This window comes from Hippoglossus hippoglossus, chromosome 11 (assembly GCF_009819705.1).
Source record: "Hippoglossus hippoglossus isolate fHipHip1 chromosome 11, fHipHip1.pri, whole genome shotgun sequence".
NCBI classification, from domain to species: domain Eukaryota; kingdom Metazoa; phylum Chordata; class Actinopteri; order Pleuronectiformes; family Pleuronectidae; genus Hippoglossus; species Hippoglossus hippoglossus.
The window spans coordinates 21327602-21379672 of NC_047161.1; the positions used below are offsets into that span (position 1 = coordinate 21327602).

Genomic DNA, 52071 nt, shown 5'->3' on the forward strand with positions numbered 1-52071 from the left:
AACCAATAGCAACACCTAGGAGCACCTGGGAATTTATTGTATAGATACATAGATATATACATCAAACTATATTCCAATAGGCATGTGAATATTGACAGGCATCAGCAACTACTACTTGAAAGCTATTCTTCCTTTTTATATGTGTGTATACATATTCATAATTGCACATGTAAATACTTGTTTTGTGGCACTGTCGGTGTCACTGTTGATTATTTCTTTATTCTTTATTTTAACAGTCAATGTAATTCGAGGAGGATTTTTGGTAGCTGTGCACACACCACAAGAAACTAAGTTGAAGGTTGGTGGTCCGATCCCCAGCTCCTACAGTCAATATGCCAAAAGGCGCAAGACACTGAACCCTGTAGTAGTATTATAGTGGTAGTTTGTGAGTGCCTGCGTGAAAAGGTGAATATGGCTTGTAGTGTAAAGCACTTTGAGTGGTTGCTAAGACTAGAAAAGTTTACTATCCATGTACAACAATGTACAGATCCCTGTTCCAGTGCACAGGACCCTTCTCTAACCCTAACACTGAATGGGTACGGGGTATTATAGGACTTTTTACCTCCTTACCCCCCTAAGGTTGATGGTAATAGTAGCAGCATTGAGTCTGAGGCACTCTAATCGTAACTTAAAAACCGTCCATGCAGTCATGGAAAAGTCACAGAAGACAACCCCTTCAACTCTCCTTTAGGGTATAAAGTACAGATTTACAGAGAGATCTAAAGAGACAATCATGGTAGCACATGTGCTACCATATAATGCACATGTAATCACAAAGGTTTCACATGGGTATTTACAGGTGCTTCACACATTTTACCACCAAAATGTTCCAAAACCACATGTTTCCCATGTGCAAAACATGTAAACACATGAATTTAAATGTGAAATTCATCATCAATCAAAGTTATTTGTATAGCCCATATTCACAAATCACAATTTGTCTCATAGGGCTTTAACAAGGTGTGACATCCTCTGCCCTTAACCCTCAACAAGAGTAAGGAAAAACTACTAAAAAAAACCTTTTAACAGGGTAAAAAGAACGTAGAAACCTCAGAGAGAGCCACTTGTGAGGGATCCCTCTCCCAGGACGGACAGAAGTGCAATGGATGCCACGTGTAAAGGAGAACATCAGAAAGATAAGGGTATTTACAGCATTGATTAGAATAAACACTTTGTAGCATAATGGAAGGTCAATGAATTGATGGATTATTGTCAGTAATGGTCGAGTATCTGAGTAGACATATTGTATATCAAGCAGTCTTGTTGTAATCATAGTCCACGGTCAGCAGCCACCACGATCATGATCCACCATCACGATCGGATGCCACTATAGTCCACAATCATTGTCCCCTGCCGCCATCAGGATCCACCATCAGCTGCCACCTCAATCGTGGTCCACCACCACTATCAGATGCCAACACGATACAGGAACCGCCATTATTATCACGATCAGACAGCACGATACAGAATCCGCCATACAGGATCCACCATTACGATCACGTAATTCATCGGGTTTTATAGTGTTAAACTAAAACACATGTGAGCAGAAAGATTGTGGTTGTAATTAGTAAAAAAGAAAACATAATTTGCCGGCCTGTTGCAGGACACAAACACTACAGCAAAATAAGATGCACTACTTACCCATCCACTATACCTTGGCCTCTGCACCAAACTTCCACCTTACCCTTAGTTAGTGTGATGCTGAACTGGTATATAAAGTGATTGACTTTTCACCTTATGTGTTTGTAGAAAACACGAACTCAGAACTTTGACATTATAGTGATTTCTAAACAGTGGAAAATGTGTCAGTCTGCTCTTCTCCCAAAGTTGAGTTTTGTTAAGGATAGCATTTCATGTGAATTTGGCGGTTATGTGCAGTCTTTATTTTGACTGAAATCTGCTCAGGGTCAGAGGGCACTCCTTCAGCCTGGCTGGGATCAGTATGTCCAGCTCAGGCCACAGCTGGGCCATCAAGCACTGGGATGGGGTGATGGGAGCAGAGCAGTTGGCCAGCATCCCCCTGTTTAAATGAATATCAATTGTGCCTCGCAGGCTGAGCTACCACCCCTCAATCACTCCAAGGCTGTGATTGGTTCATAGGAGAGTAACCTGCTAGAGGACGGTGAAAGCTGCTATATCAGTGTCTATTCACTGACAACAATGAAGCTAAATAACTAATGAGTCCGTGCTGGCCGAGGTGTCTTCCTCATTCTATTCTCAGAATAGCTTTGGACATGACCAGCAACCTTCTGTGGGCCAAACGCTGGACCGGGGAATCTAAAGAATTGCAATGCTTTATTAAAAGCTATATTTTTTTTTAAGCTTTTTTACCAAAGAAGATACATAGTTGGAGGATACAGAATAACACATCTTGGATTTGGATTACTTTCGTATCGATGTGTTCTGATTTTTGAGGGTTCGACGGGTAAGAAGCTTTTACATCCTGACAGCTGGACTGAAGAAAACCAAAATGAAACCAAGACTCCTTCTCATCTGCCTGGCATCCTTCTACTGTCTCGGTAAGTACAGTTTGGATTTTAAATTCACAGTGTAGCTTAGTTCATGTGTATGAGTGTAGGATGGGAGCTGAATGAACACGGACCAAGTTCAGAGAGCAGACGATGCTGCTGGAGCCTGTACTGTTCCAGCTTTGACTTTGACTTTCAGTCAGCTGCAACACTTTTTCAAACTGAAATCCATAACCATCACCAACAACAGCTCCCTCATTACTGCTCTCTATAAAACCTGCCACTAAGTTTAATCTTCTCTCTGTTCCGCCAGTGCTTGTTATGACTGTATCATAATTCTTGAATTGTTGTGGTTTCTACTCTGTTCTAATTAATATTTCACAAATTATCAACAAAGAATGGATGAGTCATCTTAGTCCAGATGCAAGCTTTTGTTAATATTTACATGGGTGTAAATTGATTATCACTGCATAAATATGCACAAAATGCAAACTCAAAGTGTTGCTAAATTTCTAGGTATTAACTTTAGCTTACCACAACCCTAATTCCAATAAGTCTTTCCTGAGCTTTCAGGCACATCTCTGGGCCTTCCTCGAAGGCAAGCTTGATGAAGTGGACCAAATGATAAGAATTTATCATCAGTTGACTATTTCTAAGATCAAGAATGAACACTCAACACAAATTGGGATAAAAATGCAAACATACATCAAAGTCCATTTAAAGCTCAAGCACTAAAGAATATTTGTTAACTTGGCCAGGGGATGGGGGTGGTCTAAAAATATATATATGAATATGAAGTTGTCATAAGTATTAACAATTTAACTTGCATAAATATTAAATAATCCAATTGGCAATTCAAACGGTTATCAACACAGTTTACCTGAGCTAGGTAGTCAAGAAGGAGTAGTACAAATATCAAAAATGAAATCAAGGTCCACTCAATGACTTCTGGAAATTTTATTTAAACAGGCCGCATCCAAGGAAGACTGTGAAGTGCAAATCAAAACTTCAGAAACTGTTTGTAATTTGGCCTTCACTTAAGATTTTACCTGCAGTAATGGTTTACATCAGAATGTTATCTTTCCAGTTTTAATAATTAATGATCATCACATAACCTTCGAAATAACCACAGATTTAGATGGCAACAAAAATCTTTTATTCAAGAGACAACCAAACAGCTTTGCATTAGGGGAAAGCAGAGCAGACGGTGTCGGTGGCTCTGTGTTTAGGTCAGACAGCAGTGAGGGGTTAGAGTCAGTGACCTCTAACCTCTTGGAGGGGGTAGGGCTCTGAGTCATCATGGTCAGTGGAGCAGTCTGGGGAGGGGCAGACCAGGGACACAATAACCACCCCCCTACCCTAACCCCTCCTCCCTGAAGCCTGACCTGACCCTCGCACCCTCATCTACATAACACTGCCCTCAGTCGGCGCTTAGATTGAGACCTTATTAAAGATATAAGTGTAAAAGGTAATCCCCCCCGACAGCTGCCCATGACCGTGTCCTCAACAACCCCCAACCCACACATACTGACCTCACACACACACATACACAGTGCCCATGATGGAATAGGCCTGGAGAAAGACCCCTTGGTCTCATCTACAGCGGGGACACAAAGGGCCTGTGGTGACTGGCATTCCCTGCAGTGTGAATGAAAGCAGGCTAATGTCTCAATCTGTAGAGAGTTTAGGCCAAAGCTAACAGGATTCAAAACATGCAGAGATATGATTATGAAGCTGACGTGACATTTTGTAGAGGGCCCTCATCCAACACTGAGCTGACTATATGAGGTGCTGACAAGCACATACTGCTTGAATGCATTGAACCTTAATGAGTCAATTTAACATCTTTCAAAACTGTTCACCACTGGATTTGTACAAGCCTTAATGCTGATTCTCCTACCAGACAGGATGGATATGTCCACGTGTATAAATATAAAGCTGGTCATCTGTTTTACCAATAGTTATAGTATGATCATGACCAGTACATTTCCAGCACAATAGGTCTATGTGCACGATCATCATTTGTTTGACCATCAAAACGCACCAAAACCATCAGACTACCATCCATCACAACTTTTATAGTTTTTGTAAAAACCTTCTCTGTAATGTTGGGCTGAAAATAGTATGTACTCCCTGAGTTGACATATTTAATGATAAAATATGATTTTCTTAAATTAATGGCAATTAATAGTACTTCAGTAGTAGTTCATTCTTCTAATTAAAAGATTACTCCAAAAAAGATTGTTACTTTGTAATGGCAAACAAATGAAAAAGATACCCACAAACACCTGCACAGCAGCCGATGTTATTTCTATAAAGTGTCCTTAACCGTATATAAAAGGCCAAAGAGCAGTATCAGTCTCAATGCATCTATTTGTAATCTCCCATAGCCATATGTAATCACAACTCAATTGGTGAGTCTTTAGAGACATATTGAATTTTACACAAACACTTGGTTTTGTAAAAAACATTCAAGTTGTTTTTCTCAGAGTGAACAGAATGGGAACACTTAGCAGGAGCAGCAGTGACCACAATGACTGAACACCCTCTCTAGATGACAAATTGTATAAGAAGAAAATTAAAGGATAAACTGCAATGCTGCTATGACCAACACAGCAATCACCACAACTAACCCCTAGCCCCCCAAACAACTATCTTTTTAATTGTTGATGTTATTTAAGTTAAGTGGCAAATGGGGATGAAAACTCATGATAACAGATTGTTTTAGCCATTGGTGGAGCAGCACAATTTTTTGAAGAATGAATTAGTAATATAACTGTGGAAACCGTCCCTAATGGTAGACATCTCTCTCTCTCTCTACTACTGTTATTGTCCTATTAGATTACAGTCTCATTTATCCAATGTGACCTCCAGTTACCACATCACCTGGCTGCTCACTTCTCCAGCCTGTATCTGATGCCACTAGCTTCTGTTTTGTGAAGTCCTACTCAGTCAGCTCATTCCTCCCTCACTGATTAAAGCTGCAGAACAATCACAGTAACCGATTTTCCCATTACATTAGAGATTATTGATTATTGATCCACATTGTAAATGGGGTCTCCTGTGTTTGATCAGGGTTATTCAATCTGTACTGACCATTACAAATCAACCCCCCCTATGCCATGCAGATGGGATGTCCTGGGCCCATTCACAGCATCAGTGTATGAAGAGAGATAAGAGAGATTTATATATAAACAAATATCATGATATAATTTAATTTTCTGCTTTTAAAAAAGGTCACAATCAAGGGGAATGCAATGAAATGAGCAAACAATTATTTTTTCGCTAAAGTACAAGATAAACCAGTGTGTAGTTTGTGGTGATGTGCTTGAAGTGATTCTGACAGAGACAGTGTTTCACAGGCACGTTGATGGGTGAGCAAAATTTCTGTTTATCTTGCAGAACTGTCAGAGAATGTATTATTGAAAATAAAACACAAGAACACAAGAACAGACGAGAAATGTTCATTTTTTTCTCTCTGGCCTGTGACATAACAAATACTGAACTTCAGTGTGTGAGGGATCACTGCTGAGGTTGACATGAGGGAGGAAAAGTCTTTACAAGTCATGCATGACTCTCCTCAAGATGGAATGGGAATTTATTTTGTCCAAAACCAGCTGTTAGCATCATCATCACCAAGACTTCAAAGAGATGCAGTTCCAGCCATCACATCAGAGAGGATAGTGTGATGTGTTCAAACTTGGCCCTTGTATGTTGTAAGTATTGAAATGGTTCTTGATCAGAAAAAGGTTCCCAATACATGTACTTGGAGGACAAAGGAGGAAGCATTGGGGCTGTTGGTTTTATGTCTGCCCAAATATTCCCATTTTCCTGCCCAAACTTTTAAGTGCACATTCAATCATAAACCTTTTCCTCTGAAAACACAAATAATAGAGGAAAAGGACATTGGCAAGGGAATAAAAGAAGGGGGAATGTTAGAATATTTGATACAGTACATAATAAAAAAATTGAATTAGCTTGGATTTGTTAATATGTAAAGGGTATTTATAAAGGGGGGCAGTAAATCTATTAAATATGACCCTCCAAGCCTAACCTTTTCAAGCCTATTCTCTGGCCCATTATAAAAGGGTTGTGAGATATTGCACTACTTCATTCTAGTTGTCAGTCCTGTCTCAAATCTCTGCATTGCTACCAAGCTGTCCATAGAACAGAAATGACAAGAGAGGAGAGCAAAGATATTGATGAGAAGATTCTTATATGGTCATCTACACCATTTCTCTTTCTCTGTCCCTTTTTTATGGGGGCTGGACAGAAGCCTGTGAAGTTCAGGTGCAGTAGTCTCACTGAACAATAGCAGTGGAGGGCTGGGATAGTACCACAGACTGGACACAAACTACCCTTCCCACCCCTCACCCCCTCATCTACACATCCACCCTCCGCACCTCTGACTCTCCCATGACCTCTGAGCGGCTCGGGGTTGCAAGCACATGGTGCTATTGTGGGGGTTTCTGGACAACCCCCTCCTCTCAAAAAAATCTCATTATAGTCCTACCCCTATAGTGAAAATGATTCAATCTCCAATGCTATGCACTTAATCACACCCCATGCAGTTTCAGCTTGTTGGAACTTGTATAGAATATATTTAACTCCTCCAGTCTGAAGTTGCCTTAAAGGTTGTTGTCTAACATCCTTTGGTTTTTACACTGTTATCTTCCATCATTCATCTTGATGGAGAGAATCATTTGGAATTTGAGCTTTCAGTCTAGAAACAAGACAGGGGACTGATTATATGGCAAAGCAATGTGTTGGGGCACAAATATCACAGGTTAGCTCAAAACTGGTATTGAGCTTATATGGTGCACCTGTACAATCTAATGTGATCTAATACAGGTAGATAAAGATAGTCCTACTGGTGAAACAGCCCATTGATATGTTATTATATACTACATTGTACAGAAAGCCACCCAAGACTAAAAATGTTGAATTGACTGTTCTCTGATACAGTGTCAACAAAATGTGCATTATAAGTTATAAGTTATGAGATTATTGCTGTTTAAAAGGAGTAAATTAATTGTGTCTTTAATGCACTTGTAACTCCATTCTCTGATAGTTAGGTTCTTGGAATAGTATATGATGATACAATCCACTGGTGCAAATATAAAGAGAACCTCTTCAGAAACAAACACTTTACTCCAACCAAATGTAGTAAGAGGTGTCCTTTAGATTGTGCTACATTACCTTCTTTGTGCCTCCTTAAGTTGTGTTATGATAATTCATATTACCTTATCTTAGCTACATTACCGTATGTTGAGTTGTGTTATTCTGATGTTTAGTCATAATTGAGACTTGAGATCATCTAAACCCTAGATTATCATTTTGCATGAGTGGTCACTCTATCCTGTGCGTACTACATGCCACATTATCTCTGGCCTTTTAGGCCTTATAGTTACCAACACTGTGTGTTTGATAATCATGGCCACATAATGCAATGCAAGTCCCCCCTTGGGAGCCCTGGATTTCATTACTAAGCCTGAGGAAGGGGAGGCTCAGGGGCTGCAGGGTTCTATCAGCCTGTCCAGACACAGCTGACCAGTAGTCCCACAATCCCTTCTGCTGGCTGCATCTGCTGGTGGTGGAAGGGTAGGGGTTCCATTAGAAGGAGGACATGCTAATGTCTTCATGTAACACTTCAGTAATGCCAATTACAGAACATAAGCACAGGGAACAGCTCTGCTGTATGTTAAGTGACTATAATTTGATAGACTCAGAGTCATTGCATCAGTTACCTTTCAACCTAGAGCTATCAACATGCTCAGTTCCAGAGAAACTATATTATTATTATAGATTATAACCATCTCTGTGGTTTGTAGATGCTTTGATACCTCGGTCCATACTTTCTTTTGGGTCCACACCTCAGAAGAAAGCATTTCTGCTCAATGTAACTAGTGAGGGGGGATTTTATCTACTGATCTACATCATTTGCATGTGCTGAAGTTGGTGGAATCTAGTGACATTTTTAAATGTGGGTTTAACGGAACCATATTTTCTTACTTAGCTCTGTATCCATGCAGATGTAGTTTAGTTTTTATCCCTGAGGTTTCTACCTCCACAATCCTAGTTACCAGGTACCATGCAGGCTAAACAAACTTTTATGTATTTTGGTTATAATAAAAAATAAAAAATCAGTGGGAATATAAATGTATCCGGACAATTATGTTCAATACATTAGTAACTGAACATCAACCAGCCTCATCTGGTCTCCACAGTGGAACTGAACTTAACTGGGAATAGAAAGACAGAAAACATCTGAAGTCAAGTTCATTTGTGGGATGTTGTGCTTGATGGTGTCTGGACAACAATAAATGCTGTTTGTGTGGCAGGACAGGGTATATGTGTCTGAACAGATGCAGGACTCCGTAGCGACAGTGATTGTCCAGGTTCAAGTGCAAATGCATTGTTACTGCTTCACAGCTGGGGAGGAAAGTGGTGGATGCCAGGGTTCAAGGCTCTTTGCATATGAGAGCATTAGCACCAGAAAAGACTGAAAGAAAACAGGGAAGACTGGGAACGTCACCAAGGTCATGGAGGAGTGGGGACAAGGGTGACAAAGAGAGGTCTGGTGGCATGGGAAAGTCACCTCAGAGATGGATCTGAAAGGGTTGGAAGAGAAGGGAGGGGTCGGGGGATGCATAAGAAGGGCAGATGGTGCCCTTGGGTGCATGGTGGCTGATAGGAGATTTTACAGAGGTTACTGGGGATTGGGTGCAAATAAGCATTGTCACAATACTATTGTCACAAATGGTCCCGGCTTCAATGGAGGCTCTCTTAACTTGACCTCTGCAACCCTTGCCAGTCTTCTTCTCTCCAGCTTGGCCATTGTCGTTTCCCTCTCTGTCTAGATGGTTTGCTGGTATTCAGCCTCCATTGAGGCTCTTCTTCAGTGAAAGAATTATAGGCTTCAAAATCAAATGCAGCATCAATCAAATTAGATGATTTTTGGTATTGAGCGAGGACAAACTGGTGAAGACTTCCCCGATGCTTGGTGTTTGACCAAGATGCCCATGCTATTGTCTGTGGTACCATGGGATGTTTGTGTGTTTGAGCGGTTGAATTTTTATGATCCACCATCATTTTTTTCGATGTCTTGACAAAAACCTCAACAGTTAAAGGTTGCTCTCCCACGAATAAGTCATTCCACATTAACATGAAATGTGCACTCATGCCAACTATGACATTTGCATCAAGTTCAGTTAGAAGTCATTTGTTTACAAGCCAGGTTTATGAGCTGTCCTGAAAATACAGAAAGAATCCTGGCAATCTGTTAAAAACTTCAGTGTGCAAGATTTAGGTGGAAGGGATCTATTGGCAGAAATTCCATTTAAAATAACCCTAGTGATGTTTTTGTTAGTGTGTAATTGAGTAAATTGTTGTTTTCTTTACCCTAGAATGGGCCTTTTATATTGAAATGCTTTATACTGTATTTACATCAGCAGCGGGTCCTCTCTACGGAGGCCGCCATGTTTTTTACAGCAGCCCAGACTGGACAAACTTAACACCTTTTGAGTTTTTATGACAACTGAAGGCTACCACAGGTTCTCTTTCATATTGGAAGTAGAGGATAAAGTGAGGGGTATTCAGCGGAAACATGCAACTTCTACCAACCACTAGATGTCACAAAATTGTACACACTGACCCTTTAATAAAGATCCGAGTTTGCTTGTGACATTTCAGACACTGTACCTTTCCCAATATTTTGATCAAAAAGGTGTCTAAGATTAATTGTCTTTCTAAATCATATGTTAGCTGAAAACTTGCTATTTTGAAGAAGCATTTTGACACAGGAGTGAGAGTAAGAGGGGTTCCCACCACTAAAGCGTAATTTGAAAGGTCCTCTGTGGATGTACATGTGATCATTTTAATCAAGCTCTTAACCTCTCTCTGATAACCCGTCTGTCTCTGTCTCCTGTCTGCAGGTGGCTGTCTGGCCTCAGAACTCTCTTTCCTGCTGGAGCCCAGTGATGTGATTGCAGTAAGAGATCAGCCTCTAATGCTGGACTGTGGGGTGCAGGGTGAGGAACCGATCATGGTGACGTGGCGTAAAAACAGTGTGCCTATACCCACGAGTCCACGGGTTCAGGTGCTGGCGAATGGCACACTGTTCATCCAGAGCTTCCAGAAACGCAGAGAGGGGAGCGATGCGGATATGGGCGAGTACGACTGTGCTGCCCAAAATCGCTATGGCATGCTGGTCAGCCGCAAAGCCAAAGTCCTCTTGTCATGTAAGTGTCTGACAGTGCAGCACAACACAATATATAACTGTATAATTCTTGTGACATGCAAATACTTGGGCTTTGGAAAAGGGTAATTAATGCTCAGAGATAGAAAAAATGTCACTGCTTATTCCCTGATTCGCTCACCATGATCCAGGAGAGGCAAGAAGTGCTTTTTGTTCAATACCACATCGACCTACAGTATATCATAAGTTCCTGCTGCTACAGTTTTGAGATAATCTTTCAGATCATACTAATCCTTTTGTGTAATCAGGCAGTTTTCTATTAAGTCTATTAATTGATGTCCATCATAATAATCAACATTTTCAGGATTTAGGAAATACTGAGGTCATGAGTCTCCCAACACACACCCTTGTTGGTGAGACAAAAAATACAAATGTATTTGTTATTCAGATCATGCATATATGATTACTAGATATCAAAGTTTATTATCAGTTTTAAATGATATTCTCTCTAAATCTCCCCCTCCCCACCTGTGCCTTCTCCACAGGGCTAGCCAGATATTGGTGGAGAAATCCTGAATTGACTAATTGACTATTTATTGGCCAACAGGTAGTCACTGTGTTATACATAATAGTACATATCAATACCGGAAAATACCAACAAAATATAACTCATATAGTACACAATGAATATATTTTGTGATTATAACTATAGAATTCAATTTGTAACAAAAAGCAGTAAGCAGTAACCTTAGAAAGCCAGCAATCTCCCTTTATTGTTATGTGACTCCTGCTCTCGAACTCACTTGAAGAAAACGTAAAGCATATCCCTGTTATCCACATGCTGTAAGGCTCCACTGAGAGCAGTGGATGCCCCACAGGCTGCCACTGCATGTTGCCTTTTCTCTCTTGAAACATCCCATCGTATTTGTTATAAATGATGTTTCACATGGTGAACAACTCTGCATTATACTCGGCAAACCATCCCCCACCCAGCGTCTGATCCGTGGTTGTCATAGGGAACAGGTGCCCAGATACAAACATCAGCTTCTCATTGTGGAAAAGCAATAAGTTACAGTCGGTACGTTACTGTACATGGTTAAATATGCTGAACACACACTAAAACACACACCAGCACTAGGCTACTAAAGTGTACAAGCTCTCCTCACCACCCCCACCCCTTCACTCAGACTAATAACACTAGGGGTTTATGGGTAATCCAGGAGAATTATTGGTACCTTGAAGTGATCTTACTTCAGTGCAATGAGTTGCCATGGTGATGCTCTATTATTTGCAGACCACCCATCTGTATTGTACGCCCTTATTGATTATGGCCGCCAGTTATTTGGAATTTGTATGTGTGTGTGTGTGTGTGTGTGGGTGTGTAACTTTTATGATTTATATGTGCTGGTCATTCAATCATGTTTTGAGAATCTGTCTGCACAAACTCTTCAATGAGCCACGGAACAATGGGCGGATCTCTGTTCTCCTCTGTGTTTACTCTCAGATTGTTCTTTTTCTATCTAAATACTTTATAGCAGTGACAGCTGGCATAAGAACAAAAGACTGATCGAAAACCACTTTCCACATTTGTCCTATTCAGCATAGGTTTAAATAACCAGGACAGAAAATTGGAGAAAGAGAAATGTAATTTAATGGCTCCACAATTAAAACCCTGGCGAGATAGAATCTACTAATCAACTCAACCACACTCTTTAGTTGTATTCCATTAAATGCAGAGCCCTGACAGATGTAAACTACATGGATGAATTAACATGAACATGTTAGAAGATCCTTACTTTGAAGGTGTCACTGCTAACAGATTTTACACACTCCTCGTAGTTTACACCAGCATGGTTAATGTCAGGAAACTGAATCTGCAGATACAGTTTGCCACTTTTTTCAAAGAGCTCATTGATTCCTGCCCATTGATTTAAATGTGTATTTCTCCATAGGACAGTGTTTAGGACAGAGTTGTAAAAATGATCAAAATTGTAGAAGCACAGCCAAGAATTTAGTCCCCTTTGAAGGTCAAGCTCCAAAAGCACTGGATCCCTTTTGCATGCATGTTTTTGTTCGACCTTCTGCAAAACCTATAGGTCCTGAAGCTCCACAACCACAGTGTGTCAGGCAGAGCTTCTATTATAAATCTGTAGCCAAACTGAAATGAAAACAAAATAACTGTAATGATATCATGTTCTAATTGAGGGTTAAGGGGCAGAGGATGTCTCACATTCTAGGAGAGAAATTGTGATTTGTGAATATGGGCTAAACAGATCAAATTTCATTTGAATTTGATCATATCATTGGGGTAATTTTCCTAGAGATGACAAAGCTCCTCCAGAGTCAGAGAAGACCTCATACAGGTGTTTTTTACAGGCTTATTTGTGCCAACTACCACTAGTAGAATGATCTTTGTGAGTAGAGTTGGTCCTTTCTGTTTCGTTACAATATCCATGTGCAGTATTTTCCCAACTGAAGCTGATCTTTGTGTGGTCTACTCTTTAGCTCTTCCTAAGTTCCACACCCACCCTGTGTCCATGGCGGTGGATGAGGGAAGCGTTGCTCGTTTCCAGTGTCAGATTAATGGGGTACCTGAGGCCAAGATCACCTGGGAGAGAGACAGAGTAACACTCAACACCACTGACAACAGGTAACACCATGCACACATACACTACAGTGTGGAACTCTGCACTGGACTATAGGTATGTTAGGGCTTTACCCTGGGATGTTCAGGGTGAAAGCAACCTCCACGTAAACAAGCACAATTTTCCCTCAGAGCTAATGCATGCTAACTATGCTAATGATGTGGTGAGCTGTACATTCACTACCTCTCTGCCAAAAAAACAAACCAATGCTAGACTTGAAGAATCTCAGTGGACATCCTCAACACCCATAAAGACCACTCCTACAACACGATCCACATCTCCACAGTCTCTTTGTTGTTTGTTTGCACCCTGAACTGATGAGAGGAACGAGTGATCGAAGCATTTCTCCTGAGCTCCACAATGAGCTCACTTTAGAAATTTGGAAAGTCATGAATTCAAATACTTAAGTGCCTCACCTGCACACTGACCTCCCCTCCCTGTCCAGGTACACTCTGCTGCCAATGGGTATTCTCCAGGTGACAGGTGTGAGGCAGGCGGACGCTGGGATTTTCCGATGTGTCGCCACCAACCCGGCCAATACTCGCTACAGCCATGAGGCCATTCTCAATGTCACTGGTAGGTGGACACAGATGAAGCATGTTACATACAAGTGGTCAGAGAAGAGTCTTTGGAGTGAACAAGTTTAAGCGCTCTACTCACATCATTCTTCACTGTAGTACACCCCAGATTCCTCAACATTCTGGCTGTTACATCGAAAAACCAGATTATATCAAATCACCAGAGCTGACAAGTTTTTATATATACATTTTTTTAAAGTTTGGTATGAGGGAAAGGTCCAACAGGCAAGTCAGCTGGTTTATATACAGCAGATTGACACAAATGGTACACAATAAAACCCATCTAAATGTTAATGTCAAATAATGTAGTGATATGGTAATAAAACCTTAATCACTTGTTTAGAAACATCTGATTCAGTCCAAGGGACATGCAATGCACACATGCTGTGTGACACAGTGTGAAAGTAGAATGGTTGAACACAGACTGCAGCACCATACTATTCATCATCTTTGTGCCTGTTTATTTTTCATTGAATCCACATTCACTCTGGTTCTTCCCTCTTCTTTGCAGGTGGAGCTCCCAGAATCTACAAGGAGCCATTCATCTTGTCAGGACCTCAGAATCTAACCATCACTGTCCATCAGACGGCCATCTTGGAGTGCATAGCCACTGGAAACCCAAAGCCCATAGTTTCCTGGAGCAGGCTAGGTACCACTTTAATCACATTTATATGGTGGGAGGAGGATTATTTAATTGCATCAGCATGCCTTAACTTTTAACTCACAAACCATCTCTCTATTTCTGTGTCCATCAGATGGACGCTCCATTGGGGTGGAGGGTATCCAGGTTCTGGGTACGGGGAACCTGATGATCTCAGATGTGTCCTTGCAACACTCTGGTGTGTATGTGTGTGCTGCCAATCGGCCTGGCACCAGAATGAGACGCACAGCACTCGGCCGACTCGTGGTGCAAGGTGAGGACCAACAGAGACCACTGCACAAATATTTCTCTTTTGGCTCGACTGTGGCCACACATTCTGTGGTATCTAACTTTAGAGATGAGGTGTTTTGTTGGCAAGGAACAGTTTTACACAGCAATAACCAGCAGTTCAGAAATGCAGAGATTATGAATTTCCACAAATTATTGGCAAAGATAAAAAAACATGTGTCAACATTTCATCTTACCATCATATGGATCAAACTTTATACCTGTAACTGGTCTTTCTTCTGGAAATTTAATCCACATTCATTCTACTACGTTATACTTTGAAAATGCATCAATTCTGCTAGGGATGTGCCTGGTGTTCACACTACTCCGGAGCTTTAGAGCTGATAAAACTAAGAAGTATGTGAGCAGTATCTTACAATGACACAGTTGCTTGCATGGGTAGGAGATGCCATTTTGCCATTCCTGCCTCTCATTTGTAGTCTAGCTCTTTCTGCAACTAACAATCAAATGTAGCCTGTTTACACCGGCACGCACATGCCCAGTGTACGTGAGCGGTCATGTGATGTGTGTTTTCAGGCTTGTTAGTATGGACGGGGATTAAAACTGATATGGAGCCAAAATGCTTGTGTAGACAGAGAGGGTTTTAGTTTGAAAACGCAGTAGTATGGATGTAGCCTGAACCTTTAGTATGGTCTGACACCAATTCTTTAAGAGGGATATTTCTCCGGTGAAGAAATGAAGAATCACTACATTTTACTTAAACATAGTCATAGTCACAAAAACTATGAATTTATAGTGCTGAGACTATTAAATATCAGGAGTAACCTGAAAGACACTATCGTACGTGTGAGAGAAGGATGTAAACCTTAGTAAGACCCAGCATTTCCGGAGCTTGGGATCTCATTGCTCCGGCTACTGCCATGGTACAGTAATAGAAACAGGAAGATGAGTTTAGCCCACCAACAAGTCTGAAGATGTCTCAGTTACACACTGTCTTGTTTGTAAAGATAATTTTCACTACTGAGTTTCTGAATTTACAGCAGCTTCTTTAACCTGTCAACACAACATAAAAGAAAGACAGGAGAAATGTTCTATAATGTCTTTAAGTTGTTAGAAGAACTATTTTCCCTTTTGACAAAGCAAGGCTAATAAATTGAAAATTTTACATAAACGTGAAGATTGTCACATAATCACACAGAAAAAGAAACAGATGCTCTGGCAAATGTGCAGCCATTGTTGCAGCCTTTGTTTAATTGTCTGAATTTGCTGGACCTCTGTGACATATAGTATCCTGCGTGTGTGTGTGTGTGTGTGTGTGTGTGTGCAATTGACCGTATTAACTGGCAGTGGTGGTGAGGGGAGCGGGCGGAAAGGGTCAATACCAGAGCTGTCTTCTCACCTTTGCCCCTGGCTGTTTAGTGGGGGTGGAGGCTGGGAGCCTATGTTTGTTGTGTGGTGACACTGATGGTGGGAGACCCCTCCCCACCTTCTTTGCACATATGCACACCCCTTCCAGTTCCTTTCTCACAAAAAAAGGCTAACACCAGTGACCAGCTATGTGTGTGGGTGTGAGTGTGTGTGTGGGGGTGGGGGTGGTAGCTCTCTATGACATGGACTCATCCATCATCCTGTAGATGTCCATATACTCAGGCTACTTACATTTCTCACTGTCATTTGCTGTGTCTTAACTGGCTGTCCTGAAACCAGCTCAGTTAGCAGCTTGCAGAATTATGGAGCGTCCCTGGTTTCTCTGTACGATGAAATATGTTCCTGTAAGTCATGGGAGTGAAACCTGATTTGCTACAAATGCTAAAAACATACATTGTACGTGTCCACAAACACACCCAGTGTGTACAGACAGAGATACAGTGAAGATGAGTGGTGAGGGAATTAATGGTGCTTGTATCTTAATCCATCAATACCAATCACACATGTTATAAGATAAGATAAGAAGTTAAAGGTGTGTTTCGTCATTGAGGTATTTGTATTTTTCCACTGTTAATAAACATGCACCCATAGGAACCTTTAGGTGGTAATCCATGAACTCATATTTGGGTTATTTGTAGGAAACAGGGAAACTAAATCACATTGTAATTACTGTAAATTACATACAATTGCATTAATATGTACAACAGTAACACTCACCACTGATCAAAGCATAACATTGCACAAACATAACAATGTGAAATGTAATGTAATAAGTCATCAGAGTTACAGGTAGAACGGTTTCGGTCTGAATTTAAAATATAATATACATTATATTAATTAGGTAATGATTTATATTAAACTGGAAAAAATCATCCAAATCCACACATTTCTTCTGTTGACGTTGACTCCGCTGTTTCCTGATTTTAATCTCAGAGAGCTGACAGTGGGCTCGGAGGACACATTCACCCATTCACACACACATTCACACAATACTCCCACACACAGTATACTGTAGTGCTTCTCGACCACCTGAACCACAGCCCTGATATATGAATCAAAGACAAAAAGAATGGACTGAAGCTTATTATATTAGATGTCTTTTAATCTCAGTGACATCAATCTGCATTCATATTCGTAATTCAGCTTTCCTTCAATTCCAGGTTTATCTGACCATATCAATCAATACTTGCTGCTGTCACACACTCAGTGATTGGCAGTGTCTCAGGTGTATGGGAGGAGAGGAGGCACTGATCTCTAATATATTCATTAATTTATTGATCAGTTTGCTCTGGTTTTGGGGTTGGGAGAGAACAAAGCCCTTTATGCTTTGGTCATCTGGTAACATGACCACCCACAATGTGGTTAAAGCGTCCTCATTATTCTGCAGTGGAGCATTCAAAACTAGATCCTATTGATAGATCATGTCAAAAAGGAATCATGGTAGATCCAGTTGTATCAAAAAAAAAGAATGTCTATAATAATTGTGCACACATAGCAGTGTATCGTGTTGAGGTCACATGGGGAGAAAACAGAAGTGTGTGATCATCTAAGTACATTTTCACTGTTGAGTTCTCTATATACACATGTACTGGGATGGACACCAAAATAACAATCAATAACGCTTCCAGTGATTACATTTGTGCACAAGTTAATTTTTTTTTGCTCTTTAACAAACTTATATTTCCATAGATTGAACAAAAAATGTGTGACATACAACCACAGAATTATTTCTGATTATCCTGTGATTAGTACTGGCCCTTAATGAGTCCCCAATAAATTAGAAAGACAGAATAGACCAAATGTACTTTGAAATGGAAAAACACCTTACTCTTAAATGGGTTGCATTTGGATGCATGAAGATAAACGGTTTATAGTTAATATTGGAAAATGAGGTTTGCTTAGTCTTTAGTAAGAGCAATGACGTCCAATACAGTTGTAACAGCTTGAGGTTCAAATATACAGAGGCGAGATGACTCATAGTGAAGGTGGATGTTTTTATTTTTCATCTGGAGTCAAGTTCAGTGGGGATCAGTGAGACTGGCTGCCGGCTGTGTTTCAGTGTGAAGGTTAGCAGAGTCTTTCTCTGTGGTCACGATCACGACCATGGCCAGAGGGACAAAGAGCACAACATGTAGAGACGGTCACTTCAGGGCACAAGGTGCAGGAGGGGGATGCAAAGAGAAAGGGAAAGGAGATGAAGAATGACTGGCAACCTCTGACCTCTGACCCCTGACCTTGACAGGAGGATTCAGAGTGTGTCTATGGAAACAGTTGGAGGGAGGGAGGAGGTTCTGAAGTCACAGCAGACACATGGGGAGGTGGAGGGGAAAGGAGGCGTGGTCTCAGGGTTAATTATGGAGGGCTGGAAGATGGATAGGATCCCAGCGGATCGGTGAGGGCAACCAGGGTGTCACCATGTAGAGATACACTCAAAGGGTGACCAGCCATTTTGGAGAATGCATTAACTGCATCAAATATTTTGTCCACATGTTTTCCAGACAAGATGAGCTGCAGATCTTCATGTTTTATGTAAATCAGGACCAAAGTATCACACACTAAGCCACATTACTTCTTTCCGAAATGTGTTGGCAAAAATACACAAACGTCATATCTCATTCACTGCAGAGTTTTGGTTTTTCATCAATAGAATGCTCTGTATATTTATATGTCAAAATAATTAGATTAACACAAATGTATGAATTATGATAATAAAGGGTTATTATCACTTTAATAGGAAGTCAGAATGCGAGAACAGGTCATTTTATATTCTGTGCTGAAAAGTTAAAGCACATTTACAGAAGTGATGAGCTCAAGTACAGATGATGGTTAAGAGTGAACAAAATAAAATGTTGTATAATTTTAGTTTGAATTGAGATTTTACTTACATATTATGTCACTAATGCATTCTTGTTTCTTAAACCACTCAACAGTATAAAAAAAGCTCCGACAATGTCTAGAATAGGACCAGATCACACAGTATTATATTTTTTGCTGTTTGTTATAGTATATTATTATTATATATTATCTATCTTTTATGTATTTATTTAGGTACATCTAATGCTCATACTTCTCAACTTGTGCTTGGGTGACAATTGAGTGACACAACTACGTGACCAAAATATGACTCTCAGTTTTATGATTAAAATAAAACATTGATGTTGAAAACCGATCTATGTTCATTGAATATCTCAGCAGGGGACAGAAGCCCCCATAACAGGCTGCAGACAATAGGAGCTAATAAGATATAATAATGTATGTGTGAGGCACAGGGAAAGTCAAGGTCAACAGAATCACTGATCAATACCGAGTATAGATCGGTTGATAAACGGTCAGCTGAGGACACCTGACACCTTCTAACATGGTGGTGGGATAACTGAACAGATGAAGGGGTGGACAGCTAGATAATGAATCCCCCCCCCCCCCCCCCCCCCCCCCACACACACACACACACACACACACACACACACACACACACACACAAACACACACACACACACACACACACACACACACACACACAAACACACACACACACACACACACACACACACACGCACACACAAAGACAGAGAGCACATAATCTGATGTATATTAAAATGAAGGAACTGAACAAACATCCTACTGGGGTCATTTACTATAAACATATACTTTACATTACTGCTGACCACAGCTGACATCATGTAATGCTTTACATGCAATTTATGGAGGTTTAACCTTTCTGTGCATCTCTGTTTATATTAATTTTAGTTTTGAAGGGTTTCATGAAAATCCAGAAACTTTAAACTTTAGAAGATAATCGGATGGCCAATTCAGTTTGCATTTAAAACTACAAATGAAATAATGTCATAATAATACCACTAAAATCATATATGGGGACAACGCAACCAATTAAAGTTCACCATCACTGAACAAGGTATATTTAACAGCGTGTAACCATAGCAACAGTCTCACTGCTTTGTACCATGTTACCAGTTCTCACCAAGGATACTAATTCAACCATGGTTCAAAATAAATAAACAGATAGATAGATAGATAGATAGATAGATAGATATATAGATAGATAGATAGATAGATAGATAGATGAATGCATAGATACCTAGATGGAGTTTAAGGAGACAATGCCCCAGTTTTTTTTATAAGGATTCTAGTTGTTGTCTGTGCCTTATCCCATCTATCTCTCTGCTCCTACTCAGCTCCACCAGAGTTCCTGCAGTGGCCGCAGTCTGTGTCCAAACCAGCAGGGGGCAGTGTTGTGTTCAGCTGTGTGGCCCAGGGTGTCCCAGAGCCTCACCTCATCTGGCTGAAGAACGGCAAGGTCCTGATGCCTGGAAACAATGTCAAGCTGACCAACAACAACAGGTATCACACACCATTCATACACTGCCAGCACAGCGGCCATGGGGCAAATTGGGTGTCACTTGCTCAATGACACTTTGGCCGAAGTCACATTCTCAGATGCAGACTTTGGTATTCTGTAAAAAACTACATCTGTGTTAGTCAACTCTCACTATATAACTGAGCCTGTTGGACTCTGAATGTCTTCTGGTGATCTCTTTGTGGTCTGCAATTGAACATATATTACAGCCCACAGTTCATATGCAATGTTAAATGGACATTGTCGTTTAACTCTTGAACAAACAATATTGCTGTGTATGAGCTCAGCTTTACCTGCAGGAGATAGATACAGACACAGTCCAGGGATTTATCAATATCGTATTTATGTCTTCTACTTTACTTTATAATTTTTAAATATGTTCCTAGCAGGCGTGATAATCCAACACTGGAGTATGAATATGGAATTTTTTTTCTTTTTCCTCCACCATGAATCATCTCATGACCTCTCAGATTTATCAGGCATCCCTATAAAACTGTATATAAAACTGGAGTTGGTCAAATCTGCTCCACCTGCAGCAGCAACAGTAATAATAACATGCTACTCATACATCAATGCTTTAATATTAATCAAGTAATGATATCATGCATAATACATCAGTCAAACTGACCCAACCTGTACTTTAATGTTAATGCTTATGGTACATTCTTCTGCTAATACTTTGAATTAAGTTGGAATTTTTTTCATGCCAGACTTTTATATGAGATGTGGTATATATATATTTTAAATGATTTATTGGTACTTTTACTTAAGTGAGGGGTTTGAGTACTTCTTCCAGCACCGGTGAAGAGCAGTGAAGTGATGTGTTGTGAACTGAACTGTGGGTTGTTTGTGCAGCACTCTGGCTCTGACCCGTATCAGTTCAGAGGATGAGGCCATTTACCAGTGCATCGCCGAGAACAGTGCCGGGACCAACCAGGCCAGTGCACGTTTGGCTGTGGTCCAGAGTAAAGACCTGCCTGCCGCCCCCCAGGGCTTCAAAGTCAGCGTCCTGTCCACAATTGCCTTGCAGATAACATGGAGCCAACCGCCCTCCGACGTCACTGACAGCATCATTGGTTATGTTCTGCACATCCGCAAGACAGGAGGTGAGTGTCAGCACACACACAGTTTACTGTGAAATATCAATTGTACTTCAAATTGGACAGTAATATTACATAATTATTTTAAAAAACTAACTGTATGTGTGCGTGTGATTCAGAGCCTGACAGTCTGGAGCTGCAAGAAGCTATAAGTAAAGGCAAATTCCAACATGACATTACCAACCTGGAACCAGCCACCACCTACTCCCTCTACCTGAAGGCCTACTCTCCTCTGGGAGCCAGCCAGCAGTCCCACACTGTGGTGGCTACAACACTAGGTGGAGGTAAGAACATGACACACAAGTATTAATAGTTTATATCACAGAGAAAGCTATCCGTCATATTTTTAAATGACTGGGTCAAAAATGTAAACCCATGTCTACATCAGCATGTGGAGTATTATTACACATGACAACATTCAGGCTCATATGTCACATGATCTTGTGCAACAGTCACATTAACATGTCCGACAGGAATCTAAGTGGATTAGATTGACTAAGAAATCTGTCAGTGAGTAACTGCAACATAATTAAGATTTTCACTCTATTAGAAAATGATTCTGTGTTGAGTATTGAATTTTAATATGAGGCCTCAGCAGAGTGAGCGCTAAAGTTTTGTAGAGTTAGTTATCATGACAGTGATAGAAGATTCAAACTGTAACTATTTAAATATACGTAATGTATGAAATTGATGTATTAAGGTTGATAGAAACTCGTGGGAAATATTGTACCTAATCATGGCCTGCTCAGCCTTTAGTGATTTAAAAATGGGTTTCTTGTGTACGATGTGTTATTTTTGCCCAAATTATGTTGTGCTTTTCTGCATTCTTTAACAAATGTTCTCTGCACTGCAAACAAAACCAAGTATTGCAGACTGTTGGAAACCTTTTGTGATTTCCATCTGATGGTTAAAGTGTCCATAATGCAACCATTGAAGCAATGACAGTAATGCAGATTCAATTAACCAATAAAATGATATCAAGTTTATTAGTCTGTTGATCTATGAACAATTACTGTTGTGCAGTTAACTGATCCAATTGTAAAATATGTCGTAAGCTTTCGCCGTCTGATTTGTGCTTTTTATGTTCAGTTGTCTTTCATCATCTCCTGGAAGGACAGTTAGGTTTGTTCGTATCATTCTCTCATTCCTCTCTATTTTCTATCTCTGCTCTCTATACAGTGCCAACCCCTCCCACCTTCTTCACCAAGGTGGTGAATTCCAGTGCTGTGCAGGTCCTCTGGGAGCTGCCCAGTAAGGCCGGCAAGGCTGAGGGCTTCAGGTTGTCCTACCGCAAGGTCCCCAATGCTGACTTCCAGGGACCCATCCAGCTGCCCTGTCACATTAATGCCCACACCATCTCAAACATGGGTGAGTGTGTGGTTGTGTGTAGCTGCATCAGACTATATGATTATATTATAAAATCCTCTGCTCCTTTTCCCAATAATCTGTTTGAACTATACAGCAGGTTAGAAAACAACAGAGTCAAAGAGTCCCATATGGAAAAAGAAAGAGACTAAACCATAAAATATTTAACTCTGTCATACCATCATGATTTCACTCACGTGTCTGAACTGCAGCACAGTCTATCCACCGTGTTTGTTTATATACGGACTCCTCTGGGCTCACCTGTAACCATAGCAACACACTGATCCTGGTCACCCACAAGATAATATGAACAGGAAAAGACACCAGCTGCACTGTGCCCTCTCCTGAAAAATCAAAGGCAAAGGTGTTGCAGCCTGTTGTAACCACAGGTCTGTCTGTCAGTCAGTCTGTTCGCACGCTGGGTATGGTGACAGGTTTGAGAGGACGAATCAACTATAGTTTATTTTGCAGTCCCAACTGTTTACTATAAATTTCTCGAAAGATGCAAATCGTTTATGAAGTGTAGGGTATTTGATCTTATGTATAATCTAAAACAAAGTGGTCATAGACTACATTAGAATACAGGAACCAAAGTACAACCTCAGTGTAACAAATCTAAGTACACCTGTGATGTCCTACTTCTAGTTCTATATTCTGTTTCATGATGTGGTTGAATATTATTTCATGTATTTTATGTTGTTTCAGAACCGGGTGCAGTGTATGAAATCAAACTGGTGGCCTACAATGGAAACGGGGAGAGTGATTGTTCCAAGAGACTGGTATCACTGGGAGAGGAAGGAGCCAGCGACCAAAACACTGGTGAGTAGGATCACAGAGTGTCCAGGAAGAGCTTTCAGCATGTGCTCTGACTACACCTGCACCATCAAAGGATGGTCATATTTGAATTAGTAAACCCACATTTGCTAATTCACAACCTACTTCATCGTGTTTTATCAGAGACCTGCATGTTGGGAAAAACATACAACTTTGATTAAAACAGATTTCCCCAAATATCTTTTTTAAAATCTTTGTCCTGAAAGTGGTCTCAGACTTGTAGCCCCTCTGTATGTGCCAGATGTAGGATTAACAGTTTAGCTCTTTTCCATCAGTAGCATGTTCCACATTAGTGTTATGTTTGCTTCCAGGAGAGAACAGTCTGTGTCAGTGCAGGGATGGAGAGGCCTCTCTGGGCAGCATCATCATTGGCATCCATATTGGCACCGCCTGCATCATCTTCTGCGTTCTATTTCTCGTGTTTGGATACCGTCGCAGGTAAATCCCACTGCACTCTACATCCTATCGCTTAAATTGTAATCCTGAATTATAATCCCACATGAATTGTCCTCCAGCTATGTTGTAAACTGTAAAGTCAAACAGAATATGTATCTGTAATCCGAACCTGTTTGCAGTTTTTTTTGCAGTAAAGGAACTCAGGACAGCTGGTCTGTGCCGAGGAACAACACAGGACACATCGGAAACCCTAAAGCTGAAGCCAACTGCTCCAGAATGGAGTCAGTGCCTGAGGTAGTCACTCAGAATATGCAGCTTGTTCGAATTTATTCAAACATTTCTTATCTTTCATTATCTTTCTTTGAGTAGAGACTTGAAACTAATTATTTGAGTAAATAAAAGAAATACACATAAATGGACAAGTAGACTTCTGAGGTCTGAGCTTGTTGCTACCATATCCACAGAATGTACCAATCTTTCCTCCCAGTAATCACCAACAGTTTTCTATGTTTATGACACCAACACTGGTGAGTCAATACATGACATCACTTTTTAGCCCATTTTATTTGTCCTTTTGTTATATGGTAATTTAAGCGAACACACTGTTGAGTAAATAAAAGTACTCTTCACAGTGGTACAGTGGCTCAACAGAGTAAATCTCATATATAAATACTATACTTGAATGATGTCTGACCCCGGGTCTTTCTTCTCTCCTGTCTCCTCCTGTCTTGCTGTTGTGACTCTTCTTGTGAGCAGGTGGTCTGTCCAGTGCAGTGCCAGGTCATCATCGAGCAGCAGTCATCAGGTTTACCTGGCATGGGCCCTGGCTAACACTGGTCAATGGTAGCAACGTTAATGCCCCCACACAAACCCCTGACCCCTCCCCACTCCTGCCCCTTGATAGAGGCCAGTCATAGGTTTAGTCTCCCCAAAGCCTGCTGCTAATAACCTAAGAGTAACCTACACAAAATTATGACAGAATACTGTGACAGAGCTAAGATACTGGTCCTTTGCCACTTCCCCCCAATTCCCCACCCCTACCTTGAACCAAAGCCTGTTTGTTGCCTTTATTGCCTGTGCATGTGCACATGTGCATGTTGAAAAAGCCTTCAGAAAGCATTGCCACTCCAGATCAGGCCCAGTCATATTCTTTCAGTGTGTACACCATGAACACTCATGTCACCTTCCCAGTGGGAGTCTGTTCCATAACCAAAATATTCTATTTCTCAGATTTCCCCTGGTAAGCTGACATGTGAAGATGTGCACTGTGGTCTTTAAACCCCAAATTAATCCTAATATTTTGGACTGGCTAATATCAGCCAATCTATTCTGACAGAACTCTTGACTTTGCCTTCAGTTCCTCTGCAATAAGAAAAGGAAGAAACATAGCGGCCTTTGCGAAAGCCTTAGAGAGGTGGTCTGATAAGAAGTGACCGAACAAGCCATTTAGAAGAAACACATAAAAAGCCATTCTTTTCTTAAATTTTCCAAAGAAAGCTACCTCAGTCTGACGAGAATGTGTGAGCCATAGTTTAGGTGGCCTGTTGATGCTGCTTGTGCCAGCCTACCTCAACCAAAAAACCCTTTCCCTATAGCTACTTCCGTGACCAGTGCCAATGCCAGTGTTCCGTGCCAGCTGCCAACCAGGCCAGTCCAGAAAGAGCCTTCCAGGATGACTACCATGGAGAGTATAACCGTAGCAGTGCCTGAACTCTACTGCCATAAACCTCAGCCTTACTCTACCAGAGATTTACATGGGACCAAACAACCTCCTGTTCAAGCCAGGTCACCATTTGTTTCCATCAAGATATTCTGGTGGAAATCTTTGATCTGATATCATAGCTCTGTTATGTGGTTATCCAAGGCTTTCAAATAACCACAACTGTTCGTCTCCAAAAACATGATTGTGAAGAGGATATACCGAATGGAAGATAATGACGAAGACTGTCGTGAACATTAAAGCCATGCGGTCCATTATTTCTATGAAGTCCATCGCAGAAAATACGTTCAGACTAACAGGTTTGACCTGCACCAGCTTGATGGCATACTGAAGATAAGCCCAAAAAAAGACTGTTGGGCGTCATGCTGCCAAGTTTACTCTTCAGATGCCAAATTGGTCACCCTGGGACCTCAATGACGCTGAGTTGGCAGCTAAAGTTTCATGGTGATACTTGCCTGGCTGCACGGACACGGCTATGTCTCACCATGTCAGCCTATCCAAAAGTTCTTCTATGAAAACCAAGGTGAATGATACCCAAAGATGTAAACATTTTGATGGTTTTCTTTATTTTCCTTTAAAACGTTATTTTAAGAGAGAATACATTTACTTCCTTTTTGGACTGTTCCTGTTTGAAAGGTGTCACCTGTGTGTAAAGTGCTTTAACTGAACCCAAGCCAAAAAAAAATGTACGACATAATTTCATTTCCTTTCCTTTCATGTGCTTTAGTTTGGATGTTATTCCAGGTGCACACCTTCAACATGGAACTGTATTTTGTTAATTCTAACCTTTAAAGTGACCAAATGAAGATGTCAAATATTTTAAAAAGACTTTTATGTCAATATTATAAGGAATAATTGCTTTCTATTCTACAGTTGTTGAGTCATTTTCAACTATTTAGCTATCTTTAAGAAAAGTGTAACCAAATACGTCTTAACTTTTACATTCACAGCCTTAACCTTTTCACTACCTCATAACCAAAGCACAGAAACATGCTTGTGAGTGTGAGAAAATATTGTATGTGTGTGAAGAGCTAAGAATAGGTAAACCTTGAGGACAGCAGCTTCGAGAGGGAACTACACATTTAGATTTAAAGTTCATCACCAAAGAAAACACCAACACTCAAAGTCAAGCTGGAAACTATTCCATGTTCTAGTTTTTGATTTTTAGATTACACCACGGCACAGCATTATTTAAGTGTATTCTTACTGTCATCTTTTTATCAATGACCAATTCTGGAGTTTTTCCAAACATCCTTCTACTTTCAGTGAACAATAATGATACTTTTAAATGGAAGGAAAAACTGGGATTTCAGATTGAATTTAAATAAATCAATTGCCTCTTATTATATGACTAACGCAGCTCATACAGTGTTTTATGGATGAAAAGTGTGTGATGCCTCAAGCTTTAATGTTCCTCAAGGTTTACCTGCACCCTTTATGAGTGTTAAGGTTTATTCAAAGCAGAACAGCATAAAACTCATAAACCTCCTTTCTTACTCAACTGAAAGCTGTTAAGCCAATGTGATGCCAAAAAGTGTATTTGATATGGAAGACCTTTTTGTAGTGTGAAGTGTGTAGTTGTTAAACTAGTTTTTAAATGGAAAGCATCTGTACATTTTGTTTGAACCACTCATTTCTTTATCTCTTTTCATTTGAGTCTTTTGTTCTTTCACACGAGAATTTGCCAAAACAAATGTTTTGTTTTGAAAGTTTCCATTGTTATTATTAACATTATTAGATCTGATGAAATGAATTATGTTGATGTTTTCTTGTTTGACATGTGTAAGGATGCTATGAAAGTGTTTAGGATTGCTTTGTGATGGTCTTTGAGCTTGAGTTTTCCAGAGACTACATTTTTAAGCCAAACTTGCTTTCTTCCTCAAAGAGCCAGTAACTAGTAAACAAAGAACTACAAAAAAAAAAAAAAAAAAATAGGAAAGTAGAAAGTGTCTGCTAGTACCAACGAGAAACAAAGCTTTAATGATGACAAGTGCTTCTACGTTCTTTAAGCTTTCCACTGGTGTATTGTAGCCAACTGCAAAACTAAAGCTTTACCCTGTTGAGACTGAGGCCTTGTCCTTGGTCTTTAGCCAAAATGAGAAGGTATGGAGGACTGACTGGTAGGTAACAGCAGAAAACAGAGACCAATCTGTGACTTGCACGGTTTTCACTGTAAATTGATCACAACATTTATTTCCCATTTACATTCACACACTTAAATATCACCAATAAATCTCATTGTTTGGGTTTAACCATTTTACAGAGGTTTGTCTGTCACCAGCCCTCTACTTTTGCATGGAAATACATGGGATTTCTCTAGCTTGACATCAGGCAGCAACACTGAAAATTAACTGTAACTTCTGAAATAAGGAATCATATTGTTTTTCTCCACTGCTCAACAATTCACAAGGAAACAAGACATAGATTCTACATAATTTATTACAACTACTACAGTCTTACCTGGCACGGTATGAGCAGGAGTAGTGGTGGCAAATCTATATCTTCAGAAAGATATTGTTGAGTTACTGGCAATAGTTTGTTTACTGACTATTCTTCTCTTCTTTTATCCTGTTAATTGCCACCCATTGCTCATTATGTTCAGCAAATGTTACATTAATTCACTTAAAATATTTTTATATAATTTAGTATAGTAGAAGTATCATTTCTACTTTTGATTGCAAGATACCATGTGAAGTAATAGACAAAATATACGTTCTTGTGATTTGTTTGAACTGAGTCTGTATTAATTTATTCAGCCTAAGGACTCCATCTATAAGTCATTAAGTTGTGAAGCAAATTACAAAACAACAACACTTTTCTTTGAAACTGCCAAACTCATATAACAAAATAATTATTTATTGTCATTTAGTTCAGATAATGTGCCCATAAGCAACCTAGTCTTGTAGAGTTAAAACAAATGATAATTAGCATAGGACAAACACTATTTTTAAACAAATATTTGGTGTATTTTTTAAAATCCAAATAAAACAATTAATATTCATCATTTCATTTACCTGTCTGCTAACTGTGACAGCAGCATTTTCACTTATAGTGATTTCCTCTTAAACAGCTTGGTCTCTGTGTGCCTACAGACTGTCCTATCTGAATGTCAGACTTAACTCTTAGCTTTTCTCCTTCCTTCAACACATTCCAACATGCCTAAGACCAAATAAAAACCTTTTGTTTAACTCATGTCTCTTTGTTTATTTTCTTTTGTAACGTTCAGTAGATATGCCCCTCATAAAGCCCTTAACAACCAAGCCCTTTCATATATCAAAGAGCTCATAGCACCATATTGTCCATATACTGTAGATCACTTGGCTCCCAAAGCACAGGCTCTCTTGTGGTTCCTAGAATCTGTAAGAGTAGAACGGGAGGTAGAGCCTTCAGCTAGCAGGCTCCTCTCCTGTGGAACCAGCTCCCACTCTGGGTTCGGGAGGCAGACACCATCTCTACATTTAAGGTTAAACTTAAAACGTTCCAACAAGAACAATTATTATTATTAATGTTATAACAATTTGTTACAAAACTATTCCTGATTCCACCCGCACCCCCCCCCCAACCCACCTCTCATTCTCCCCAATTTGTATCTGCTCACCCCAACCGGTCGAGGCAGATGGCCGCCCACATTGAGTCTGGTTCTGCTTGAGGCTTCTTCCAGTTAATGAGGGAGTTTTTTTCTCTCTGCATGCTTGCTTGTTGTGGGAACTGTTGGGTTTAATATTGTATGGTCTCAATCTTACAATGGAAAGTGCCTTGAGATAATGTACGTTGAGTTTTAGCGCTACACAAATAAAATTGAATTAAATAATGAACAGATAATGGTTTTAACACTTTAAATCTGGCTTTAGTAAACATCAGATCTTTGGCAATACATTATAGTTACTGATGTTGTTATCAAGCACAACCTTGATTTTATTCTTATCGATTCAACCCTTCCCAACTTCAGTTTTATGACTCAAGCTAGATTGCATAAGAAAGAAGGTGGAGTAGCCATCTCGTTTATGATTCCTCTTCAGTGCAAGAAGATTTTCTTTGGAAATTTTGCTTCTTTTGAAGTTGTGGCTCTTCAGTTAAGTTCATTTTCTCAAGCCACGTTCCTAAATATCTATAGGCTGCCTAAATCCTGTGGAACCTTGTTTGATGATGTGATGGAAATCTGGAAATACAAGAGGCTGGAAACACCAAAGTTATCTACGTGTATTTTAATAGGGGCTTTCTGCAGAAAGGATCAACACAGAGAGTCAAAAGGATCTCCAAGTGAGGATGGAGAACAGTCAAATACAAGGATCTTATATAGGAGGACTAAGGCTGTCTCTCAGAACCAGTTCAGACTGGTTCTGTAGGCGCAGTTTGAGACAGGAATTAATGCAGAGAAAACTGATTTGCATACATTTCCATTGGGTTCTTTGGACAGTCAATAAGTAATGGAAAGGTCAAACAGGTATATAGAAAGGTCATACAGGTTTCAGGTCATGGAGTCTTAGACAGGTATGCAAAAAGTTACTCTTCAACTATAAAATAGGTTTCAACCACACTTAGTTAATTTTTCCAATACAATGACTTTGCGAAATTGATGTCTTTAATATGTATTGACTTTGACATTGTAGTTATTGTTGGTGACTTTAACATCCATGTCGACAATCCCCAGGACAGAGGCAGTAAAGAAATGTGTTTTCGATATCTGCAATTCCCACACACAACATCACAAAATGATACATTACCAAAAACCCAAGTAAAGTGTTTATTCAAGCACTTCAAACACCTGTCGTCTCTTGTGTCTCAGACAACGAACTTAAAGATCACTTCAAGTCTAAAATTTCAAATGTTATTGACGCCATTGAGCCTAAAGGGTGAAGGTTGTTTCACCCATGGAATCGCCATGGAAAAATGTCATGCTGGTCAGAACAGAAAAAAGTGTGGAGAAAAAGCTGAACATAGGTGGCGAAAACCAAATCTCCATGTTTGTTATGAAATCTATAAAGAGAGACTTCACATTTATAATCGGGAGGCTTTTTTCTCATCAGGCTTTTTTGACATCATCACAAAAAAACTGTAATATTGTATTCGTGCCTTTTTTGCAATGTGTTGACAGGCTAACAAACCCTTCTATATCAGTTGCATCTACTTCTATCCACCAGGGCCTGAAATGGTTTTCCTCCCTCTTCACTGACAAAATTCAGAAAATTTGACAAACAGTCAGTGCCTCCATCTCAAGTGCAGGATATGTGTTTCCCCTGTGTCCACTCGAAATCAACTCAAATTGTATGACACAATTTGATCCTCTCAGTTAGATAAACTTCGAGGGCATTATACAAACATCTGTAATTCACCTCATGTTGCCTTGATATTCTACCATCAGGCTTCTTCAAAAACATTTCTTCGCCTCAGATATTCGTCTAATTGTCGATATGTCCCTTCTCTCAGGTTTATTCCCACAGGCCCTCTAAACTGCAGCCCCTCTCAAAAAAGAACAGTCTAGACACATCAGTAATGCACAATTACAATGCCATCCACATAAACACAGATATTGGCTCAGTCTTAGTATTACTGGAGCTCAGTGCTGCATTTGTCACAGGTAATTTCACATCTGAGAGGACAAAAATAACATGTGAAATTCCTCAAGGCTCCATTTCAGGGCCTCTTCTGTTCAACATCTACCTGCTCCCACTTGCTCAGATTATGGAAAACAACAAAATATGTTACCACAGTTATGCATATGATACACATTTACATAACCATACCACCAGGGCGCTATTGCCCTATAGAAATATTAACTAAGTGCATTGAACAAATCAATGATTGGATTAGTCAGAATTTTCTTTAGTAAAACCAAAATAAAACAGAAGTAATTGTTATTGGCGAAAGGGAAGAATGATTAAAAGTCAGCACTCAGCTTGAATCTAAAGTTAAAAACCACAAACCAGGCCAGGTGTATAGTCATGGACTCAGACCTTCATTTTAACAGCCACATGAACGCAATTACAAAGTAAGCTTATTACCACCTTAAAAACATATTGAGGATTAAAGGATTTATGTCTCAGCAGGACTTGGAAAAAATAATCCATGCATTTATCTTCAGTCGACTTGACTATTGTAATGGCCTGTTCACGGGTCTCTCTAAAAACTCATTCAGAAAGCTGCCGTTGATTCAAAATGATTGTGTCCTCACCAACACCAAGAAAGTGGATCATATCACTCCAGTGCTGAGATGTTGACACTGGCTCCCTGTCTGTCAAAGAAATGACTTCAAATTCCTGCTGTTGGTTTATAAAGCACTGAACGTTTTAGGGCAAAAATATATTTCTGATCTATTGCTACGTTATTAGCGATCCAGACCCCTCAGGTCGTCTGGAACAGGTTCTGCTTTCTGTCCCCAGAGTCAAAACTAAACCTGGAGAGGCAGCAGAACAAGCTCCCAGGGACCTGAAGGTCCACCACAACTCTTCTTTTAAATCAGTGATGAAGACTTATACTGTTTGCCTTTCATTAAATCTAACACTGCACTCTTACTTTCACTCTTTATATTTTTTCTTATTTTTTAATTATTTATTTACATTTTATTCTCAATGTACCTTTTTAAATTTCTTTTAAAAGGCTTCTTTTTATATTGTCATATGTTGCTTTTACAATTTGTCATAATCCATTTAAAATTGTATGGAAAACCCTTTGAATTGCCTTGCTGTTGAAATGTGCTGTACAAATGAACTTGCCTTGCCTAGAATTAAACGTCTCTTAACTTTGATAAACAGCTTAGTAGTGTTGTGAAGGGTCATTTTCAACAGGTTGACCAAGTAACAGTCATCCATGCTTGTATCAGCTCTACTACCTCAGCTCCCTGTACATGGAGTTGACCAATTCCACCCTCTCTTGATTATAAATGGTCCAAATTCTGCAGAGAGACTTGATCTACAAAAACTGGTACAAAACGTCAATAAATAACTTCTTTATATATGTATATATCTACTTTCCTCTGATTCCACTATCTGCTCCCAGGTCACTCAGGCTCTTTTAACAACTCCTCCACTCTCATCTTCAAACACATGGGCACTATTTCTCTTTTGGTGTCCCCCTTATCTGCAATAGTCTTCTGTCCCACATGACGTCCTATCCTATTTTCCTCTTAACTGGCTTTTCGGTCAGTCTGAGTTTGTGTCCTGATGTAACACATAAAACTGGTCACAACTGAGGATATTTTCCAGTAGATTTTTATTGAGCAAATATTAGAATCTGTTTAATACTTAACATCACACCTGCTTGCACTAAGATAATAACAATGCTGGTATAGGAACATCCGTTCTCCTGCTTATTCATGCAATTCTCTTATCAGGCAATCATGAGGCAGCACTGCTATGCATCAAATCCTGCAGGTGAAGGTCAGATGTAGACCAGGAGCTTTAGTTAAGGTTCACATCAAACATCCGATTTTCACACACATGTCTCTAGAGTTCAGGGCTCAGGAGACAGAGTGGGTCGCCGACTATACAGAGTGAAAGTGGTTTGATCCCAGTCTACAACTGATTTCATGAACATGACAGTGAGTTCAATGAACGTCAGTGACCTTCGCAGTCACCAGATGTCAATCGAGTAGAACCCTGAGGATGTAGCAGAGCAGGAGATTGGCAGCTAGAATGTGCAGCTCACAAATCTACAGATATGATGTGATACAGTTGTGTCAACTCGTGTGCTTTTCAAGTGTATAAATTAGATATAAATTGCACATTTGTTAATCATATATATGTATAAGTGACAAGCAGTTATTTGTTGATAGTTAATAGTTGATAGTTACAATATACAATGAGTTTAATACTGGCCAAGTGTCAACTTGGTACATATACATTTTAAAGGTGAAACATTTATTTTTGTCTTTAGTAATGACTTTGTCTTACTTCCTATTGTATTCTATACGATAAATACTATCAGTCAGTGACAGACAGCCATGCAGTGAAACAATAAGTATCCAGCCAGCAGTCTTTGTCTTCTCTTGGAGGTAGTGGTAACACAGACTATCAAAGCTTAAGGTAAACATTGTTGGACATTCTTTTTATGTACTCTTTTCTGACAGTGAAATAATAAGATAGACATCAATTTCATATCTGTATGTGGTTAGCTTAGAAATGCTCAGTAAATACTTCTTAGTATAGACTACACAGAAGGTACATCTATAAACAGGCATCTACACTCTGTTTAGGCCGCATTGCATATGTAAGGGGGAAAAAAAGACTGGAAAAAAATGTAGGTAATTGCATATTGATATGTATGAGGAGATCATCTCTAAGCACTGGTAAGGATCAATACAGCTGTGAGGTGGATGTCTCAGAAGGCTACTGAAGATCAGCCTTCATGTGCTGCAGTGAACTGCCGGCATAGCTAAAAACAGCTATAGAGTTCAAAAGATTCACTGGAGAATTTGTTTGACTAGACAGCAAATATACTGATATAGAGTCATTTTAATAATAAATTGTTGAAGCACATCATTAGAAGTAACGGAGAACTTCTAAAGGCAATCATCAGAAACTGCAGCAGCCATAAGCATACAACATGGGAGATATTGAGGAAGCTGTACTCTTCATATCACAGTTCCACAGCTCAAAGATATCTATAAAAATAGAAGTTGTTCCCAATCCAATAATGTGCTCATGGAAGGCCTTGAGCAAACAGCTGACATTAAGGACATCTGGTATATTGTGACATTGCTTAACTCCTCCAGGTCAAATGAGTACTGTCTAACTTGGATTGCCACTGTGCTGGTTTGAACTCAGGTCAGACTCCATCTCCCCAGCAGCTCCAGCTCTGCGACAAGACAGATGATCCACAGAGCGAGGTGAGGCGTTGTTGGCTTGGTGACCGCAGCAGCACGCCACCACATCAGTGAGGTCGGCCCGGAAAGACGGAGTGTAGAAGCCGTAGATGACAGGGTCACAGCACGTGTTCAGGTTTCCAAAGACAAAAAGTATGTGGTGTATGTACTCAGGTGTGCGTTGGATAATTGCTGGTTGGAACCAGTACCAGATCCCAAGGATGTAGTAGGGTGTCCAACAGATGACAAAGGAGCTAACAATCACAACAGTCATCTTGAGGGTCTTCATCCGGGCTTTCGGTATCATGTCTGTCCCACTGCGTCTAAGGCACTGCTCACCATCTGCATAAACACATCATAGGCAATAACTGAAATATATAGCAAATTCGATAATTCAAAGTACATAGGCTATCACTCTATGCATGAGTGTGTGTGTGATTGGTTGGGACTGTAATGCTGATATCCCACTGATATTACCACTTCACAGTTGGACATTCCTAAATCTTGCACATGGTGACTTCATAGCCAAGTGCAGCAATGAGCAGATTCTAATCCTGCCTGTTTGGAATGGGCTGTTTGCTTGGCCTGTGGTAATGCTTCACAGCTACTTCATTAATGAGTCTTCCTAAAAGAGTTCATGTTTTTTGTGTGCTGGACATTGTGTGCAGAGCCTTTTATATACAGTTTCTGATGCAAAGTCAAGATAGAGAACTTTGCATTTATCCTACCCACTTTGTCCAACTGAGACAGTTAAAGATCAGGTCTTTTATTTCTTCCAGGCTTGACTATTGCAATGCACTTTATTTTAGTATCAATATGCAAAACATTAAAAGACTTCAATTAATTTAAAATGCTGCTACTATGCTTTTAACACACACTGAGAGAAGTGGTCGCATTACGCCAATCCTTGCTCTCTTTTCACTGGTGGTTTACCTGTGAGTTATAGAATTAATTTTAAGATTTCACTGCTTGTTTTTAAAGCCCTGAATGGCCAGGCTCCATTCTATATATGTGACTTCCTAACCCTCTATCAGTCTAAACGCTGCCTGAGATTCTCCAACAGGGCCCTGCTCACAGTTCCAAAATCTCGACTGGCCTTTGCTATCCACGCTCCACAGCTTTGGAATTCAGTCACCAAAGTGCTTGCTAATTGTGGGAACTGTTTTGGGAAAACTTTTAAGGTCTTGACCTTCTATGTAAAGTGACTTGAGATAATGTATATTATGATTTGGCGCTATACGTCTTTTTTTTTATCCGAATTTAATTGAATAGGCTTGGACCCTAATAAGGGGGTGTGCCAACTTGGTATATATGCAAGATTGCTCCAGCAAGTTTCAACTATGACAGTATCATCTTTTCTGTGGTTAAAATACAATTTTTAAACACCTTCTACAGCTGAAGGGACATTTTTTAAAGAATAATTTCAGTTTACACCAAATTGGGTATTATATTTATACGTTTGTCAACCATTTCTATCAGTAACAGCATTGTACCCACCACGTGAATTGCTGAAATTTGGGAACACGGTGAAATCATTCAAGTCTGACAGGTCAAGAAACATGAGCAGTCAGACGACCACACTGGTAATAAACCAACAGTTAATCCAGATGATCTAAAGCACTTTATTTGAGTGTGCGCTGTCACCAGCACGACCCATTGTGCTCATTATTCCTACTAAAACACAACCACACATATTGAGGTCATCAGCTACATCCTCTTCACCTGTTTTAACATTTGTGCTCTCTATACAGTCTGATAAAGGACCAGTCAAATTCATTCAATCCACCGGAATCAGGATTAACTTGGGTAGAGGAAATCACTGCAGATCTTTTTAGTTTTACTCTGTTGAACTGTGATATCACTCTGACGGAGACTGACTTGCTCTGTTCCCTGATCTGAGCTCTATAATGTTATCATTAACAATGGGAGTTGTGGAAGAACAAAGCTAAAGCTAGTAAAGCTGTGATCAAATGGAATTATCCTTTGAATGGGTGCAAAGGGGTGAAAAGGGTTAAAACTTTTTTTAGACCTTCTGTAAGGTCACACACCTTTTCTCTTGTGCATCTGCCCATTGATCTTGATGAGGATGCGGGTGTAGCAGAAAGTCATGACAAGCAGGGGGAAGACATACAGCGTCACAAATTGAAACATGTTGTATGCCGTCTCCTGCCAGCGATGCTGGAAACTTCCATGGGTCACACATTGAGTGAAGTCCACTCCATCAGCCTTAATGGCCCGAAAGATGAACAGCTGAGGATGAATAGAGTGTAAAGACATGAGCAATGCATGCAAAAACACAAGTGTAGTTTGTTTTCATTAAACAAACTTTACATCATATTTGTTTATATTAGGACAAACTACACAAAGAGCCACAGGGTGAGGGGATGTCTTGAATGTTGTGCATTAAAGTCATTTGAATGCACTCATAATTATACCATGTCACGAACATGAGGTTGTTACTGACTGCTCAGGAAGCAGATGTAAAAGGTGAAGAAAGTTAATTGGCTTAACATCATTAAAATGCTTTGTCTGCACAGGTTGGTTAGTAACAGTCTGCTGGATGTGATGACACTCTAGCTGAACTACTGAGCCTTCAGTGGCTGTAAGTGGCAGGGCTGTGGGTTAACGCACACTTCGTGACAATGATGTGAAAGCCACAGCTGCAGTGTGAAGAAGAACATCACTGCCACACAACCTATTATCACTGGGCTACAGGAGAAGACTGTACTATTCTAAAAACAATATTATATGAGTGTATATTTTATGTTTCTTATTGTCAACAATCAATGATTAAATCTGAATAAAGGAACACGTGTAATTACATTCTGACACTGACTTAATTAAACACATTTGTTTATCTATTTATTTGAAAAAGGGAGTTGGTGTAGAAATAGTCATTGACTTAATAATTCAAAGGTGGATTTTGTTTTACCTAGAAAACGTCCAGGCTAAAACCTAGCACAGTGGGTCGCTTAGTTTTCACTCAGTTTTTACGTTGTTTCACAAAACAAACATTCCTTATTATAGGAAAGTAAGTAAACAGATATATTTATCAATCATATGATCTAGACTGCTTTTGTTTTGTCTGTGCACCAATATATAATCACTGTGTGTGTATTTGGTATCAGTGATTGTCTTAAACCAGGTGGCTGTCTATGCAGTAGTGGCAAACAGGGGATTTCTGAGCATGTGTTCAGTTTGCATTAACAAGCTTCCTGTAAAACAATTTTGAGCTGCTGAGAGACCGACAGGTCTGACCTCTTAGAAGATAGTCCTGCATGGTCCTAGGTCAGGGCTGGTATCTATAACGTTTATAACTTTCGAGCCACAAGGACAATATATGTAATGCCAGGGAATTAGTTGCACTAAATTGAATGATCTCAACACAAAGTGTGCTCCAGCAATATGTGCTGTTTACAACGATACAGCCTTCAACACTGTGAATGGCTCACTGATGATTCACTTTAAACACCTGACGAATGCCATTTAATCAAAAAAAGAACATCTGATCAGTGGCACTTTCAGATCCACACACAATCAATACCTCAAATCTAATGTTGTTAGTGGAGCACCAAATAAACTATAGGTTTGCTACATAAACCTAGACCATGTGTACTTAGACTGGTGAAAGTGATTAAGACCTAGCACGTAGTGTACCTGTGGAGAGGCCAGCAACACACTCAAAGTCCATGCCACAAGCAGCATGCGTTTGTTCCTGAGCCCAGCGTCCAGAGAGTCCAGAGGATGGAGGATAGCCCGATAGCGGTCCAGACTCACCACTACCAGTATGAATGCAGCCGAGTGCATGGCAAAGAGCTTGAGGAAGCACAACAGCTTACACATGACATCCCCAGCATACCACTGCACTGTGATGTTCCAAATGGCATCCAGTGGCATCACCACAAAAGTCATCACCAGATCAGCTGATGCCAAACTGGCAATGAGTGGGCGGAGGTGTGCTGGCAGGCGATAGCCTCGTCCCCAGCACACACTAATGAGGACTGACAAGTTACTGACAGCAGCAAACGCAAACAGCACCAGGGTGGCCGCTACACGGCAGCGGGCTGCCACAGTGAAGGAGGGAGCCTTCCAGGGTGGAGGAGAGGGTGGAGCAGACAAGTTAAGCAGAAAGAAGACAGAAAGGTTCTGTAAAGGCTCAGCAGGTGTGGTATTCCACTGGGACTGGTTTCCTGCCATCCTGTGACAAAGAGAAACAGAAAACAAAGCATAATGCTGATTCAATCACCATAAGCCTGTTACATTGTACATTGTTATTGTATGGTGACTACTGGCCGAGCAAAATGTATCCTATTTAAATAACCTCGTATTTTTTGGACTTTTTTTGGGCCATTTGGTCTTTATTTCTAAGACAAGCGTGAAATGGAGAGAGAGAAAGAGCGTGGAGGACACACAGCAAAGGGCCAGGTCAGAATCTGATTCATAACTAATACATTTTCTGCTTGTTCACCTCATGGACAAACATATCAAGTGATTTGTTCTTACTGCACACATTTTCAACTTAAAAGCACATGCTATTTGGGAGAAAAATGAGCACACTGATCAACAACCTGAACTCTAGCAAGTTTTCCAAGATGTTTGGAACAAGCTACCTGCTTAGTGCTGAGGTGAACTGGAGCTTTGAAGGCAAAGGAGGGTATAGTACATATAGTACTTTTAACAACCACTCAAGGTTTCACACAACAAATCACTTCCACTCACTCACAGCGTCACAGCCATCAGAGGCAATTTGCGTTTCAGAATCTTGCCCAAGGACACATCACATCACTGTAGGTGCTGGAGATCGACCCACCAACCTTCCCTTTAACAGTGGACCCGCTGTTACCTCTCTGTCTGAGGTCATGGGGCTGAGGAGGTAGAGTGGATAGTCCACTAACTTTTGATGGTTCAATCCCAGTCTCCCCTAAAGTGCTTAAGCTTCTGCACAACAAATTGCCTCCGTTGGCAGTGTATGATTAATGTGTGGTAGGGGAAGTGCTGCACATAGGGGCACTGTATAAATGTGTGTGTATGGGTTAATGACAAAACTGTATCCTGTGAGCTACACTGATCAAATTGGGAATTTGTTTTCTCCTAAATTATGTCAAGCTGTCCAGGCCCAGAGTTTTGATGAAGCTGCAAATTGGTAAACCTTATGCACACAGTGGTGTTTCTTCTCTTTTTTTTTTAAAGAAGTGTCTTCTCCTCCCACCCTGCCATGGCCTTGTTGTATGGTTGACTCATGAACAGCTCCAGTGATTCCTTAAACATTTATCTAATACTCTGGGTATCTTCTTAACCAGTGGTCACTCTGCATTATATCAGCTTGACACATCACGTGTTTTTCATAAATATATTGTCTGATGATACATGGACCCCATACAAATCCATCTGCATACGTTCACTAGCTCCTGACTCCTGAGAGCTGAGCTGTTGACATACGTTTTCCACTCCATATAATGAAATCTGTGTTGTTAGTTCAAATAGATTGTGTTTGTTCTTTTATTGAAACTTAGATATAAATATACAGTTGAACATAAATGCAGATAATTCCCAAGGTTTCACTTCCCCCTGTCATTTATACTTTTGGTTGATTTTCTGTTTTTGCTTCTGTGTTTTACCATTCTGCAGAAATTGTTTCTAAATGCTACTTATGTCAAACTTGAGCTTGTAGCCTAATTGTTTTCTTAAATTGCAGCCTGTTGTGCTCTCTGGGCCGTAATACTTTTTCAAAGGAAGCAAAACTACAAATTTCAAATAATGACATCCCTAACAAGATAGTAACAAATGTGAAATTGAAATGTAAGAAAAATAAATAAGAATAGAGTCCATAAAAAGGAGAATATGAAAAGAAATCACAAGACATAAACCTGCTCAAAGAGCTAAGCCATAGTGTTGGAGCAGGGGCGCCATCTGCTGACCAACTACGGTAGCTCCACCTGTGATGCTGCGCCAAATAATGAATGAATGAATCACTGTAACAACATACAGGTATCTGATGAGACTCTCACGAGACAAAAATCTAATGTTTTCCTCGTCTGTGTTCTTTAGGATGGCGGTCTATGCGGATGCTGTCTCTTCTTTCTATCCCTTTCCACGTTTTCAGCGCCACATATTCTACTGCATTACTCCGACACTGGGGTGGGCACTCACACCCCTCCCAAGTGCACAGGCTGATACTGACTCAAACACACTAGAAACAACAAACTACCAATCTAACATCCAATAAGCACTGGGTCTCTAGCACTTTGAAGCACAAAGGAGCAGCAGGGTTCTCCTACCTCAGTGTGTTGGTGGCCACATGAAGAGAGAAGCAGCAGAGCGGAGCGGTCCAACGTGCTGGAGCATCACTCTGTCTCTTACATCCCTCACTGTCTGATCAAACAGAGCTTTGCATGGGATCAATGATCGATGCGATCAGTCGAATTGCTCCATCTCACCTGCGCGCGCACACTCTGCACTCCACAGTGAGCATGTTGTGCATGAAGCAACAAGGATCGATGCCGATTGGTTAATTAAGGTGGGTGACGCGCGCGGGGTGTCGCAGCGGACGCCACCTTCGTGACAGAGACATCGTGGGGAATTTCCAGTGCATGTATGGACCCTTCGTGCAGAGGTGAGGGCAGAGGAGCAGGAGCAAAGCATGATTTCATCACATCCAGTATTCACCGTGATAAATTGTCGGGATTCTGTCGATAATTCGGACCGCCTATTCGCCTATATCGATTTTTCAATGATGATGTGTTCTCCACCAACACTGTGTTTCCATGGGATCTGACATCAGCAGAAATACCAGATGTTCAGGAGAACTAACAGTCTGAGCTGAGGTTGAACAAAAGAATCAGAAACTATACTGTCATGTTTGTATGTATATCAGATTAGGGTGCATTGATTCTATAATGTCAAAACACGCACAGAAAGAAGAAATATCACATCTTGCAATGTCGGCAGGCTAAATAATGACTGGTGCAGCATTTATTTACATTCAAGCTTTTTGTATGTTCTTATGTAATTTATTATCAGCATAAGTGATGGTCCTACAGCCTCATGTGTGCTACTTCAGAAGCAAAACAGACCAATTCTGAATTCTGTTTATTCAGAGTTTTCTAAAACATTATCTGTATAAGTCAAATAGTGGGTGATTAGTGCTGGTATTTGTCTATAATCAGCACATCCCTAGAAGAAGACAGAGTTCATAAAGGCACTATGGTATCCCATGACCTTGATCGCCTTCCACTTCAGCAGCAGGATGAGAATCTGCAGCCTCAGGGCCACATACAGCCTGTGAGACAACTTATAAATGTAAAAAAAAACTCAAAATTACAGAAAACAGGTCACATGATATCATTTAAGTTTTGCAATAAAAAATAGCATGAAGCAAAAGAATAATATGTCCTTTAGGGTGGTCTTGTCTGTCTGTCATGGTCACAGTCAAGGGAAACACACACACAGCTGCTAACAAGCCTCACGTGGTGCCTGTCAGGACAAGAAAAATAGATGCATAATGTTGTGTTTCAAATAGAAATAAACAAAGAAAACTAAAATAGATTAAGAGAAGCCAGTTGGAAAAATTCCATACGTCATTACAGCTGGACACAGGAGGAAACTAGGGATGCACCGATATGGAAATTCTTACCGATATTTAAAACAACAATCTAGCCGATAGCCGATACCGATATTTGTTTATTACTTGAATAATATGAAAAACAGAAAAAGTGACAAGTGTAACTTTAGATGCCATGGATGGACATAGACACCTATTCAGCCAAACATTTAACAGTATCACCAGGCCTACTCAAGACATCATCTCAACTGTAAACAGATGCTTGCAATGCAGCCTTACAAAACACTAGCATAAACCCTTAGGGTAGCGTCATTCTCAAGCGCAGCCGCCTGGCTGTTCACACCGGACCCGCATTTCTCCGCGTCGGTCAGCCCGCGGTTCTCCGCTTGTTGTTGTATGTAACCCGTTCAATGTCGGGTGTCGGGGGTAAATGACGTATTCTCCAAGCAAGCCTTTAGCGCCCCCCCCCCCCCTCTCTTTTTATCTATATGACTGCTTGTGTGGCTGTAGTGGATGGGCAGAGGGGGACATTTAATTATGTGATTGGGAAAATTGGGAAAATTAAAACTCCAGGACAACAGAAGGGGAATACAAAGTATGGGATGCATATTTGATCATTTATATCATATAAAATATGTCATTTATATCGTTTAAAATCATTTTTCAGTCTGTTTCCTGGCGCGATACGCTCGCTCGCACGCCGAAACCATCGGTGAAGGGCGCTGGCGCGGCGCTTCGCAGCCCATGTGAACAGCACAAAGGTTTAACAGGGGGGTGGATGGGAGGCGCCTGGCTTTCCTTGGCGCTGCGCTGCGCGGCGCTTCAGAGCCCGGTGTAAACCCGGCGTCAGTGTACCATAATCTGGATGCCAGATTGGCAGGCTGCAGAAAACATACCAATGAACATCGGCCAATGTTATCGGTGAAAGTCAAGTTTATTACCGATACGCCGATAGCAGTAAACGAGGCGAATATCGGCCGCTACCGATATACGGCCGATACATCGGTGCACCACTAGAGGAAACTACTCCAGCGGGGGGAGGCTAAGCAGGAGCGGGATGGTCTCAGAATTTAGAACTGGAGGCCAGTCACCCCTCTGGAGAATGACATGGAGGCCTCCTATTGGCTTGGCCTCTCTGGAGGCTGGCGAGGACACCGAAGGTCTCGAAAGGTGACTGGCCATCAGAAGATTCAGCTGCAGGTCGTGTAGGTCGCTTAACAGGCAGAATATGCTGAGCTGGAGGTGATCACCTGACATTAAGGATGGACATCAGCCATTGAGATCTGGTAGTGGGTCAGCATGGATTGCTAACTGGTAATCAGGAAGAAATGTCAACATGGATTAGTAGTGGAGGTTTTGTTCTGTAAGAACTTAACCTACCCAGAGGTCCGAGATGCACCATAAATTACCATGGTGATTACAGATTACAAAATAATACAGAGGAAAAGTCATAATTCTAGCAGTCCATTACTTTTATTTATTTGTCAATTACCGCACACTCCCCTTTGCAGGAGTGTGCTTTCTTCTATATTGTACATAATCTTCTCCTTTAGTCATTTGGAGGGGATTTGGGGCATGGTTTGAAGCCATCAGATATCACAATAAAAGGTTGGTTCTCAAATAGTAATTTTTAAATATTAAATGATATCAAAATAGTCTTCCCAAAGCATGAATTTTAGCCTAATGTCTCTTATAAACTGGCAACTGACTGCAGTTGCCTGACACATCCCTGTAAATACGTATGACAATGTGATTACTTTACAGTACAGGGATTCTGCTGATTTTAAATAGTTGGCTGCGCTCACCATTGAGTATTATAGATTATTTAACAATAATAGATTCATTCAAGTTTACCTGATCTGGGCAACCCAGTGTCAGTAGTTTGACCCAGGATATAGGAGTGTGTGTGTGTGTGTGTGTGTGTGTGTGTGTGTGTGTGTGTGCGCGTGTGTGTGCGCGTGTGCGTGCGCGTGTGCGTGTTTATATTTGTGATGGATTACTGACATATTTAACTTGTCAGAATGTCTAAAGTCTCACAACTTCTACAGCATTCAGTCCTGTTTGTCTGAGCAAACAATGAGCCCTCAACTCATAGACTCCTCTTCTCTTGACCCATGACATTCAGTCCATTAAAGGCACAACATTTATTTTTTTTATAAATAACAATAATAGAATAAAGCCGAACACACAACATGCTGTTAAGCAAGGCTCTGTTTTATTAGTGTAAAATTCAAATGTCAGTGGGATTTTGAATGATCATTTCTGGAACAGGACCCAGAATTTATTTTTTCTCTGCGGCTCTCTGTGGGGCCCAAAACAAGTTATTGACCAGGGGCCCCTCAGGAGGTTTATCTGGCCTTGGCTGCTACAACAAATGTAACAGTGTTATTGTTGAAGAGGAGAACATGTGGAAGGCCACTTCTCTATTTGTATGGCACTCATCAAAAACGAAATAAAAAAACTAACAAACCAGTTGGTTGGCGGGTTTTGTTGTTGAGTTGTGCATCTTGGCGGCGATGAACCAACCATATGCAGTGGGCGGGGCTTGTGGTAGCCTGTGTTTCCGGCACACACACAGAAACACGCGCACATGACAGAGAAGCTGTGTTTGGATGCTGCTCCGCTCTCTGCTGACTCTCTACACACACAGGTACATTTCTATTCGCACTGTTACCCACAAGCAGCGACGCGTGTCGTGTTTTGTGCGACGAGGTTTCATCTTAGATTTGCCGTCAGCCTCAGCCGGCGGAGTTACCCTGCTAAGTACTGACAATGCGGCTGTGCTAGCGGCTCGGCTAACGTTTGAGTGCTTAGCAGTATGTTCATCTAGTTTCAGTGCCTCCGTCAAGCTCGGCCTCCTGGAGAAGTGCCGGCCACTGTTCAGCCTCTGGAAGACGAGACGTGTCTCCCCGAGCCCCAGTTATCTGTTCATACCTCGACTCTACAAAAAGTAAGTTGATGCTAATATTTGCTAGGCCACTACTGCCTTAACTCGTGTCAACACTGCAGTGCAATATTCGCTGGTGGTTCCCAAACATCACTACCTGTATGTTGGTAATAACACATGTTGTCTGTCTGTCTGTCTGTCTGTCTGTCTGTCAGTCTGTCAGGTTAAGTAGGTCCTCTGTGGGGACAAAACCTTCAGATATCCACTTTAAAGTCTAAGGACGTTGATCACGACAGGATTTAAATTATAGGAGGATCAGTGACCTTCGTATATATACACTAGGTAATTGCCACTCTAATTTTCAATGAGGTTTAAGTGAAAAGTCGTCCATATGTAATTATGATCATAATAGACTTTATTCATGTATCACCTTTTCAAGTTACAAGGTGCTTTACAAGTTAAAAATGAAAATGGTTGCAAATGAGATTAGAGTAAAAACAAGATTAAATTGAACTTTGTAAGATTACAAAATTTGTAAGATCAGAACTAAGAGAAAGCACACCTATAAAAATATTTAGGAGATTTAAAAGAGGAGTATGCCAGATGGATCTCCTCAGGGAGGTTTTTCCAAAGAATGGCTAGTAGGGCCTTTGCTGATGACCTCTGAAATGCACTTTGGTGCAAGTCAACAACAAGCCTTAGAATCGGAATACAATCTTAAGATCAATTCTAAAATTTACTGGAAGCCAATAAAGAAAATTTAAAAAACAGAGTAATATGCTTGTTTTCCTGGAGACTGAGGAATTTAAGATGCTGACCATGTAATCACAATATTGCCATCCCTGATTTAAGTGCAGTAAAGGACCTTTGCTGCATCTGCACTCTCTCCTCGTTTTACTGTGAGCTCTACTGTTTCCTACAAAATAAAGACAGAAAGTACATCACCGATGTTATATTGTTAGATTTCAGGAAGCTCTTTTCAGTAGCCCTTATAAAAAACATTTACTGTACTTTGTTTGAATTAAAACATTTTTTCTCCCTCTTATCCCAGCTTGGCTCTGATGGCTGAATCCAAACCTGCGTCTGTCCAGGTTGGAGAGAAGAGAGGCTGTCTAGAGAATAAAGAAGACACGCCATCAAAGAAACCCAAAGTAGAGAGTGATCACGAAAATGGAGGTGGTCCCCACCAAGATGAAAAGGAGGAGCCTGAGGGGGAAGGGAAAGATGTTAAAGAGGAGGATGGCGAGACCTTTGCTGATATGATGAAGCATGGCCTCACGGAGTTGGATGTGGGCATCCTGAAGTATGTCAGTGAACATGAGGGCTTCTCAGGCATCCTAAAGGAAAGGTTTGTACTCAAAAGTCAGCAATTTATTTAGCAGAATTTGCCTTGAAAACTATTGTTTGTTTTGTTTAATATAGGATTTCTTGTGGTCTGTTCTCAGATATTCGGATTTTGTGGTGAATGAAATCAGCAAACATGGCAAGATAGTGCATTTAGATGACCTCTCTATCCCTGCAGAGGCTGAGGTAAGGTATTCAATTCAATTTCAATCCCCAGTCTCACTGGTCTTTATTATTAAGACTTCACCAACATGGCCAATCCTTTAAATTGTTCTATTATTTGTTGTTGAACCCAGTCAGAAATGTCTTCAAATAGTCTGCAAGTCTCTTATTTATCATACATTCACATTTGATGACTTGGTGATAAAAAGGTGGTATTTGTGATATTTATACTGTTTGCAAAGATAATGCTTTCTGAAGTTTTGTGTTGTTTCTTCCATTTCAGGAAGTTCAAGAACCTGAGCCGCAGCCAACAGAAACTGACGTACTGACTGAAGAGCAGAAAAAACAGCTTGGAGAGCTGCAGCTCTTCAAGAATAAAGAGGGTAATGTCTTCATTGAGGTGAGTTTACATTCACTGGACCCCAGTATGACATCACTTCAAATTCCATCCAGAGTTTTAGATAACATCTTTACCCTGCTCCTCAACTTTTGTAGGTGATGGATGACACAAAAGAGAAAAGGACACTGGTCCACAAAGCCATCAAGACTCTGTTTCCTGGTCTGGAAACAAAGACAGAGGAGAAGGAAGGACACAAGTTCATTGTAGCATATCACGCTGCTGGGAAGAAAGCACTAGCAGGTACGTGGAGAGGAGACAGAACCAAGTGCTCGTATGAAAATGCCTGGATAGATGTATAACGATCATCAGAGAAATAATTTATTGCATGTCTTTGTTATCTGCTGCAATGCATGTGGTCACAGCTGAATTCGACCAGTAAAATGTAACGCATGCACTTGAGCATGAGCACGATCAACACGCCTGCATGATTCTGCACCAGATCTTAACTCACTGGTTTTTCAACCATTGGTTTTTGGTTATAGATGGACCTTGTTTTTCGGTGGAATGCTCTAACTATGACATGGTTTAGTCAGACAGAAACTTTATAGATCACAAGGAAACCTGCAATATCAGGGTGCTTTGAAAAAAACAAAAACACCATTGTTGCATATACTATCTTAAATACCCTCGCTCCACTCGCAGGCCTGTGCATGAGATCTCACCTCTGACTACTCTTCCCATCGTGTGTAATCATCTCTTTCTTAGTAACATTATTCTATCCTCCTTTTGCTCTTCTCTGGGGGATAGAGGTCAGAACAACTACAGGTAAGAGCCTATTCTCCACACACGGAGTTAGGTGTTGGTAACTAGTCATGGTTAATATACTCTTCATATTGTAAAAAGCTGTTAAAACCTTAATTTGTTTCCATCTTTTATTGCAATATAGTGATTGAACAGAGGTGAGAAAATGGTCTTAATTAAAAGCTGAGGTTTTTGGCACACGGTTGGTTTTTATTGAGGTAAACATGCTCAGAAACATTTAAGGAGAAAATCCTTATGGAGGTCTTCTAACAGATTTTTGTCTGAATTATAACAATTCTCACTTCAGTAAAACTTCTTCTCTGTGTCCATAAAAGCTCCAAGGAAACACTTTTGGCCAAAAAACCGTGGCTGCTTTTGCCACTTTGTCTTATACAAGGAGAATAAAGACACTATGGATGCCATCAATGTGCTTTCAAAGTTCCTCAGGTATGATTGCAGTCCTACAGTCTTGTTGTCCAATTAGCTGTTTGTAGTGAAGAACTGTCATGTGTATAATGATGCATGTCATTCTAGGCTCAGACCCAACATGTTCTCATACATGGGAACCAAGGACAAGAGAGCCATCACTGTGCAGGAGATTGCTGTGCTCAAGTGAGTGTGTGGTTTTGTAAGGGAATCACTCCATTAAGTGGTGGAGGTGTTTCTGCTGTCTTTATGCAGATGATAACTGCATGAGCTTGTTGCTCAGGATCAGTAATGAAGAACATCTTTCCCTCGTGTCCCATCAGGATCACAGCGGAGAGATTGGCTCATCTCAACAAGTGCCTCATGAACCTCAAGCTGGGAAACTTCTGCTACAAAAACCATCCTCTGAAGCTGGGGGAGCTGCAGGGAAATCACTTCACTGTGGTGATCAGGTCACAAGCCAATGTTTCCCATGACTTTTGTTAACCCTGTTCCTTTGATTTGTTGGGATTGCTGGTTCACTGTAAACTGGACTATATCCCACAGAGCTGTAAAATCTTATTCATGAAAAGTTAACTGTTGCTGTTTTTGTATATCAGGAACATCTCAGGAACAGATGAGCAGGTCCGTCAGGCCATGTCATCCCTCAAGCAGACAGGTTTCATCAACTATTATGGCATGCAGCGCTTCGGCACCACGGCTGTTCCTACACAAAACGTTGGCAGGTAAGGTTGTGTGACGTAGAGATACTGGCATGAATTATAACAAAATGGTATATTCAACTGTTGTTTTCTCCTTTTTGTTTGGGGCAGGGCCATTTTGAGAAATGACTGGAATGAGGTAGTTGATTTGATATTGAAGCCCCGTCCCGGAGGTAATAATAAAAAAAAAAAAGAAGAAGAAAGAAATAAGTCTCTTTCCTTACATCTGTAAAGTATTTAACATTTCCCCCATCTTTGCTTTTTTCAGCAGAGAAAGAGTTCCTGGTCCGCTGTAGGGAAGAGTGGGCTAAGTCTCAGGACCCAGAGGCGGCTCTGAAAAAGCTGCCCAACAAACGCTGTGTGGAGGGCCAGCTGCTACGAGGCCTATCTATGTATGGCAAGAAGAACATCGTCACAGCCTTCGGACTGGTTGGTTTTTTGTTCGTAATCCCTTAGTTATGCTGCTATAGGCCAAGCCTGCTGAGCGAAACTCCCATCATGCAGCATAACCAGTCAGACAGAGCTTAGATATGACAGTTACACCCCTCAACCCAATCTTTCTCTGCTCACCCCAACTGGTAGAGGCACGTGGCTGCTGTAGAATACACTGACACTGTGGTCTGCGTGAAACAAGCTGTTTTACTCTAATTATCAGGTACCTGTGTAAAACACTGAATCAACTTTCGCAGGAAGCTGACCTGCGGGAAGTCTTTCTTGCTTACATGCATGTCAATTTAGCAGAACCCCCCCCCCCCCCACAATACACACAGAGACATCAGGTTAGCAGAGGGGGGTGACGAGACTGACCAAATAGGTTACTGCCTGGTAGGAACACTGTAAATTAGCCTGTCCAGGACTTCCTCAGTTGCATTCGAAGACCCTTTGTTTTTGGCACTGTTGGCACTATACAAATATACAAATTTGAATAAATAAACTAAAGTTGGCTGCTACTTGAAGAACATTTGTCTATTTAGTTGAACATCAATACGTTAATATTTGCTTATGTTTAGTTTTTTTTTTACATCCCGCAAGACAATACTCTTCTCTGTCTGATGGCTCCTGTTTGTTTGTTTTTTCTAGATCCCCCGTAACAACCGTCTGATGTACATCCACAGTTACCAGAGCGTGGTGTGGAACACTATGGTGAGCCGCAGAATTGACGCCTTCGGCCTGAGGGCTGTAGAGGGGGACCTGATGCTCAGAGGAAGTAAGTAATTCCTTATTTCCAATGTGTCTACAACAGTTCACGTCACATTTTACATACATTCATGAGCATTGTAATAATCTTCTCATTTAACTTTCAGCAAGACTGCAAATATTAATTTCTGATAACTTGAAACTATCACTTTAGCCAGTTTGTTTCAAGCTAAGGTTAATAATCCTGGAAAAGCTAGGAAGAGAATGCTGCAGATGGATCCCGGACAGGGAGGTTGGTTGGTGACAGGTTCGCCAGCCAACCATTTCATTTGGTCTGACTGAAATTATTAGTCGTGTTTATTTAATTGACTGAGACAAACATCGATCATGTAAAATGCACTCCGCGTCATTCAGTGTCCCTGTAACAGCATTTTTTCAGTCTTGTGATGTGATGAAGAAAATGCTGTGTACTGATTTGTCTCTGATGTGTTCATGAAGCCGCAGCACATGTGCTGTCTGCAGAGGAGGCTGAGAATCACACCATCCATGATATTGTGATGCCTCTACCTGGGTTTGACGTCATTTATCCCACCCACCATGGTAGGAATTGGCTGTGTGCTATTGTTTTTTTTATTTTTTTTGCTTGTGACTTAAAAGTATAACGACTAATTTTGTACATGAAAATGGGCACACACTTAAAGTAGAGCTGGACATTAACCGAAAATGTATTAAAAAAATATAAAATAAGTTCAACATTTTTTCCCAGGACATTAGGGTTAAAGTGATCAGAACAATTGTATTAAATAATTGTTCATTAATGGTTATCAAGGTAAGTGTTTGAATACCGCCCAGCTTGAATGGGTAAAAATATAACAAAGCTGCTGTTGAAAAGCTAAATAAAAGAAATACTCAACAAAATAAACAAAAGAAGGAATATAAATAAAATAGTAAGTAAACATAGTAGAATTATCTCAGACTTACATTTTCCTTTTCATTTATTTTTGTTTTGTGTTTGTCAGTGGGTAAAGGTTACAAAGAGCTGCTCACTGCTGACGGGCTCGACATTGACAACATGAGACACAAAGTGAAGGACTACTCTTTGGCTGGAGCTTACAGACGTATCATTATCAGACCCAGCGAAGTCAGCTGGTAAGGCCTTTCACTGCATGAAATATAAAGTAATAGTACAAAAGCAGTTTATCATGATAACATTCACTGTTACTGTTGTACCAGACCCGTCTACTGTCTAACACTGTTAAAACATCAAGGCTGTCACTAGCCTTAACTCTGCATAGCACAATAAACACATGTGTTGTGATGGGTTTGTGTGTTCGTTGCAGGGAGGTGATTCAGTACGACGACCCCAGAATCTCCCTGGTGCACACTGATTTTGAGAAAATGGAGAACAAACCTGCCCCGGTCTTCAAAACAGGTCAGTTGTATCTTAGTGTTACTGAGTCAATCTGTGGACCAATACCTTGCAGTTAAAAGCATTTCTTGTGGCATTTATTACAATTGTAAATGAGGAAAGAGGGACTCCGCTGAAAAACAACAGAATTTGTAAACTTAGACAATGTATGGAGAGCCGGAGGAGATGGTGGGGCGTGCTCGGTTTGTCTTAACTTGATTGTGAGCGGATTACCTGATCACTACAACCAAGTTTAAACAGCATTTGTATAGGAAAGCTTTTTGATCCATATAAACTGTTGGTTATTATATCCGTGATCACTATAAGTGGTTTCCACTTTATTATTATTACGCGTGTAAATCAGAAAACAGAAAATGTTCTCAGCAGGTTACAGTAAATACAAAAATAATTGTGAAATTAGTTTTTGAACAAAATGAAAAAGTGATCCAACAAATAGTGAACAATAAAGAATATTTTCCCAAGGACCGGTAAAAATATGCCTACACCTA

At 40.5% G+C, this 52071-nt stretch overlaps 3 protein-coding genes across 6 annotated transcripts in view; 2 read left to right on the forward strand and 1 right to left on the reverse strand.

Moving 5' to 3' along the window:
• The first annotated feature begins 1831 nt into the window (after positions 1 to 1831).
• si:ch211-57n23.4 (immunoglobulin superfamily DCC subclass member 3) lies at positions 1832 to 28552 on the forward strand. The gene is made up of 14 exons (XM_034601165.1): positions 1832 to 2519; positions 10403 to 10708; positions 13171 to 13315; positions 13756 to 13886; positions 14400 to 14537; positions 14644 to 14802; positions 20399 to 20564; positions 21436 to 21686; positions 21800 to 21964; positions 22860 to 23048; positions 23751 to 23864; positions 24191 to 24317; positions 24455 to 24569; positions 25032 to 28552. The coding sequence occupies exons 1-14, from the start codon at positions 2471 to 2473 to the stop codon at positions 25104 to 25106; spliced, it is 2130 nt and encodes a 709-aa protein (XP_034457056.1). The 5' UTR covers positions 1832 to 2470; the 3' UTR covers positions 25107 to 28552.
• A 5221-nt stretch (positions 28553 to 33773) lies between these two features.
• LOC117771125 (gonadotropin-releasing hormone II receptor-like) lies at positions 33774 to 41402 on the reverse strand. The gene is made up of 4 exons (XM_034601204.1): positions 41074 to 41402; positions 38453 to 38993; positions 36844 to 37045; positions 33774 to 35137 (listed from the first exon to the last, which is right to left on the reverse strand). Exons 2-4 carry the CDS (start codon positions 38990 to 38992, stop codon positions 34722 to 34724), a joined length of 1158 nt encoding a protein of 385 aa, XP_034457095.1. The 5' UTR covers position 38993; positions 41074 to 41402; the 3' UTR covers positions 33774 to 34721.
• Positions 41403 to 44896: 3494 nt separating this feature from the next.
• Positions 44897 to 52071, forward strand: part of pus7 (pseudouridine synthase 7) — an 8801-nt gene continuing 1626 nt past the window's right edge. Inside the window, exons 1-17 of one of the 4 annotated variants that reach the window (XM_034601174.1) lie at positions 44897 to 45006; positions 45193 to 45306; positions 46295 to 46591; positions 46689 to 46773; positions 47033 to 47149; positions 47245 to 47389; positions 47897 to 47914; positions 48226 to 48337; positions 48425 to 48502; positions 48640 to 48768; positions 48916 to 49041; positions 49129 to 49190; positions 49286 to 49446; positions 50098 to 50224; positions 50653 to 50754; positions 51174 to 51303; positions 51495 to 51586. In XM_034601174.1, coding sequence (XP_034457065.1) covers positions 44969 to 45006; positions 45193 to 45306; positions 46295 to 46591; positions 46689 to 46773; positions 47033 to 47149; positions 47245 to 47389; positions 47897 to 47914; positions 48226 to 48337; positions 48425 to 48502; positions 48640 to 48768; positions 48916 to 49041; positions 49129 to 49190; positions 49286 to 49446; positions 50098 to 50224; positions 50653 to 50754; positions 51174 to 51303; positions 51495 to 51586 — 1933 coding nt within the window. In that variant the 5' untranslated portion in view covers positions 44897 to 44968. Of the gene's footprint in view, positions 45007 to 45173; positions 45307 to 46294; positions 46592 to 46688; positions 46774 to 47032; positions 47150 to 47244; positions 47390 to 47896; positions 47915 to 48225; positions 48338 to 48424; positions 48503 to 48639; positions 48769 to 48915; positions 49042 to 49128; positions 49191 to 49285; positions 49447 to 50097; positions 50225 to 50652; positions 50755 to 51173; positions 51304 to 51494; positions 51587 to 52071 lie in introns of all 4 variants that reach the window. The other 3 variants (XM_034601176.1, XM_034601177.1, XM_034601175.1) reach the window with 3 other exon arrangements.

Excerpts from the sequence above, each read along its gene's own strand:
- LOC117771125 (XM_034601204.1), bottom strand. The coding sequence starts at position 38,992 with ATGGCAGGAAACCAGTCCCAGTGGAATACCACACCTGCTGAGCCTTTA. Across the intron at positions 37,046-38,452 it reads TGTTGCTGGCCTCTCCACAG|CTGTTCATCTTTCGGGCCAT; the intron begins GTACACTACGTG and ends ATTCATCCTCAG. Across the intron at positions 35,138-36,843 it reads GCAGATGCACAAGAGAAAAG|ATGGTGAGCAGTGCCTTAGA; the intron begins GTGTGTGACCTT and ends GTGTTTATGCAG.
- si:ch211-57n23.4 (XM_034601165.1), top strand. The coding sequence starts at position 2,471 with ATGAAACCAAGACTCCTTCTCATCTGCCTGGCATCCTTCTACTGTCTC. Across the intron at positions 2,520-10,402 it reads GGCATCCTTCTACTGTCTCG|GTGGCTGTCTGGCCTCAGAA; the intron begins GTAAGTACAGTT and ends TCCTGTCTGCAG. Across the intron at positions 10,709-13,170 it reads AGCCAAAGTCCTCTTGTCAT|CTCTTCCTAAGTTCCACACC; the intron begins GTAAGTGTCTGA and ends TCTACTCTTTAG.